The 72089-nt window shown below is 41.0% G+C and overlaps 1 protein-coding gene across 2 annotated transcripts; it reads left to right on the top strand.

The window, feature by feature from the left end:
- The first annotated feature begins 13109 nt into the window (after positions 1 to 13109).
- LOC148040267 (GATA transcription factor 26-like) lies at positions 13110 to 65807 on the top strand. 2 transcript variants are annotated; one of them, XM_087698058.1, is made up of 9 exons: positions 13110 to 13885; positions 15512 to 15892; positions 23359 to 23815; positions 24023 to 24095; positions 24341 to 24441; positions 27974 to 28202; positions 28332 to 28437; positions 64680 to 65198; positions 65764 to 65807. In XM_087698058.1, the coding sequence occupies exons 1-9, from the start codon at positions 13846 to 13848 to the stop codon at positions 65790 to 65792; spliced, it is 1935 nt and encodes a 644-aa protein (XP_087554184.1). In that variant the 5' UTR covers positions 13110 to 13845; the 3' UTR covers positions 65793 to 65807. The 2 variants fall into 2 exon arrangements, with proteins under 2 accessions (XP_087554184.1, XP_087554187.1); XM_087698061.1 differs by lacking the exon at positions 65764 to 65807 and adding an exon at positions 65324 to 65745 and having other exon boundaries at positions 13111 to 13885.
- The last annotated feature ends 6282 nt before the right edge of the window (positions 65808 to 72089 follow it).

Genomic DNA, 72089 nt, shown 5'->3' with positions numbered 1-72089 from the left:
TGTTAAGGCTTTAGAGCATCTTTTTCACTTCCACTTGACAGATCTTTTGCATTTTCTTATCTTTGCCTTCCTCTTCATTATGTTCAAGGCACTCTCTTTTTCAAAAATTTGCAACTTTTTTCCAATGACTATGAAGTCAACCCTTGAGTAGGTATGTTTTTGTAAATGTAATAAGCTTGGAAATAGTTTTGGTACTAGAGGTGTCCCCTACTCTTGAAAACATATTTTTCAAACTAAATTTTACTTGATTACTAAATTTCATATTGTTTTGAGGAGGTGTCTTTGCCACTTCCACCCGAGAGGTTTTCTATGTTTGCTTGCCTTCACCTTCCCTTTCATTGTGTTCATGGATTTGCAAATGGTCGAATGTACAAGGGTTCACCCAAACCTCTTATAATATTAGGAAGCATGTTCCACAAAGAGGCATGTGACTTTATGCTTTTGACCCAAATGGGACACCCTTCCAAAGACTATATTTGCCTATTTCCACTCATAGCCAAGCCATCATATACACAAGATGTGATCACCAAAAGTAAATACCTTGATTGAGTACTCTCTGAGTAGCTTCCTTGTTGTTGAATAGGACTTCATAAAAGCCCTTACCACCATAATAGATTTTTTCATGTGGCCATCAAACCTTAAGGATAGCTATAAACCAAGAAGTGCTCTCCATGACCTTAGGCGGCTTTCTCGTAAAGAAAACCAAGACAACTCATGTGTTAAACTAAAGAACATTATTGTAAATCATTTTAGAGTCAACCCAAGATGCTCCCTCAAGATGCTCTTCCATATTTTTTTTCGCAGTAGGGTGGCCAAAATATCAAAAACCACATTCGAATTTGCTTCAAGTCAAAGCTTGTAGTCTCCTTGGGAATCCTAAGACTTACTACCCATAGATGAACTGGGAAAACCAAAACTTCATCCCCTTTGACACAAAGTTGTCATTTGCATTCCCTCATGTTGCTATCTGTACTAGACATGTCCCCTAATATTTCCACAAACATGTGTTTCAAACTAGACTTTATCTGATTACTAAATTTTATCTTGTTTTGAGGGTTTTCTTTGGTAACTCATCATTGTACTACTTTATTTGAATGGTAATAAGCATATTGTTTGTCTGTATTAGGTATGTTTCAATTTAAAAATATATTGAAGCTCCACCATAATGTGTAAGTCACATGGATTAACAAATAACAAGTCTAGATACATAACCACATATTTCACTCTTGTTGGTATTGGGACTCACATTGCTAAACTACACCCTTTTTCAACAATTTGTAACTTTTTTCCAAAATCCTTAAAATCACCCCTTAAGTAGGTACACACTTTTGTAAATTTAATAAATTTAAAAATAGCCATTATACTAGACATGCGTCATAATGTTTCATAGAGATGTGTTTTAAACTTAACTTTACTTCATTACTAAATTGCATCTTGTTTTGAAGCATATTTGCCACTTCCACCCAAGAGGTTTTCTATGTTTATTTGCCTTCACCTTCCTCTCTATTGCATTCGAGGCACTCCCTGTAATAGAGCCCTTAGAGACCCCAATGAAAGCAAGATCTTACAAACTTACTCCAAACCAAATTGGGTCTTAGACCACCACATTAGGAATGTCAAGATCAAGAAATTAGGTTTCTTCTCCTCCATGTCCCAAGTAGGCATATCCTATTCTTGAATGGATTTGCCAAGGGTGGAATGTACAAGGGTTTACCCAGACCTCTTGCACCATTGGAAAGCATGTTTCATTGATAGTAGGTAGGTAACTTTGAGATTTCAACCCAAACGTGGCACTCCTAAAGACTATATTTTCTCATTTCCATTCGCTTCCAAGCCATGATATACACAAGATACAATCCTCAAAATTGGCCAAAATGAGGCATTCCTTTTGAAGACTATCTTTTCACATTTCCATTAGTTGCGAAGGCATGTTTTAAATAAGATCCAATTTCCAAAAGTAAATACCTTAATTGAGTACTCTATGAATGGCTTCCTTATTGTTGAATAGGAATTCATAAAAGCCCTTGCCACTATAGTAGATTTGTTCCACTTGGCCATTAGCCTTAAGGATATCATTAAACCAAGAAGAAACCTGCATGTCCTTAAGATGTGTTCTCATAAAGAAAACCAAGACAACTTTTGTGTGTTAAATCAAAGAACATTACTACAAACTTTTTATAGTCAACTATAACCTTCTTTGATGCTCCTCTAAGGCACTCCATGTTTTTCTATAGCATGGTGGCCAAAATGTCAAAAACCACTTGCGGATCTACTTCAAGCCAAAGCTTATAGCCTTCCTAGGAATCCAAAGGCTTGTTACCCACAAATGGAAAACTCTCCTCCTTGTCACTAACTTGGATGGGGATCATGGACTCATTCTTAGTTTTGCTTCTCTTGTGTTCAAGCGATGAAGTGACAATTTCACCTATCACATTATTTCTATCTTCTAAGTAATTAATTGTCATCGTCCTTAGTGTTGGACCTGCTAAAAATACTCTAAGCAAGGTCTCAATCACTTGTTTGCATGCAAGAGGAGCCAACTACATGGAGTACAAGTCCTTAATTGAACTTAGTACTATTAATGGCCCATGTGAGAAATGATCTTAATAAAATATCATAAAATCCCCCAAGTGCCACCTCACTCATCACATTTAATTCAGCCTATACTAGAAAAACTAAAATTTTAATCCCTTTGACACTTGAAGATGTCATTTGCAGTCCGTTATTATTGTATTAGATATGTCCCCTAATGTTCCTGCAAACATTTGTTTCAAACTAAACTTTACTTAACTACTAAATTGCCTCTTGTTTTGAGAGTTTTTTTTTCTAACTCATCATCATAATATTTTGTTTGCATGGTGATAGGCATTGTGTTTGTTTATATATGTAGGTATGTTTAAGTTGAAAATGCATCATTGTAAGAGGTCCAGATTATATTGAACCTTTGCTATAATGTCTAAGTCACATGGATTTGAAAATAACAACTTCAAATATGTGACCACACACTTCATTATTCTCAATTTGTTGATGACAACTCACATTGCTAAGCTACACTCATTCAAAAATCTATGACTTTTTCCAAAATCCTTAAACTTGCCCCTTGAGTAGGTATACTTTTGTAAATCTAATAAATTTAGAAATAGCTTTTTTTGAACTCATATCATAGGCACATATCTTATTAAACACACACACACACACACACACACACACACACAAAGGTAACTAAAATGGTAACATCAATGCTTCTAAAGCAAATTATGAGGTCTTGTGTCTCAACGTGCATCTAAACTAGTAAGCAATGTACAATGTAACTTTATGCATATGAGAGAGAGAGAGTGTGTGTGTGTGTGTGGTGCACAGATCGGATGCTGTATGCATATGTAGCAAGCGCCAGAAGGTCCCCAAGAACAAAGAACTCTACTTTTTGCTCAAATTTCAAGAAAGAAGACTTGCACGACATGAAGCAAGAAGACCAATTGGGTACAATCTCCCCCCATGTCTTGTGTGAGTGCTCCACAAAGCATGTATTTAATATATTATTCATCTCCAAGCTCAAAAATAGCCCAAATTTACAATTAGCATGCTTTAGCTTTTGTGTTTGCTTTTGTCCAAAAAAGAATAAAGCAATTGGGCGTCCCAAGAGTCAAGCTGTGCCCAAATATAATGGCCAATAATGAATATTTAAATATATGTCAAGTGCTTTAATAAATAAGCGAGTCAAAATAAATATTGGCGCCATGCCTAAGACGCGCACCCATCAAAAATGATAATTTCTTCTAAATAACTTAAATACACATTAAATTAACGAGACACCCGAAAAGGACAGGCGTCCCCATCGACTTTTCGCACAAGGAATCCACCTTGTGTACGAGCCTCGATAAATAAATATAATTTTACGGAATCCGCCACAAAACCTCACGGAATCCATCATGGAATATACCTCCTGGCATCATACCCCCGGGGTGGGATAGCAATTGTCCTCAATTGCTATTAGCTCAATGTGAAGCGAGCAGTGAGGGCTAAGCACTTAGGTCACGAGCGTGCATCCATTGGGCCTCTTCAACATGATGATTTTTAAATTTCGTCAAATATCTAGAATATCTATGGCCAGTTCTAGTGGTCATAAAGTCGGTATCTAAAATAGTTTCTGGTTCAAGGATTTCAGTTTGTCCTTCTAACAAAGGAGGATTTTTATAAACATGGTGGACAGGTAATTGGCCTTTGAAAGGTTGTAGCAAACTGATATGAAAAGTGTTATGTATTTTCCAGTGTTTGGATAGTTCTAATTTAAAGGCATTGTCATTGATTTTGTGGATGATTTTGAAAGGTCCATAAAATCTAGGAGCTAGCTTTACAACAGGGTGTTTCTCAACACTTTTTAGTCTTCACTTTTCAATTCGTAACCAAACATAATCATCAACTGTAAAATTCATAGCTTTTTTTTTCTTGTTTGCTTGTTTAGTGTATGATTGCTGGGCTTTCGCAATCATATCTTTAACTTCATCGAAAATAGTAGCATGCATGTGGGTAATATCATCAGTAGCTTTAACTTTGTTTGACAATGAAGTAAGAGGTGTAGGCAATCTATATCCATAAATGATTTCAAAAGGTGCTTTTCGTGTAGCTGTATGTGGTGTGTTATTGTATGCAAATTGAAGTAAATGCAAGTGTGTATCCCAGGTCTGTGGTTTTGAAATTGTGTATGCACGTAAAAGATCCAAGATTGTGTTGTTTGTAGCTTCTGTTTGTCCATTTGTCTCAGGATGAAATGCAGATGAAAAATCAATCTTTGTTCCTAAGTTAGCAAACAAAGTAGTCCAAAAATTATTGCAAAATCTAGAATCCCGATCAGAAATAATAACTTTTGGTAAACCATGGTTAGTGAAAACAATTTTTAGAAACAATTGAGCAACTTGAGATGTAGTTAATGTTTTCTTGCATGGAATGAAATATGCATGTTTGCTAAATCGATCTACAATAGTCCAGATCATATCGTGATTAGCTTGAGTGTTAGGTAAACCAATAATAAAATCCATTGAAATATGCTCCCATGGTCTTTCACGGATTGGTAAAAGCATTAAAAAACCATACTGCTTACCATGGTGTCGCTTAACTCTTTGACAAATTAAACACTCAGATACAAAGTTAGAAGCATCAGATTCCATCTGTGGCCAATAAAAATCTTCAATCAAAGTACGTAAAGTGAAAATAATACCTCTATGGCCTTGATATGGGGGACAATGAACTTCGTGCAACACAAATGATCTAAAGGGAACAGTTACACATAACCTTTTCTCATAAAACATAAATCCGTCAGCATAAGACAATGAATCAATTGGAATCCAGTTATTTTTAATTAATTTATTCCATCGTTAATAAGGAATGGGGATTTGGTATACCTGGTAAAGTATCTGAAGTAGTGCCGTTATCGTCATTGTCTTCCATGAAATCTGGCATTTCTTCATGATCTTCATCTTCAATCACTCCCAAATAGTTGATGTGAACAATTGGCTTTTTGGATTGACAATTCGCCGCTAGATGTCCAGGTTGATGGCATTTATAACAGACTATGGATTTGGCTTTAGAAACATTATTGGTGATAGCGGGAAGTTTAGGAATGTTGGGATTTGGCTGAAGAGATGACTTAGGATTTGGATTTGTGTTTGATGGTAAAGCAGGGGGTTGTGTCCAAGATTTATGGAATGAAGATGGAAGGAAGCAAAATTAGAATTGAATTGCTTTGTACCGAAGTTACCATTATTTGAGAATTGTTGTGATCGCTTCTCTCGTCCTTGAATTTTGTCTTCAGCATCATGGGCCAAGGATATCGCATCCTCAAGAGTTGTTGGCTTGAACATGTTCACTTCCGCATGGAAGTGACCAAGCAAACTAGACATAAACTTGAGCTTATAGGTTGCCTCAGGTACATCTTTGAGCATTCAAAGTTGCAATAAAGCATTCCAAAAACGCTCGATATATTGAAAAATAGGCTGGTGATCTCTTTGTTGCAGAAGATCCCAATGTTTGATTGCTTTTTCGTGAAATTGAGGTGGAAGAAAATTCTGTAAAAATTTCTTTTGGAAAGTCTCCCAAGTGATAGGACAATCAATGCTTTTGTGGACAACTGTCCACCATAAGGATGCTCTGTCCACTAAATGATTAGTGACACACTTAATTTTGTCTTTTTCGGTATACTGTTCTTCATGGAAATAATAATCAAATTGACTGATAAAAGCAAGTATAGTCTTTCCAATGCGTGACCCATTGAAAGTACGAAATTTGAAATTTCTTTTACTTATCTTGGTTTCTTTCCGAATAGATTGCACTTTAAGTGTCACATCGATCGTACGTTGTATAATATCTTCAGATTGTGGTCCATCTTGATCGTCAGTAGATCGTTGCAGATTGGCCAATTGAGCTTGCAAAGTTTGACGTGGTCTTCGTTCCTCTTGAAGCTGCATCATAATTAGGTCCGGTTTTTGTTCCATTGTTGGTTCTGGTGAATCACCTTCGGCCATAAAATCTTTCATATTTTGATCGGTCATCTTGCAAAATTTCAAACAACCTCGCACACTCGAAATCCTGTTAATGGGATGAGCATAGCTCAAGTTCAGGATTATAAGGCTTGCCTTTTTTTTAAAAAGTAGCTTTTTATGATATTTCTTCTTCACGGCTACGGAAATTGATGTCGGCCTTCTTCCAAGCGGATACTTCATCCATGTAGACTGCGAATAGCAATCTGTTTGATGGAATTTGGCTCTGTCAAAGCACAAGTGTGAACATGGGCTTGCAAGGAAGTTAAAAGTCAACTCAAGAGTTGTTGTGTGTGAACTCCTGCTATGGGAGAGTTTGGAACTTTAGGAATTTAAACTTTAAAGCTTAGAAAGCTTTAAGATTTAAATAAAACATCTTCTATCTGAATTGAAACAACCAGGACAGCGGCATGCATTTGTTGATGTCGGCAGCAATCAGTTCGTCCTTCCGCCCCCACAGACGATTAAAAATAAGAGTTTAAGCCTTTTATAAAGCTTATTAAGATTTATAATGAAATTGATTGAAAATTGCTTATTTGTTCTTCTCAGAAGAAAAAAAACAACTTGATGAAGGAGCTTGGGAGGTGGTCCTCCGCCTCCAGAGACTAGTCCCTCGCGATCCGACTGCGTAGCGGGGGGTTCTTCACTGCCAGGAACTCACTGGTATTGATGAAATATCGCGAAATTGATTGTAGCGCTCAATCGTTCCAGGAGCTTCGTCTTCGCACGAGATGGTAAGCGATTGCAAGCCCTCGATCTCAGCTCGCGCCGATACCACTGATGCGCAGATCAGATGTTGTATGTGTACGTAGTGAGCGTCGGAAGGTCCCCAAGAACAAAGAACTCTACTTTTTGCTCAAATTTCAAGAGAGAAGACTTGCACAATATGAAGTAAGAAGACCAATTGGGTACAATCTCCCCCCATGCCTTGTGTGAGCGCTCCACAAAGCATGTATTTAATATATTATTCATCTCCAAGCTAAAAAATAGCCCAAATTTACAATTAGCACACTTTAGCTTTTGTGTTTGCTTTTGTCCAAATAAAGAATAAAGCGGTTGAGTGCCCCAAGAGTCGGGCTGTGCCCAAATACAATGATCAATAATGAATATTTAAATCGTGCGCCCATGCGCATACAAAATAATAAATATTATATGTCAAGCACTTTAATAAATAAGCGTGCCAAAATAAATATTGGTGCCATGCCTTAGACACGCGCCCATCAAAAAGGATAATTTCTTCTAAATAACTTGAATACACCCTATCACCCAGTGCTTCCCAACGCCACCGTCGCATGCTCTACACATCAACTAAAGGATTCACAATTGTTAGAAAATAATAAAATTAACCTGACAAAAGTGAATACCTAGCAGTCTTCAGCTACAAAATAAATAAATAGGTTGGAACTCAGTCCTAACCTTAATTTAATACGAGTGCACACTCTAAACTCATAAACATCCATTAATTTAAATATGTATTTTATGGAATCACCCACTTGCACATTAAATTAAGGAGACGCCCAAAAAGGACAGGCATCCCCATCGACTTTTTGCACAAGGAATCCACCTTGTGTACGAGCCCCGGCAAATAAATATAATTTTACGGAATCCACCGTGGAATATGCCTCCTGGCATGAGAGAGAGAGAGAGAGAGAGAGAGAGAGAGAGAGAGAGAGAGAGAGAGAGAGAGAGAGAGAGAGAGAGAGAGAGAGAGAGAGAGAGAGAGAGAGAGAGAGAAATTGGTTCTTCTAAAACAAATGATGAGGTCTTGTGCCAAAATGTGTCTAAACTAGTAAGCATTGTATACTATAGTTTAATTTCATGCATATCATTTGACATGCATGTAAAATACTAAATACTTTATAATGATATTTGCAAATGAACAACGTCACAATGCATCCTTACAAACAAAGCATTTTAACACTGAGAATCACAATGTGCAAAGCACAAAGTGATGTGCCGTAGTGAAGTGAAAGTGGTGTGAAAAAGTATGTAGCATTGTGCATGAAGTGTGCTAGTTAGTTTGGTATACAACAATCGCGAAGACATGAATTGAACATGCAAAGAAAAACTTGTAAGAATAAATATTTGCAGACATTCTCGATTTTGATGAAACTAGAAGGACTAAGGATGGACATATAATTACATAGTCCAAAAGGTAATGTCATTGTGGTGTGAAGAAGTATGTAGCATTGTGCATGAAGTGTATTAGTTAGTTTGGTATACAACAATCGAAGACATAAATTGAACATGCAAAGAAAAACTTGCAAGAATATAAGTTTGCAAACATTCTAGATTTTGATGAAACTAGAAGAACTAAGGATGGACATATAATTACGTAGTCCAAAAGGTAATGTCAATGTGGTTAATTACTAGGTACATCAATTGGTTGGACACCTAGGTTCACATAGCATATTTGTGTAAGTCCAAGCTCTTGAGTGTGATCAAGCTCTATTGTTCATACATCTTGCACAAAGGAAAAACTAGTAACGTGGCTTTGCCCTCTTGGCTAATATGTTTGGAGTAAAGGTGCCCCTCCTTGTAGCCGTTTGGGTGAGTGTGCCTATCCCAATATAAAAAAAGTCACCTAGTTTAGACAAAGGTTGAACACTCAAGGTAGATGTGCAAGTATAAATGAATCAAACATGATGCTTTGAAAGTTGCCTATCCTTTGAGCTCTTTTATTTTGGACATGTATGTTAATTTTGGCATTTTGGTTTCAAGAGATAAACAACCAAAATTGACCTATGCAAGATAATCATATGCTAAAAATACTAGACTATCCATATGTGATGCCTAATTAGCACACTTATAGTGAGTCAAGTTGATCTTGACAAATTGTGTGAATGGTGATACCTTCAATCTTTAAAATTTATTGACCTCATTGAGACCTCATTCAATGCAAAGATTGAGCATTCTAATTATGCTCCAAGATATTAACAATAAACAATATCTTTGAAATAAATATATATGCTCACATTACACTAACCACAGAAAGGGTTATATCGGAAATCATTGAGCCTTTTTTCTTAGTGAAAAGTGGATTATGTTTGTTGGTTGAGAATTAAACCACACACAAAAGCTCAACTATTATATAAGATAATTAGAAGGTCTTGGGTTGTGTAGGAAATATGAGAGGAGTGGAATTTCAAGCACTCTAGACTTGCCATATCATTTTATAGAAAATGGGGTTTCTTAAGTGAATTATTATGAGTGACATGGGCAAGAATGCTAACTTCTATTTTGCAATGACTTTACTATTTCTATACATATCCTAGAGAATCTAAAAAGTGCTTATGCAATTTCATGTTTTTCTAGGCCATCATTACACCTTACTAGCTATTATTTTTTAATAGACAAGAATGATGCATTGTGAATGCACACTCAATCAAACAAATTGTCTTTTGTTTAAAGGACTCACAAGCACAACATATTCTACATGGGAAAACTATATGCAAAACCTTGATGGGCATATACTTTTAAAATATTCTATTACATGTCCTTGTTAGAGGATCACATCTTAAATTCTTTAATTTTCTAGGACAATTAATTGCTTAGTAGACTTCCACCTTTGCATTCTTCAAACTATATGTAAGTTCTTAAGCTATAGCCTTCATGCATGCTCTCAATTAGTGCCAAAGACAATAATAGAGTTGAAAGATATCAAATACTTACTTGTTCCTTTGTATTGTTATGTCAAGTATGCTAACTACAAGCATGCATTTTGTGTAACACTTCAATAGAGGTCATTATAAGAACACATAATGAGAAATTTTCGATAGGGTTTACCACTATATCACAAACCATAGTGATACAAATGCAACATGAAGCTTATTGGACTTGTTTTTCATATACATGCAAAGGCCCTTTTATGATTAGATTGTATTATTAACAGGGACCTTCTCCATTCATTCATCCATTCAAGCAAAGCTCAATCGTAGGCAAAATGCCCCCTTCTCGGCCGCCCCCACCTCCGCCCACCCCACCCCCCCGACCTCTTTCCAAGCCCCTAGTCAAAAATTAAAACCTTGGAGCACATGCTAGTGTCTCAACAACTAAACTGCTACTTGAGGGGTGGTTCTGTGGGCTTGCTAATTTAGGTTAGACACTCTACAAGGTCACTTTATGCATTGAGTTTGTTGATTCTATAGATAGGATTGTTTAATAACACATTTGCTATGTTTAATTCATATAAAATCAAGCAAGGGGATGCAATACTCATAGGAACATGGTTGCAACTTGTAACCCCACCTAATCATAGTGTAGAATTGTGGTGAAAAGAAAAAGAAACAACTAAAGCAATTTAATTTTAATAATAGTGAAGAGTTAAATTTTTAAAGGTCATTTGATGAAAAAAGGATAAACATAAGCACAATAATTGTAAAAGGAGGGGTCGAGTCTTAGAGAGAACCATAACAAAGACAAAATGTCTTACTATAACAAAATAGTAACATGATACAATGGATCTTGAATTTTAGATGGGCTGTTAATCAAAATTAGACTTTTTGAGACATTGAGATGTTATGGGGATGCTTTTAATTATTGAAGGAGATCTCAGCTCAAATTTTAGGACACCAGGACTAGGATTGAAAGCTTCACTCGTTCTTATCAAGGTAATGCTTCCTAAAGGTGCCCTATGTGAGGGGTATAACATAAAGGAGATTGATGATCTTAAATAATAACTAATTCTAAACTTGACTTAATGTGAGGTTTGGTGCTAACAATACATGATGCATGGTAGTAAGGCACGATGGATATTAATTATTAATGTGCTTGTGTCTTTGGTAACCTAGATTTGGCAATTCAAGCATATATGTGCTACTAGTTTTGTTTTTCTTTGTGCTAAGGTCAACAATTAGCCTATCATGCATGCTTGACTATGTTTGCTCACCGTCGTTTAGTTTTAATCCTTTGAGTTTGTTTCAAAAAAATTCCCACTATCAATTAGATACAAGGGAAAACCTTGGAGTATTATAAGCATGACAAGTTACAACTCACACAATATAATGGATAGGCGTTTGGGTGTCCCAAAGTTGTAAACCTCCCACACATCCACCCACCTTTGCTCCCCTCCCCAAAACTACCACTCGCCCTTTTGGAAAGGGGTAGAGAATATAGGGGTGATATAACTCAAATTGAATGTTAACTGCTGTCCAAAGTTGGAGCATAAAGTTGAACAATGCACACAAGTTACCTAAATTTTCATCAAGAAGCACAATTTCAGACCATAAGTCTTGTAAATTGATTCCTAGCTTTACATGGAGGGAATTACCAAATATGGAGAGATCAAATCTAACAATGCAAGGTGATGGTGTCCTAACCCAAACAATGTAATATACCTTACATAGAGGGAATTGGCAAATATGAGAAGACCAAAGCCAACAAGGTAGGGTGATGATGCATTGACCAAAACAATGTGATATATAGGGTGATGATGGTCTAACCAAAACAATGTGATATATCTATTTTACAAGTGAATTTGTTGCGCCCCCATCCCCCGTGCCACAAAAAAAAGAGGATAAATCGAAGGTTAACTATCCAAAGTTTAATGGAGCATAAAATTGAATGATGCACAAGAGTTACCCTAAATTTGATCAATATGCACAAATTTCGACCATAGGTATTGTGAATTGATTGCTAGCCTTACATGGAGGGAATTACCAAATATGGAGAGACAAAATCCAACAATACACATATCCCAATGCAATAATAAAGCCATGCTTTTGGGTATCATAATAATATCACAATGTTCAAATAAAGAAAGGAAGGCCATTGTTTTTTGGGAGGAGTGGCCATGACTCTTGACACCATGTGAACTCCATCTTACTTGAGGACATGTTATGGATTTATAAGGCTAGTGGGGAGCAAAAAGACAACCATGTACCCATTAAAAGCCAAAAGAGAAGAGTATAAAAAACACATAAACAAGAACTAAAGGAGAGACTCGAAATGGAAAGGAGGACAAACAATGAATTAGGACAAATAGTGGATTATAGGACTTGGATATTTAAAATTTACAGCAAAAAATATTGTCCTTTGTGGCAAACATAAAATGCTCTGTGTTGGTCAAGGGGGAGTCCATTGTAGGAGGAGAGAGCTAACATGGGATGCATGACTTATAACCCTTTTTTTGGGGTAGAAAATATAAATTATTAGAAAAATTGGGTATTTAATATTTTACCAATGAGCTATCTGTTTTTTAAAAATTGTCTGCATTTTTTTCGGTAATAAGTGTTGCTGTTGTTTTTTTTTGTTGAAAAATTGATAAAAATATTTATAGCTTTTGTTGTAGAAATTGTAAATTAGTAAAAGTTGGGGCTTTTAGTTTTGTCGAATGAATCATCTACTTCCCCATAATTGACTGCAATATTTTTTTTGTTGGGTTTTTCATTTTACCTGACAAAATCAAATAATTTATTTTCTGGAAATTGACTAACATTTTTTTTTGGGGGGTTGTAGGTACTTTTGTTTTTTTTTTTTTGGTTGATTTAAAAAAGAAGGAAAAAAGGAGGCTAAAAAGGGGTAAAAAAAAAGGAGAAGAAAACCGAGTTATCATTCCTTAAAGCTCCGAAACACAAAACACTAAAAGATGAAACGCATTTTCCCGAAGGCTCAATTTTTTTGTTTGGGTCTGCCAGCGTCCTGTGACTGAACTGCCTGCAGTCTAATTCCTGTGTTCCTGGCATATCACAGTGAGCTCTGCTGTGCTTCCTTCCCGTTTAGGCATTAGCCCATTAGTACCCATCAGCTTGAGCCAAATTCCTATCCATCCAATGCCCCCCTTTCCTGCCTAATTGCATCAGTCCAAACGTCCCCCCTTACCTGCAGTTTCCTGCTAAACCCTACCTGCTCCATCTCCATACCCACCCCCTGCTCCAATTCCTTGCATTTAGAGATAGATACCCTTCCTTACATTCTTATCCCTATTTTCAAGAAAAAAAAATTCATAATCCCCCATTTTGATTTTTTTTCCTCCGCTTTTGACTTTCCTAGCAACCCCCCTCCTTTGTCGGATTGATATTTTGCTGGCCTTTTGCCAATTTTACTGGAAATACAAGGAAAAAAAGAGAAAACAGAAAAGGGGGGAAAAGAAAAAACCAGCTGCTGTTGTGGGCGCTTGAGTTTGGTTTATCTTTTGCATTTCTGGATCATAATTGGAGGAAGGAGGCCTCAATAATACATGGACTTGTAAGGATTGCTCTCTTTTTTCTCTCTGACAATTTATGCTTGTGTAGTAGCCCATTTGGAGGCCCTCATCAAAAGTCAAAAAGAGTGGAAGCCCCATACCAAGAGAGCTGTGTTGCAAAGGACTCGGATGGGCAAGCAAGGTCCCTGCTGCCATTGCGGTATCTCCAGTAAGTTATTAACCTTTCTTTCCATCATGTTCTACTGCCAAATTGGGTAACCCCAGGAAAAGAAGGACAAAGCTTTTTCTGTTTCCTTGTCCCATTACTGTATGTGCTCATCATGTTAACCGAAGTTTGAAAAGGCAGAGAGTCAAGAATAAGAAAGCTCCTAATGTCATTGACCTTATAGCTGGAACAGCATTTCATGTATGTTCTCTTCACCAGACTATCAGAAGAAACTGATTCGTGAACGACAGAAGCATGGGAAACCTACTATTGGATGCTCATATACAAGTAAAGCATCCCATGTATGTGCAAATCAAGAGACAGGCAATTAGCATTTCTTGCATGTTCAGTGTAACCGTTAGTAATCCAACACCATATGAGCTCAATGCTTTCTCAGACAAGAGAATACAAGTACCTTTAGAAACCAATGCATGAAGCTGAAGTGAATGAGTGACACTAGGAAGTGCATTGTAAAACTCATCCATCTCTTGCGTGTTCAAGAAGTTCAAATGGGTTGTATTGCAAATGCAGAGCACTGGACTCCTGTATGAGTGACAATATGAAGTGGATGGTACATGTCTCCATCGTTAGTGTGCTCAAGAGATTGAATTAGGGTGTATTGCAAATGCAAAGCACTACACTTATTACTTCTGCTTGATCAATTGAGGGTGAGCTCATATTGAAACTTTCAAGCATGATTTTGCATATGCGTTTTTTCTGTCATACACTTAACGTGCACTGGACAAATCATTGACAAATTTGCTAACTCGTCTTTCTTTGACATGTGTGCTCAAGAGATAAACATAGCTAATAAATACTACTGATATATTTAAACCGGGCTAGCTTAGCTGACTGGTTTGCTAAAGCTGCTCAGGAGTCACCTAGTTTTTCTTTTAAAAAATTGATGAGCACTTTGGTTTCAGATATGCAAGACATTTAAAGTTCAGTGTCAACCTTATATGAAAAACCTTTATTGAGTATGCAATTTCACAATTGATAATAGCTTATGATGCATTTGTAACTTGTTCCCTCCTGCATAGACTAATGCATTTGGTTTGACGAACTGACATTTTTGGTTCTGTGATGCCCTCTAAATCAATGAGGATTGACAATAGCTTATGATGCATTTGTAACTTGTTCCCTCCTGCATAGATTAATGCATTTGCATTGATGAACTGATGTTTTTGGCTCTGGCATGCCCTCTCAATCTCAATGAGAATGCACAAGGGACTAGTCATGACACTGAAAGCATGCTGAATTGTGTACACAAACATGTATGGACATACTGTTGCTTGCTTTTGAGTGTCTCAACTAATTTACATAATTTTGACAGCAGGCTGATGCAAAATTTGCAATTGGCAGTCTGTTACTGCCTTACTTCTCCTCTTGAACCTTGACCGAGATGAAGCTTGAGACTTGAGCTTCTCTTGTCTTTGGCTACACTGTGTAATCATAGTAAGATTAGTTTTCTGTGTCTGTTTTGTTGGAGTAAGCAGAAAGGACTGGTGGTTGATTTAGCCGCAGAATAACAGTTAACCGAAGTGGTGCTCTGTAAAATTTCTTGGTTTGTGCAGATTAGAGGAATGTGGTTTTATTGAAACAACTCAAACATGAGGGCTAACTTTGCAGGCACACCATTATGGCGTAATGGTCCGCCTGACAAACCTGTACTTTGCAATGCATGTGGCTCAAGATGGAGAACAAAGGGTACTCTGGTAAACTACATGCCGATGCATTCTGGAGGGTGTGGGTTGAAGGGTCGTCTTACAGAAACAAAGGCAAAACATGCAAAGAAAAGATCTCAAAACTTTAAAGGTGATGAGGGGCACTTGCTCAAGAGAAAGAAACCATGTGAGGCTTTATCATACTTATCCAATGAACATCACAAAATAGATTACAGCTCCAGTCTAGGTTTGGAGGAGGAAGTTAGCACCAGGTCAAGTTCAGGATCAGGACTTTCATATTCAGAGAGTTGTGCACAATACATAACACTGTCGGAATCTTGTTCAGGTATGTACAATCTTGCCAAAGTGATTCTTGGTAATGCTTCTGTTGCAGTTTTAGGTTCACGATATGAACTCTTTGTTTGAGAAATTGAATTCTTAGAAAATCTGTAAAAATGGAGAAGAATTTATCCCGTTGGTGTGTTCAACCTGCTAGTTTGCTGGTGGGGCTGGCAAGATTGGTCCATGTTTCCTGTTTATGACAGATATTGGGTTATGGGTGATTAGGGGTCATCTCGAAGATGGCAGCATGCAGTGTGTATCCAGTCAATGCTGTGTCATGGTTTGATCTGACCTCTATCATTTAGTTCCCACTGCACTCTATGTCATTGTTCAACATAGTACTACCGTCTAACTTTTTGCCATGTTTTGGGAATAGATCTTCTATCGATGCTTCCATGCCATATCATTGTTGTGTAAGTGGTTCTTGTATGAACCAATTCTAACTTTGAGACAAATATGTTCTTTTATCGCAAGGGCTGCCCAGTTTGCCTCTAATCTTGCATCCTTGGACCAAGAGAAAGGTCAGAAATGATGCACAAAGTGCTCTTGTTGTGTAGTTTTAAGGCTTTATCAAGCTTCTTGTTTTGAAGCATTCTATACTTGACAAACTGTTACTCCTCTATCTTGACAGTAGGCAGTCCCATATAGCCTGTGTTGAAGATGGAGATGGCAGCTCCAAGCTCAGTACATAGCGTGAACAGTAGAGAGAGAGTGTGTAGACACAGCTTGACACACGATTCATTCACAAGTGTGTAAGACAAGTACAAAGTACAACCCTTAGACCTTAGGGTTGTGTAGGTGACTTAAGGTGTGTTCATACCTGAAAGTGCAGTAAGTGACCGAATTGTGCAACATAAACACACAAATAGAGAATAATGTAACGCGGGGGGGGAAAAACCTCTTTTATGGAGAGTAAAAAGTGCCCTAGTGTTCTATTGCAGATCACCAACACTCCTTTGTGAGTGTAGTAGGTGTGAGTCAAACCCAATAAACACCCTTGGAGTCAAAAGTAATTAGCATACAAGGATCACCCACCAAAGGAGATCAAATTTAAAGCAGTGTGAAATGCTTTAAATTTGTTACAAGGAAGAGCTTTGGTGAAGATATCTGCCACATTGTTGTTGGTAGGACAGTAGACAAGACTGATATCCCTTGCATGTAGCCTCTCTCTAACAAAGTGATAATGCATCTCTATGCGTTTCGTGCTTGCATGAAACAATGGGTTTCGTGCCACTGCAATGGCACTCTGACTGTTAGTAAACAAAGGAGTAGGCTTCGTGATAGATATATCAAAATCAGCCAACAAACGTCTCAGTCATACACATTCAACTGTAGTAGCGAAAGCTGCCTTGTATTCAGCTTCACAAGGCGATGTGGCAACAGTGGATTGTTTCTTGCTAAGCCAAGAAAAAAACAGTTTCCACTTGTATAGTGACGTGAATCAAAATCACGAGCTTAATCGGAATCACTGTAAGCATATAATTGCAATGCCCCCCCTTGGCTTAAAGCAATCCAAGAGTCCTGGTGCCTTGCAAGTAACGAAAAACATACTTCACAGCTTGCCAATGTGACATGTGTGGGCTATGCATATATCTGCTCAAGGCTAGAACTGCAAGTTGAATATCTTGCCTTGTGTTGCATAAATAAATAAGGCATCCAGCTACTACTGGAGCATATGTATAAATGTCAAACAGATCATTATCGTCATGCATGCAAAGACAGCTTGAGTCCCCAGTCTCCATTGGTGTGCTAACTGGCCTGCAATCTTGGAAGCCAAATCTCTCAAGGAGTTTACTAATATATTTGGACTGTGACAATCCAATGCCTTTAGCATCATGAATAAACTAAATGCCCAAATAGTAATGCAAAGGCCCCAAATCTGTTATGTCAAAAGTTTGCTGCAAAATTTTCTTGAATGCCGAATTATGTACATGCTCTTGATGAACCTCAAGTTCAATATCTTACTGAATATTCAGATCAGCCATAGTCTGGATTTTTGCATTGTTTAATGGAGCAGCTGGCTGAACATTTTGTTCATTTAATGAAGCTCCAGTTGTATCACTAAAAGAAATAGGCAGTAGCCCTTCAAACACATCATTTGCAGCTTGATACGTGTCAAAATTAGCAATAGATAATTCTGATTTTTCATTAAAAATCACATCCCTCATGACAAAGACTTTCTTGGAAACAGGATCATACTATCTGTACCCTTTGCTTTCACTACTGTACCCCACAAATATGCACTTGACAGCCTTATTGTCCAACTTCTTTCTCAATACTTTGGGAATATGAGCATATGCAAGGCACCCAAAAGTATAAAAGTGACCAACTGAAGGTTTACAATTGTTCCAAGCCTCAAAAGGCGTGACATTTTTCAATGTCTTAGTAGGGCACCTGTTCAAAACGTGACAAGCACACATAACTACTTTCATCCAAAAAACATGTGGTAAGTTTTTAGCTTTCAGCCTACATCTGTCCATCTCCATGAGTGACTAAATCTTCCTTTCTGCAACTTTTACCAAGGGCGTCTTGCCTTTTAGGCGTTTTGTGTTTCGGCGCCAGTGAAATGCATTTCGCGGTTGCCATGCTGCCATGTCATCAAAATTGCTGTGTTTTGTTGCAGCAGTAGTTGCTTGCATCGACCTAGGTGTTTTTGGCTTGTTGCTGCCACTCTTCCTAGTTGTCTAGTCTTGTCTGACACTGATCCAAACTCTTCAAGTCTATGTTTGCTGCTGTTGTATACATTTGGAGATTGTTTGTTGTGGCATTGTTGTGCTTTAGGATACCTTACCATTTGAGCTTGAGAACCCAAAAGGCTGTCCAACGTAAATCTCCTCCTTTAAGCCCTCATTAAAAAAATGTAGATATCACATCAAGCTGATAGACGAGTCATCTCCTATGGCTAGCTTGGGCAAGTATTGTATGGATGTTGGCCATTTGGGTAGTAGGAGCAAATGTGGCATCAAAATCTACACTTCGTGGGCCTTGTGTTTGTCCAACGTGCCATCAATGTGGTATTTTATATTGAAGATCCACTTCACTCAACTTGCGATGATGAGTGGGCTTAGGCACAAGCTCCCACGTGCCATTCCGCTCAAAGTGAATCGAACTCCCATAGCAATGCCAAGTTGTCTTGTCCACATCTCCTTATTTTGAAAAATAAGAAGACTCCTTCTCAAGCTCTTGCACATTCACCATCATAGCATGGCCGCCTTGTGAGCTACCCATTTCATGTGGAGATGAGAAATAATTGCCACTCGCTGAGCTCAAGGCATTGAGGTTTGCTTCCCCTTTTGAGGGGTGGAAACTAGGCCCCCCTTTGAAGATATCAAAGGGGACTCTTTGTGAACTTGGTTACACAACCATGCAAATTGCAATAGTTAACACTTAGGTGACAACTTATTTAAAAATAGAGTGGCTTGGTCATCATTTGACTTTGGGGGACAAGTGATGGCAAATTCAGCAAGCAATGTTTGATTCTCAGCCAATTTGACCTTTAAGGCATTCCTTTGAGTGATTTTGAACTCTTGGAGCTCATTGTCAAGATTGATGCAATGGGCATGATTATGAGGTGCATGGCGGTTGGTCAAATGGTACCCAACGCTCAAATGCAAGGCCAACACTCAAATGCATGAGCTTAACTATGGTTGTAGCATTACAACACTTGTGAGAGGGTATTACCCCCATATGAAGATCATAGTGGGTTAGGTTGGGGTTCCTATCCTTGAACGAGGTCTCATAGACCTTGGGAATCCAACATGTGCCACATAAGGTCAGATTATGTTGCGTAATTTGACTTGTTTGAAGCAAGTCCTATAACTAAACATGTGCTTGGCCATAACAGTAGAGTGGGATGAATGAGATGAGGGTAAGACAAGGTGGCAAAACATTAGAAGGTGTTTGGTTAGGTAATCACATGTGGCAATGAAGTGCTTGTTATGGGTACTCTAGGTGGGTAACCAATGTAAGGTGGAATTGCTTGATATAAGGAGGATGGCCCTATAGGCATTTATATTTGTTCTAACTTTTGTGGTCACTTAGAGTGCAATGTTTAAGGCTTGATATGCTGAGGCAAATACCCTTGTGTGTGAGCTTCAAAGGGTGCTTGGTTTAGGAGTGGAACTGCCGCCATAGTTGTACCTTCTCCACCTAGCTGAGTGGAATAGAAACTATGGGATGTGGTCCTAAAGGAATAGGACCCTCTAGAGTGTTGTGATTAGTAAAAAAGTGGATGTGTCAATGGAGCAATGAAAGATGGAAGGAGTGAAGGAATGGGTGAATGAGTAGGTATTGAGTGTGAGAAGGTGATACAACAAAAGCAAAAATATCAGAATAAGCATGAGTTTGAGAAGTATTACCTTCCCTACCTCTAGAAGCATCTCTTCTCATATTCATAGACTGATATGGCTTGGTCAGAGAGGTAGGCACCGATCCCTCAGAGCTTGTAATGAGGGGAAATCGGTGGTGTGGGAGAAGGCTTTGAGGGCGATTGCTTTCTTGAGGTTGATTGGGACATCTCCAAATTGATTGAGACATCTTCAAGAGTGTTTTCATGTGTTCTTGAATGCCAAGCTTTCTGAATCAAGGCTCAGGTGTTAGTCAAGAGCACTCGGCTCTAATAGCACTTAAGGAAATGCTAGGGCAAACATATAGAAATGCAAATGTATGACACGATGTAGACACAATCAGATGAATGATCAATGAAGCTGTGAGTGTATAGATGTGATGAATCATACAAGGGGCCTTGAACCTCTGTGTCCGAAGGATTGGGTTACAATGGAGTTGGGAGTGATGTTGGAAGCACGTACAATAGCTTGGAGAGTATGTTGTACTTGAGATGGATCCCAAAACACAACAGCAGCAGGCCAACTGGTATGTTGATGATATGGGCAGGAGTGAACGAACAATAGCTTAGATGATGACTCCAGGCAGCAAAAGGCAAGTTATGCTGCCTCAGATGCATGCCAGTTGATGGCAGGAGATGAGAATGATGGTGACATCAGCTGTCCGCCCCTAGCTGCTGTAAACACAGTGGGCACAACAGAAAACATAGACAGCAGCAGCTCTAGATGATGGTGATGTGGCTGGGCAGCAGGGGGATGGGGTGAAAGATGGTAGTGATGACTCCTCCAGGCAGGCTGGCAGCTTCAGCAGGCTGGCGGAGCCCCTGCAGATCAGGCGGCAGCTGGACAGCAGGGTGGCACCCGTAAACAGTGAATGGCAGGTCCTGAAGAGGGTGTGGGCAGTAGAATAGTGTGAGATGGCTGTTGGCTGAGGCAAAGTGGTGCCACCCTGCATATCAGAGGCGGCAGCTGGACAGCAGGGTGGCACCTGTAAACAGTGAATGGCAGGTCCTGAAGAGGGTGTGGGCAGTAGAATAGTGTGAGATGGCTGTTGGCTGAGGCAAAGTGGTGTTAATAATGAGGGATTAGGATGGATCACCCCCACATGTCCTTATGTAGGGGATTTTTGGGCATTCATCCTAGTGTCCCAAATAAATATGCCTTTTTCACAAATAATTCTTTTAGGGGCTGTTTAAATCAGGCCGAAATGCATGATAATTTCTGCTAATTGAGGCCTTTGATTTTTCTTGCCCAACAGCACAGTGTATGGCTCACAACTAGGTGATGGTTATGACAGCTAACAATTGCGTAGAAGGGTCTGGTGGACTCCATGTGGACAACTAGGTGATGGTTATGACAGCTCACAACTAGGTGATGGTTATGACAACTAACAATTGCGTAGAAGGGTCTGGTGGATTCCATGTGGACGATGGGTGCTTCTGCAACATTATGCCACCCCTGAGGGACAGATTTGGCATCTGTCTCCTTCAAAAGATTTTCAAACATAAATAATTATTGGAAAAGGGGATTTAAATGCTATCCTAGCATGCAAAGTTTTGATAATACTGCTATCATTCTCTTGCCAAATCAAGTAGCTGTTAAATAGTAGTCACTGATTCCTTTTTTCATATTCCTACACGTCCATCACTAGGTCTATGATGCAAGAAAGTTGAATGGAGTTTGGATATTTCATGGGTTTGCTGTGACATTTTGCTCATGTTTTTGTACGTCATTACTATCTTGTTTAAGCACTAAGCATGCAGAATTATAGACATTCAATGTTTTTGGACAAGACCAATTTTCCGTTTTTAAGAACTTTGTGTCTCAATCAGTATTCTTTTTATAATACTTTTTGTATTTCCTCAAGCAAGCACCTAGGCACTTTGACACGTAATGAATTTTATGCCTGAACATGCACTATTTGGATCCAAAGCACTTCTCCAATGCATATAGTATGTAATGAGGATCCCACGTCTTATGTTGTGATGGTCCTTGGACTAGGGTTCATATAAATGAACCACGGGCTATGATGAATAATATTGAGTAAAGGAACTATTTGACATCAAAAGCATGCTAGAACTTCATGACATTTGCTATGCTATGGAGGAGATTGCTATACATATCAAAATGTAGGCTAAAAAAGCAGGATGGTCAATGTGCGTGATGACTCTTTACAGAACACACATTATTTTGAAAAAACCCAACAAGAAGATGAGAATTTTCCCTATCAAACTATGCTTAAATCATCAGGAAGCCACCAACAAGCAATGAAGGATGATGAAAGTATAGATGGCATGTGATATTGTTTTCTAGCTATTGTTGTGCAAAGATTTTCATCAATGATGCAAAAGTGGCATTGCTACAAAAACACAAAAGCTTTCAGGCTCCAAGTGCAAATGCCTTTACTCAAGCTTCAATTAGCACAGGCCTAGCTTCAAACTATATTCTCCAGATCACTCATTCGTGCTGTGGAGATATTATTGGGCACATGCCATTGTTGCATAAGTTGGTTTTGATTCTCGCCTATTGTGGTGCAAAGACTGTTGTCAATCATGAAAAAAGTGGCTGTGCCACAAGTCACAAAAGCTTTCAGGCTTTAACTCTAGATGCCTTTACTCAAGTTTCAATAAGGACACGTTTATCATTAAACCATATTCTCCAGATTGCTAGTTTTAATATGGTCTAGGTTTGCTGCACTACATCTCAAGTTGTGAAGTGTGTGTGCCTTTATTGATAGTGAAGGAAAGTTCGTGCATGGACGTTATCTCATAATATGCTGTTTTGTGATTTTTGCGAGGTTGAGGCTTTATACACTTGACCATTTGAAGGGGCCACATGATTTTGGGAGTCACCTTTTTACTCCATGATTTGGAAAATTGACAGAAACATTAGTATTGTAGGCAACATGAATACTTGTTTTTGTTCATTCTTATACTCAATGTAAATGTGAGAAAACATTGAAAAGATGTCCTACATGCATGGCAGGTTTTATTAAACAATGTATTGCTCTGACGTGTTGTTTTGTTGTAACTATAAGTGTGCTGTATTCTCTGCATACACATCTCATGTTTTAGATGCAAGGATATGCCATCATGCTTGTTTGATCTTTTATGTAATTTGGATACAGACCGTTGGCCTCCATGGGATTGTCCCGTTCCATCAAAAAGACGTTCTGTTATGTACAGGCATCGGCCATCAAAGAAGAGGCATTACTCAGCTCTTTTTAATTCAAATAGCTGCATACACAAGTGCCCTTCTGAAGAAGATCTACTGGTTGAGTGCAAGCCTTCATTGATGACAGTGGAAATAGGACTTGGAGGTGTTATTATAAAACCACCGAAGCCAACAATCTTTGACCAAGAGTCACAAGCAAGCTCAATGATGTTTGTTGGTCAAGAAGATGATCAATCAATTGTTTTGAAGTGTGATGATATGAGAAACGAGAATCAGTGTATATATCCAACTGATAGAAGTATGAAACGGGCCATACTGCGAGGAAAGGAGAAAACAAAACAGAGAACTCAAAATATAGATGCTGGACGTACATTTTCTATCAAAACTGAGATGCCAAACAAAGCTCTTTTGTAAGCTCAAATTATGTTTGGCATGCACAATATATGTCTGTTTCCACACCATGTTTGTAAATGTGGTGCCTCACCAAGATCAGGTCTGGAAAGATGGAATAGTGTCATTGTCTATGTTGTCACAGTATCCTTTCTGCTTTGCCCTTCTATTTTGTTTATGCTTGAATATTCTGACCAATTAACTCAGCATCTATGTCCCATATGCAGGGAGAACTTTTCGTGCAACAAACATGATATCTTGCGAAGTTGTTGCTCTCCACTAGGCTTTGTGGAAATGAAAGTAATGGTTTTTACCTGAGATCCTAGTTTTACTGTTAATAATCAAAGATACCTGATTTTGAGCTGTGTTACTGTGAGAACTTGACTTTTATGCTCAGTTATCACACAGTTCCTACATTTTCATCATCAAACACACACATCAAATCTTACCAGTTTTAGATAAAGCACCAAGTCAACCAAGTCTGAGCTGTTGATGCAGTATGTTACTATTGGAATCTCATGGCTCCTTGCCTTTTTCTTGTCCAGGATATCATCAACATGGACACATTCATGGGTCTTCTAACTGAAAAAGAGAGACACGAGCTTATGGGGCACATGTCTTCAGTGGACACACAAATGCATGAAAGGTACTATCTGTACTTGACAAGTTGTTCATTTGCACATGGCTTTTATGGTCCTGTTACATATGTCTGTTTTGAATGGACAACTAAACGTTTAAAACTTAAAAGCAGTTTGCCCTTTTGTGCTTAAACGATACTTGAGGTGACCTTCAGTACATAAAGCAGTCCAAACTTGAACATAGCCCCTCCAACTCCATGTTCCCAGATCTGTGGGTTTCAAGTTCTCTCAATCTGAGGTCATTATCGGCTCTTGAAATCAGATGTTCTCAAGTGTCCCTCCACTTTATTTTACTTCAGACACGTCACTTGGGAGCAAGTTTCTCTTCCAAGGTTCTTTCAAGCATTGTCCCATAATGCTCTAGGTTTGGAGGCATGTTTTGCCTTCAACACCCTTTGTCTAGGTGGGTCTGGAGATGCTGCTCTCGTCCTTTAGGAGGGTCTCTCTATTGTGTTTGCACCACTTGCAATGGGGTCAGGGATATCTCATCTGCACAAGGTGGTCACTTAGTCAAGAATGAATCCTATGAAGATGATACTTGGGTCTGGTGGGGGGTAGTCATCCAGAGAGGGGTTAACTCTAGGGTTAGCTATCATGGGAAGTAGGTTAACATCTTTGATCTAGGTGGGTCTAGAAGTGTTGCTCTCTTGTCCTTCAGGAGGGTCTCTCAATTATGTCTGCACTCAAGCAAGAACAGCCCTAGACATGTATCTAGACCTCATACTCCATGATTCAATGTGCTCAAACATGGCACTGGTACCAACCTTTGTTTTCCTGGTACAGAATGCATTGTGCAATGATATAATCTCCTTTGCTTCCACTTCCAAGCCACATAATTGGCAGATGCAATCCTTAGTACAAAACTCTCATATCTCCTTATCTTTGACTGCAATAGTTTGACAGGGTATGGATTTTATCAATGTGTCTGATACAGTGTCATCTTGATGCCAGATTGCTTTGCAGAACTCACCCAAGTCTTCTCAACATTTAGTCTCACAAGTCTATTTTGATCACTCAGTTCAGCTCTAAACAGCTAAGTCCGAGTTGAGGGTAGTCAAGGCTATAACCAAATGGTGGAAGTGCCTATCCGCATGCCATGCAAGCTCAATCAAGTGTGCAACTGGGCATGCCAAGAGCGAATCTCTCCCTTTGTGCAGCTAATTGGCTGGAGGACATAATTCTGTACGAGGGTTGTATGCTATGGGACCTCTGATAGTCTAAGGAATGTCACTGCCTTGAAAAGGGCATTTGTAAATATAGGTGCAGCACCTATCTCTGTTCAATCATCTCATGGGTTTTACTCCGGATTATACATGCATAGTATGCTGAAATGGCATTATGGGCTGCCCAAAACACGAACGTTAGAACTCTGTTTGAGCCCGTTCACCCTATGGCAGCACTTCTTATCCAGAAAGTTTTTTCTTCTCATTTTCTCTTGTGCCTGTCTGCTCAAGTGTTTTTGCTTTGCTCCATCTCTCTCTTGTCCTCCTCCTCCTCCTCCTGCTTCTGCTGCTGCATCGTCGTCGTTGGCGTTGTCATCATTGTCCTCCTCCTTTTCCTCGTTCCCATGCTGTCTTCTTCAATCTTGTAATGATCATTTATGATATAGGTTGTAATATGTTCAAACTCCATAAATCATGTAACATAAAGGCTTGAAGTTTTGTATGCTGTTTGCGTAACTGTTGTTGTGGGCATTGATATATTTAGTACCCATGTATGGATTTAATGCTAAAACCCAAAACTCCTCCTATCGTTTCCAAAAGTGGCCAGAACTTTGAAATGTTGTTTTCTGCCATTTCTGTTTCCGCCGTCTCCAACGCTCCCTTGTACTATGCACCACCACCACCACCACCACTACCACCACCACCACCACCCCAAAAAAAACCCACCCCATCCCACCCCAGTAACCCCCCTCTTATTTTGTTCGTGAAACCATTCCTATTGAGGGATATACTATATCAATGAACAAACATAGCTACATTCAGTGTGAGCACAGCCAAAGTCAGAAACATTTTAAAAAAGTGGTCTTGGTCTATATCCTGAAGTCTATACAGTCATACGGGGGCTGCTGCAAGGATCACATGAACAAAGTAAAAGTATCAATGATCTTACCACCAAAGAAATTAGATTACAGGATTTTCACATGGTCTAAAGTGTTCAAAATCTCATATATGCCAAAAACTGGCTGTATGCCCTCAAAGGAGTAGGAATAATGGCAAACAGCCAAAAGTGCTTCCGAAAATGGTGGGAAGGAAAATACACCCTTAAATAACCTGAAATCCTGTCTATCAGTTTGTAGGAATAAGGGTGATCCCACAGAATACGTGGAATTGTTTCAGTTGGAGCAACACAATGTGCATAAACAAAAGTTGCAATCTTCTCTGAGCAAGGATAGTGCTAGATGGCAAAAGACCTCAACCAAACATCTTCACAGGAAAGACGGGATTTAAGGAGGAGTTTACATTTCCAAGTTCCCTTCAAATGTTTTCTCCACTGCAAGCTATGGAGGGAATAAGACAGGACTTTGTTTGTTCTAAAGGAAAAAAAGGTTCTCTTTTAAGAGAGCAAAAGTTGAGGCCTGTAAGTGTTATGTTGTTTCGATAGTAAAGGACTCTTTATAGATTGGTTGATGTACCTCCTCTCGTAGTTTCAGCTTGGACTATATCGAATCCCCAAGCTGGATCTTCAGAAATTCATAATTTGTTTTAATACTGTGAAAGAGGGGGAACCCACAGAGTGAAAAGAAAGGAAAGAGAGGGATTTGAACCCTTGGTAGATGGGGGACTACATAGCATTTCTAATGCTACACCTTAAACCACTCAATCACCTTTCCTGTCATTCAGGAGGCCATGCACGTTGTACAGCGATTTAAATAGCAGTTTGACAACAGAATTCGATACATCTTGTTTGGTAGGCAAAATGGGGGCACGATATTTCATCATGGGTAGGCATTTCCCAATCATCATTGCTATTGAGGAGTGGAACCAAAATAAGCCGTTGAAACACAGAAAATATTTAATAAGTGTCAAAAATAAAAGTTTTGAAACTTATACAATCTTTTCTGTGTGTATATGAAAAGACCTTCACTTTTAAGAAATTAAAAAGTTGAGGCCCTTAATCATTTAAAATCATGATTCCCTTGTAGGGTTTATGATTTACTGAATTGCTAAATATTTATTCAGTTGTATGGGAAACTTATATTTTGCCATTTCTTAACTCATACTCAACTGTTTGTGCTTATGATATCTGTATGAAACCTCACGTTTCTTTAACTCTGGTTACTTGGGGCCATTGTCAGTTCGTTGCTGTGATTGCACTTTAAATCATAATGATTTCCAACTTTCAATATAAATAGAAGCTTCATTGTGGAATGGGAGGTCCTGAGATTTGCAGTAGATTGTGTCATATGGGCAGGACTGCATAGCTGTAACACTTTCAGCTATGAAACAACTGCCCATCGAATATTATTTATTGATGTGTCAAAGATCTTCAATATAAAGAGGCTCTTGAGTTTGATCGTGGATTGATATTGTTTTGCAGTTTAAAGTGCATGTTCAAGAGTCCGCAGTTTGAAAATGCTATGCGGAACTTTCAACATCTTTTGACATTGGGTATGTTCGACTCTTTAGAGTCTGGACTAAGCCCAAAGGTGCTGCAGCATTATCAACATCTTCTGACACTTTCAGACCTAACAAAATCTGGATGGATGGAACAATGTTCACAAATCTTCAGCCGTAGTAGACAAAAGAGTGCATTAGACTTGGCAAAGGTAAAATTCTGAATGTTGGTGTAGGGATGCAAAATAGCATGAAAATAAGTGAATGAATACTGGAGTGATTTGAACAGATCTGTGATACTGCTTCAATAGCTTCTAAGGTTTTCTTAGGGGGTAAATCAGGTTATACAAGGCAAGGAGTATCTCAAAGGAAAGCTAAAGGTCCTGAGTGCTGCAGGGTCATCTGAACCAGATATGCAATCTACATCATTTGGCTTTGTTGTTAGTGGTAAGATCCGAATGCTTCAAAAATAGTTAAGAAATGGACTAGCCACTAAAATTCAAATCTCTTCTATTGGGAGTGAGCTCTGCTTTAATCAAGCACAAAGTTGCCCACATTTTGGAAGGATTGCAATATTATCTGAGCACATGGTAGAGCATGCCAACATCTTGTGGAAAGCCTTTGAATGAACTTTTCCCTTGTAAGTGTTTTATTGGTGGGTCTGCCATTGTAGGATCAAGGATGCACCTTGTTTGCAAGTAGATAGTCCCAGGCATATATGGTATAAGAAGCCACATTGCAAAACATTTGGAAATAAGCATGCGACCAAGCTATCATAAATAACAAAAAGGGAAATATTTGATGAATCATGGGAATCTTTCAGCTAATATGGACCTTTTTTTAATGTGTTTTTACATTTTTAGGTAACAGGACTAGTCAATTATTGTTGTTCTGTGAAAATTGGAAGCTTAGGGCCATATATATTTCAACTCAAGGCTGCCAGTAATAATTTTCCATACTTCCTTACATGCATATGTTTCCACATAAACAACTTACAGAAACATTACATAAGTAGCACATGAATGAAATAGGCCTTCTGATCTGTTTGATAGTTTCTTTCTATTTCAGTAACTTGGAATGTTTTACACCCACTGCAGTTGTTGACAAAATATGTAATTTAGGATCTGGACTTGGTTAAGGCTTGATGAGATTTTACCTTCACATCATATTCTTTTCTTGTTGTTGTTATTGTTTTTTAATTTCATTTTTTGGTGGTTCTTTTCTTTTTTGGGGGTGTGGGGGAAGATAATATTAGCTAAAAGAAATATTGTGCCAATGTCAAAATTTGTGCCCTAAGGTGTTTGTGTACACCAAGAGGAAAAAATAATAAATTTTATGGCTTGTATCTTTGGAGAATCATGACACTCCAAAAAGGGAGCTTTGTATGGTTGGAGTAAGAACTGGGAGGAATTGCTGTATGGGTTCATGCCAAGGCAGACTTGAACCCACATATTTAGCTGTCTATACTTGTGGAAGCACACAGAACCAAGATCAGTTCTTGACTGAGGAGTATTTAGGAACTACTTCCTCTTGGTAAAAAAATTCCCAAATCAGAGTGCATTTACCAAGGCGATTGCAAGAGGTTAACTAGGAATAGCTGACCTTGAAGGATTTGGGTGTAGTATTTATGATGTTATGGAGGACAACCTTTCAGATGCAGAGCCCACTTAGATGCAGCGTGTTGCATAACTTCTCTAGGTTGAATGTTGCAGGATATGCTGTCGGTGCTACTATGACCTCTTGGAAAGTCATAGTACTTCCTTTTTAGGCACTTGTCTTTGAAACATTCTGCAAAATCCTCAATAGCACGGACTATATGGAACACTTAAAACTTAATTGACCTTCCTCCTGCAATATATGTCTTATGGGGAGTGTGAGGTCTTCTTCTTGTGCTGCTTTCCTTGTCCTCTATGCCTTTGCCTTCATCAATATCCTTTTGATTTTGACTCTTCATAAACCAGACCTACAAACTGATAAATGGCTGTCTCAAGGACTGGTAGCTAGAAGTCAGAATCTCCCAAGCATCCAAGCATTGTACTGACCATATAAGAAGGTTGAAGGATGTGTAGTCAGTCAGGTGAAGAATCAATGCTGTGCAACTCTACATTGTTGTTATCCTTTCCTAATACAGGCCACATGGTGCTGCAAGTGTTTGCCTCCTCATCTTTAGTCAACCAAGCCCAGGTAGCTATTACCGTAAGGCAAGCTAGAGATAATGATGATGCTAAGGGTAGATCTATAAGCTAAAGATAGATCTATTTGATCAATGAGCTAGACTTCTGAGCAGAGATGCTTCATTTAGTTAGTGGGTTAAGCAGGCAGGTACTTCACAGTTCTTTAGTGCAGTCCTTGATAGTTGGGAGGTTGAGATCATACTCTTCTTTCAAGCATCAGCTGGTGCACTGGCTTGTTCATTCCTAGAATCAATTTGTCCTTTTTTATAAAGTTTCAACAGCAGCAAAGGTTGGTGAAAAAAAAGGGTGATGCTGTTGAGAAAACTCAGTCGTTAAGTTCATTTCATTACCTTAATTTCTAATTTGATTTACATTTACAACCTGGAAAAGGCTTTGTTTGTATCATTAGTTAGTGTTTGGGTACCACTCAAGAAAGCTGGGGCACCACACTAAACACTTGAGTGGGCGCCTCCTGAGAGAGTTGGGGTGCTACTTGAGAGGGTTCAATGGCTCATGTGCCTATAAATAGGGCATGGGCATTCATCCATTCTCCACTCCAGTCCACTCATACTCTCTCATTCATTCTTCATCATTCCCTCATCACACCTTCAGCCTCAGCCCTCTTCCATTGCTGTCCACACCCCTACCTTGGTGGATATCTCAGTTCATGGTGCTGTCCAGTTGATTGTGATGACATACCAGTAGTTGATTTCATTCTGGAGGTCTTCTTCACATCACCATCAGACACTCGATTGCTGTGTTTTCAGCCTGGCAGCTTGTTCTTCATCATCCCTACTGCTGCATTTGCTGGTTTCACTCATCCTTGGACTGGTACAGCAGATTATCTTCATCATTATTGTGTGTTTTTAGCTCCTATTGCCACCCTAGCACCCAGGTGACAGTTCCCAGCCATAAGCCACTTTAAGAAGGCTTCGTTTGCAACAGATGCAGGTCATTTACAGCTGATTACACCCCCTTTATCAGCCTTACATTAGATACCTGCGTTTTTTGTGTTTTCTTCACCCTTTAGGACCTCTTTTCACTCCCTACACTGCTGTCCTTTATCTTTCAGCATTTACTTCAATATTCTACTACCTGGACGACTGTGCTTGCCTCTCTTCACTGTGCAGATTCATGATAGGTATTGCTGCCTGATCAGCCAAGACAGTGCAGTCATCTTCGAGCTTTTGCTCCATTGTATCACCTTGATTCATTCAACATGATTCAGTGATTCATCATCATCATCATCATCTTTTTCCCCTTTTTTGAGGTTTCTTCTCTCAATGTTTACTATACACTCTGTGTTTCTCCTTGCAAACTCTACTGTCTCTTTGATATGGTGAGTGCATAGCATCCCATCACTTTTCTTGACAGATGCTAGTAAGGGTAAGTGCTTAGAAAGAAAAGTGGAACACACATGTGATACCAATTGTTATTCTAGGGCACATGCATTCCCCCTAGTGACTATTTCTCTTCCTCGAAGTTCTAATGAAACAAATGAAAGGAGAGACACTTGTTAGAGAACAAGAGAGAAAGTTGACCTCTAGTGTTTTGTCCTAAATGGTATGAACCTCTTCCTACCCTTGTGGTATCTCCAACATCTAGATGCTTGGCCTCATGTCAAGGATCGCACTTTCTCCCTTGTCTTATCAAGCTAGTCCGTGGTGGCTACCTCCTTAAAGATCTTTCTAGATTTAAAAATGGCCATTCTGCCCCAAGTGCAAACAACTGCTCTATTTTTCCAACATTGCTTCTAAAGAGGAAACATTTCACAGTGGAGATGGAAGGGATTTAAGGAAGCTTCTAAAGAGGAAACATTTGCAGCTAGAAGTAGTAAGGCGCATTGATCTGCTGATGATACAAGAGCACAAACTCTAGGATACCTCAACTTAAAATGCAAAAAAGTACCAATGAATATATATTTAGGAATTGATAGTAGGGCTTACATGAGGAGTCAATAGTTGGAGGTTGCTGAAATGCTAACCTCTGAGTGAGTCACCCATGCTCTAAGTGCCCGATGGTTAAAAGCCCCCAAGCAAGGAATCTATGAAAGGTAGTAGAGATAGGACTCTCATTGTAACCATTGAAAGCTTAGAGCCCGATGGTTAAAAGCCCCCCCAAGCAATCTATGAAAGGCAGTGGAGATAGGACTTTCATTGTAACCATTGAAAGGAGTCTAGAAAGTAAAATTGATGGTTAGAAATGGCCTTTCTTGACTTGGCCATTGGGTCAAGTGGAAAAGAGAATATGAGTTTGTTTTATGAACACGATAGACACTTTCCATTGGGTGGGAGAACTAGGAGGGGCCCTTATTGTGGATCCTTTGACAAGAGCCCTTGAAACAAGGAATTCTCATTGGAAAATTCCCAATGATATACACAATGGACTTATTAAGGGTAATAGATTTTGGTAGGGGACCTTATTGTGGATCCTTGGGCAAGAGCTCTTGGAATCAAAGATGCTCCAAGGAATGGTCATTGATGATTCCCAAGGATATCTACAATGAGGATTCCCAAGGATACTGGCCAATAGATACTCTGTGTAGTTCAAAGTTAGTCCAAGAAGATGGCCCATGTCATGAGGATATGTATTTTTGCAAGTCTCACTTAACATGTGGGTTAATTTTTAATCATGTGTTTGAGTGAATGTTGCATATGTGAGGTGCAATTGAGGTTGGTACAAATTAATGAGCTTGAGACCTGAGGTGTCAAAGGCAAAACTAGGTGGTATTTGGTGCTAGTTATTGGCCTAAGTCATTTATTTGGGCCAAGGTTGTCACAATACTCAAGTGAAAAGATTAAAGATTAAAATTTTAAACTAACAAGTTTAAAAACTCTCTCTTCTTTCCTCTCCCTCTCTCATGATTCAAATTTCATCCATCTCTCTCTCTCTCTCTCTCTCTCATATACACACAATGGATTATGGCACAATGCAACCATCCTCTCCCATGGATGATGGGCTACCATTCAAATTTCAGAATTTGAAATCTCTCTCTCTCTCTCTCTCTCTCTCTCTCTCTCTCTCCCTCCCCCCCAAGGGCCAACCCTAAATCCCAAAGCACTCTCCCTTTCTATAAAATCTCCCCTCCCCCACCATCTCATTCATCCTTTCAAGTTCTTCACCCCTTCTACTCCTTTCAAGCTCTCCATCCTTCCTACTCTCTTAAGATCCCTCCTCGAGTCCTCCCTTAACCTCTCAACCCTTCCAACCTCCTCCTCCATCACGCTATAGCCTCTCTCTACTCCCTCAAGCTCTCTACTCCTTCAAGTTCTCTACTCTTTCCACTCCTTTCTTCAATCATCTCACCCTCCACCCGTGACGCTCTAGGCTCTCTCTATACATCATCAATGGCACCCCCTCTCCATGAGGCCTTTTGCTTGCATTGTGCCTACTTCGAACGAGTGAAGGAGAAATCTAACACTTGCAAGTGGCAATGCAAATATTGCCCAAAGCTCCAAATCTCATCCGTCATCACCTTCTCATCCACTAAATAGGAGGGGAGTCCACACCATGCCTCGGTATCCCCGATGATGTCTATGAAGATTGTCGTTGGAAATACTTGCCATTGAAGTGACGCATTGTCTCAGTTTCCTTCGTTGGAGGGGCGTATATCTAATTTTTATACTTTTTAGTTCATAACTTTATTCATAGATAATGAAATATATTTAAAGAAGTTTCATTTGTTTAATCTAAGTTCTTCATTCTTTAAATGTATAGATAAATGTGGATTCACTCAAGCTCTCTACTAGTATACTTAAAAGTGTGACTCGCGAGAGAGACTTGGAGGAGGAGCAAATCTTTAGGGAGCTTTACTTGGAGCTTGAGGAGATAGACCTACGGGTCTCTCGCACTCGTGCACGGCATGTCCATGTTGTTATTCTCCCTCGCGCCGGTAGCGATGGAACTTCCACTTCAGCATTCACATTGGTTGCTCGTGATGCTTGTGGGACCCTTAGATGCTACACGAGGCATGGGAGTGGCTCGAGAAGTACTCCTACTTCGGCCCAGGAGGACATATCTATCACTACCTCTTACTGAGAGTTTAGAGAGCTCGAGTATGATGACGAGAGCAATGTCATTAGTGAGGGTAATTTTGTTGAGGAGGGTGATGGCTCCTCAGGCGGCGACGAGGATGCTTCCACCTTCGATGCCGAGAGTGATATGAGCACCTAGAGTAATCATGTATCTTGATTCGGATTGAGCCATGGATGATGGCTTTTATGTCAATCCATTTTTGTACAATTTTTGTATGAGATTGCACATGTGGCTCATAATAAAGTTGTCAGTTTCATTATTCATGCTACATAGTATACTCTCGAGTCTTGTTTCAACTCTCTTTTGCACTTTTGACTTGAATCTCCAAGTTTATGTTTTAACTTTTAAGTCCAAACATTGAGCATAGACTTAAAATTATATGTATTTTTTCTTTCATCGGACGTAACATTGGACATGGATCCAAGATTTATTAGTCTGATTAGTACTGTACTAGCATCAGATCGTACTAGTCGGACACCATCGGATATGACAACCATGATTTGGCCATAAGTGTTAGTTGGTGACACTAGAGTGTTGAGAAACCCTTCACACACAATTTGCGTTTTGTGTTTTGCGTTCTACATTTTGCGTTTAGGATTTCACACAGTGGATAGTCCCAAAAAGGGGCTAGCTACCCATAGTGGGGCGTCACCCTAGATAGTCTCTTGCCTATTTATAGGTTGCCTCTGTCACTCATTCGACATGGCTGATCCTTCAGTCCGTCACTCCTACTCTCTCTCCGTCAGTCCTTTGACACTCTCTCCTTCCATCACCTTCACCTCCTACCATCAGGTGCTAACCTCCACCATCTTTGGAGCTACATTGAGCCTTTTCTCTTGGCATTTTGTGCTCTCTCCACCTAGTGTCAGTTATCACACTCTTGGCGTTAACTCCTCTCTTCTTGGCGTCACTCCCACAGCTTGGTGTCATCTCTTACACTTGATGGCATTATCAGACAGTTGACGTTCTTGCTCCTCTTCTCTTGGTGACGATCATCCAGCTGTTGGTGGCACTCCACATCTTGTGTTTGTTGATCTAGCAGCTTGGCGTCAGCTTCTCATCTCGGCGCCTCCACTACCTTGCGTTTTGGTTTAGCTTTTCCTCATCCCTGCATTTGTAGATTCAAAGGCGCCTCATCCTTCAATGGCAATCTCCCTGCTCCAGGCGACACCTCCTCTTCTTGTGTTTGTAAACTCAGAGGCTTCTTTGGCAATTTTCTTGCACTCCAGGATATCCTTCATGCTACGACAACCTTGTGTCAGATTCACTTCATCAACATGATTCATCTTTCATATTCTTTTTGAGTTTATTTTCTCTCTCAGTGTTTGCCATACACACTTTGTGTTTCCCTTGTAAACCCTACCGTCGCTTTGGTTGCTCAGTCATTTTAACATGGTATCAGAGCCGAAGGTGTTAGAGAGCTGCAAAGATCCTCCTCATCAGAGAAGACAAAGACCAGTGGCGGTTTCGGCATCAACATCTGATTTCTCTACTATTTTCGTTGCGCAGCGGGAGATATCCTTCCTCTCCCTCCTACCCTCCCTTATCCAGTTTGCCACACTGGTACCATGCGGTTTCCCCCGATAGATTGCCCTTCTACTAGTGCTACTACTACGGCAAGAACGGTCATCCCATTGAAGACTGTCGACATCGACCTTTGCTTCCCACCCCTCCGGAGTATATTCGTCTTCCACCAGGCACTCCTTGTGCCACCTCTCCTTTTTGGGCCATAGAGATTGTTCTGCATCGGTTATCAAAGTGTTATGCTCAAGGCAATAAGCCGCATCCAATGTGCACTAAGTCCTTTTGAGCCCACAGAAGCTCTAAGACCTTATAAGGCGATTAGCCCTCTTGGAGACCACCACATTGCGTAGAGGTTTTCCCCATCTACTTCTGGGTCCAGTGGCTTCCACAGCCCACATCTCCTTCACAGTCCACTCCCTTATGAGCCACAACTATTCCCCACACTTGGCTTAGCTTGAGTCTCCTCCTTCCCCACCCTCTTCTACTCGGGTTCGAGAGGACACCTTTGGGTGTTCTTCGGCTTTTGCTCCTTTCAAGCCCCAAATACCTTCTTCGGCATGACCGGCGACGCTTCCTTCGTCATCAGATGCTTTGCAGTTCGTGAGCAATGAGTGGTTGAATTCCCTTTCTATCTTAGACTGGGATTTAGAGGGGGATTTTCTTACTTCGCCCTTTGAGGGGGCTTCACGTTTTTCTTCGGCTTTAGAGGGGACTCCTCCTTCTACTACTTCAGATTCAGAGGGGAAGCCTACATGCCATGAAGTTCTTCATCCACTATCTTTTACTCCCAAGGTTTGGCTCTCTTTCAAGCAATTTTACCTTTACTGATACCGAGGATCTAGAGGATCTATCTAGTTTGGGGCCCTTGGATCTTTAGCAGCGACTTGGTGACTAGGCCTTCATATTCCTTCTAGCACGGAGTCACGGAGCTAGTGGCTTCTCTCTCGAGGTTGAGTTTCGGGTACTTCAGCTCATCCTATCTCGTGACTATCCTTATAGGTCTCCTTTGAGGTGGAATTCTCTCATTATAGGGTGGATCTTATTCTCTCTTCTCACTCCTCTTTTGCGCTCATTTTTGGGCTTGAGAAGGGGTGTTGAGAGACCCTTCACGCACGGTTTGCATTCTGCATTTTGCGTTCTACATTTAGGGTTTCACACAGTGGATAGCCTCGAAAAGGGGCTAGGCGCCTACAGTGAGGCGCCACCCTAGACAGTCTCTTGCCTATTTATAGCTTGCCTCTGTCACTCATTCGACATGGCTGATCCTTTAGTCCATCACTCCCACTCTCTCTACGTTAGTCCTCTAACACTCTCTCCTTCCATCACCTTCACCTCCTACCATCAGGCGCCAACCTCCACCATCTTTGGAGCTGTGTTTTGGTGGCTGCCCTCTTCTTCTTCCAATTGACGCTCCTCCTCCAGTGTTGGCAACAACTTCTTTGAGCCCTCCCTCCCCGTGTTTGGTGCTCTCTCTACTTAGCGTTAGTCATCACACTGTTGGCGTCAGCTTCTCTCTTATTGGCATCACTCCCACACCTTGGCATCATCTCTCCAGTTGCTGGCGTCATTGGACAGCTGGCGTTCTTGCTTCTCTTCATTTGGCGACCATCATCTAGGTGTTGGCGGCACTCCACATCTTGCGTTTGCTGATTTGGCACCTTGGAGTCAGCTTCTTCTCATCTTGGCTGTTCCACTACCTTGTGTTTTGGTTCTTGGCTGTTCCTACATCACTTGGCGTCACTCCCAGCAGAGCTGTTGTCAGTTCTTCAGGCTTGTGTCTGCAAACGGAGGCTTCATCGGCTATCTCCCTGCTTGCAGGTACCAGTCTTCATCCTTGTAAATGCAGATTCAAAGGCTCATCACCCTTCGATGGGAGTCTCCTTGCTCTAGGCGACACCTCCTCATCCTGCATTTGCACACTAAAAGGCTTCTTTGGCAGTCTTCTTGCAGGCATCCTTTGTGCTATGGCACCCTTGTATCAGATTCACTTCATCAGTGTGATTCATCTTTCATATTCTTTTTGAGTTTCTTTCTCTCTCAGTGTTTGCCGTACACACACTATGTTTTCCCCCGTAAACCCTATTGTCTCTCTGGTTGCTCAGCCATTTTGACATAGAGATGTGGTATTTAATGGTACTTAATGTTGATTAGATGGTCAAAAATGGCACAAGGACACTTTGGATATGATGCGGCCTAGCCACTTTAATTATTGTCTGGCCAGACTATTTTTTAGGGCACCAAAATAATTATTATATTAATTTTCAGTAATTTTAGACTGAAAATTAATATAGTAACGTGGATAATACTAGAAATTCTTTTGGAAAGGTTGCCACTTGTTAAATTTTCCAAAGGGAGGTTGGAAAAAACGTAAGGAAGGTTGGGAGAGCAAAAATGAAGGCTTAGGAGAGAGATAATCATTCATTCTTGCTGGAAATACATCATGAGGAGCCGGAGCGGCCATCGTGAGCTGAGTTTCAGCCATTACCAGCAGGCGTTTTTAGATTTGGAGCAGTCGACAGCTGCACAAGATCCTAGGCAGCTGAGCGATTGCCTAGGCTGAAGGCATCAGCAGATTTTTGGGTCTCCAGGTGCAAGTGACAACATTTATTGATGTTGGGATAGGGCAGCAGTTGCATTTGACCGGTTTTCAATTATTTCTGGTGACAAAGCTTTGAATTTTCTCTCTCCTCAGCATTCTCTCATTTGCCATTTTACTCTCAACATTTGGATCCTTGGAGGTTGAGGACTTTTAGTTTTCTCTGTTGTAAACCCTAATTTACAGCAAAAATTAGGATTTAGCGGGCCGCCTTGAGAAGTGTGCTGGATATTGAAGACTCCAAGACTTGAATTATTCAAGGCTGAAGGTGATTTTGAGCTGAAATCAAGTGGAGGACCAACTAGCCATAAAATTGCGGCATTTCCACTCTTCTCGAAGTGGATGAAGGCCAATTGACTGCCCTAATCAAGGGGCAAACCAGATTGAAGACTCACTTGTCAGCTTGGACAGCAAGAGGAGTTTAGATTGTGAAGGGGATTGGGAGAGTCCCATTGTAAATCAATTTCTACTTCAATAAAGCTAAAGAAACATCGAAAGGGGTGCTAGTTTTGGGGCCAACCGGGTGTCCATTGTCTAAAGATTAGTAGGTACATTTGTATTTTGCAGATTTTGCAATAAATGCTTAGTGCTGTAATTAAGTTGTCATGAGGTAATTACCACCCATCCACTAAAGGAAGGTTGGTTTCGGTCCACATGCTTTTATACTTGTGGATTGCCTCCATCAAGTGTATCCAAGCTATTTAACACTTTAGCACTCATAATACTCCATCTTGTATATGTTCATAGTGCCATTGAATCCTAGAAGGCAAGGTGGATAATGTGATCAACCACCATCAATTGTATGTTGAGTTTCTCTCTTATCCTTCCTCTTGCAGATTGTGTTTGATGTCTTCCGTTGTGCCATATTGGTATCAAAGCTCAATATCTTCTTCAGAGTGCTCACATATAGTTCTAGCCTTCTAGAAGTTTAGCATCAAACTATGGTTGTTTAATGTCCTAGTTACACCCACAATATTATATGCAGGAGAGGTATGGGGCTACAGCTTTTACCACAAGTGCATGAACTTATCAACATTTCTTGGAGGTGTTGGAGACATCTTCATCAAAGGATGTGACGTTAATGGTAATCATGGCTCAAGAATGGATAGTGGCTGGTGGATAGTGGCGCTTCTTGCCACATGATTCCATCCAAAGAAGGCATTGAGCACTTGCGAATGATGCAAGACAATGTCTATATTGGAGATAGTTCTTTGGTTCTTATTGATGGTATTGGCAAGATTTAGGTCATTCTCGATGGGCAATGTGGTGCTTTTACTTTGGAATTCCTTTACGTGTCCATTTTTTGGCTTTAACATCTTGTCAGTGAGTAGGATTTGTGGCCTAGGTTTGATTGTTGAGTTTGACGATAATGTTTCCAGATGCATGACGGTTAGATGAAGGTGGTGGTGTGCCAAGGTCATGAGCAGCATGATGTCTACAAGTTGAAGAACATAGCTGCTCTTTCTCACTATATCCTTTCTTCTTAATCCCAAATTGAGTTGTGTCATTCTCAGCTCGGTCACCTCAACCCAAGGTTGCATTCTGTTTCGCATATGCATATGATATGTCTCGTACTATAACGTATTGTACATCCGTGCTGTATGGTACCATACAAGCTCCATGCATTCAAACTGTATTAAGAAAAGTGATTGTTTTTTCCCGAAAAAATGACCCCTGTTTTTGCAGTTGTAACTTCAGACTTGTAAGTTGTCTCTTCTTTCAAACCTCATCTACTCTTTCACACTTCTCCGTCATTTCTTCTCCTTCAACTCAGCCCTTATAAAAGGGCAGCCCCTGCTCTCATCTTATCACGCAAATCAGCCTCCATCTTCTTCAATCTCCCTCTCTTGAACTCAAGCCTCCATTCAAGCTTCATCACCCTACTCTCTCTCTCTCTCTCTTTTCTTCTTCCACTCCCTGTTTAGCTAGTTCGTGGAAGTGTGGTTAGGTCATACCTTAGACCTAAACCTTAGTTGTACTTTCACCTATCCTTTAGTTCAGTTCAGCACGTATACTCTCCATTTTGCACTCACACTGTCTGTTGTCTACTGCTCAATCTCGTTTCTCTCTTCTCATAGCTGGTCTTGTTTCCTTCATTTGGTATCAGAGCCATCGCTGCCATCTGCTCTAGTTCAGCCATCGATCCTTGTTCGCGAGGAGGAGCTCCACCAAGTCTACCACCACTAGCTAGCTCCATTGAGCTGCCGGCCCTTGTTCGTGAGGAGGAGCTCGGCCAAGTTTGCCACCACCAGTCAGCTTCGTTAGTTCCCTGCCCATTAGTGCCACCACTACCTTTAGTTGTACAACTTGGAGTTGCCACCAACCATAGCCAGTCCTGTTGTTGCTTGTGCAGTGAGTCACACTGCCTAGCTACCATGCCACTACTGCCATAGTCGCTAGTCGATTACACCCTCCACAGGCTGTGTTTCCAACACCTTAGCCAACATCCTACCAGTAGCAGCACTGCTTGGCAGTGCTGCAACCCAGCACGCTTGCTGTGCCCTGTCCACTACTGCCGCCATTGCTTGTAGGCTGTGCTGCCTACATTTGCTTGCACTTCAGCTATCTACACCGCTTGCTGCACCTCCAATCCGCCCAGCGCGCCCTAGCTCTCGACTACTCTGCCTGGACTGCCGCTACAGCTCTGTTGTTTGCACTCTCTGCCGCCATCGCTTATGTTCTCGACGTCTTTGGCATGCTTCCCAAGGCAGTCACATCACCCATAATTTGGGGATTTTGTCCGATTCGAGCTCCCGAGCATGAATCTCCACCGAAATTGCCAACATTGTGCAATTTCTTCGATATTGGTGTGAGAAATTTGGGGCTTTTCTGATTTTTGGGTCCAGTACACATCTTGAGGTGAAGTTGAGCTGCCGGTTGTTGTCTGCACGCATCCTGAGGCGACATTACGTCAAACTTTAGGCTCTAAGTGTAAATTTTCTTCAAATTTTGGAAACTTTATTGAAGAAATTTGGGGATTTTGCTTGGCATGCATCCCAAAGCAGTGAACAGGTGCAGCAACAACATTAAATTGCTGTTTGGATCAGTAATGGCAGAGAAATTTGTGGAAATTTGGGGATTTTCAGCAGTAATTTACTGAAAATTGTTTTTTGGTATGCATTTCAAGAGAGGAAGTAGTACAGCAATGAATTGCTGTGTATTACAGATTTGGGACTGTTTTATGCAGTTTTGGCATGCATTTCAAAGCATTTGACAGATTTGGATAGTTTTGTACTTGTGTTTCTATCCCGTGTTGGGGTTTTGGTACTGGGGAGAGTACATTTGACACTTCAGCTTGGCAGTGTTTGGCTGTTGAATTTGTGTATTAGTTACAACACTGTAAACCAAGGTCACAACTATCACACCTACATTTATGGTGTCCTCACTTAGGAGGATAAATTGGACGGTACCAATTACTCCTAATGGAGTTCTATGGTGTGAAATCTACTTGTCACAAAATATCTATTGGACTATGTAATTGGTCATTTGCAGGGACCAGGAGGGCTTGCACCCCAAACACCTTTGCAAGGTGCTAGAGGACAGCTAGCTGCTCCTGTTGCTGCCCCTGTTCATCCTATAGCTAATCAGAGGAGATGGGATTCGAAGGATGCACAAGCCTTGTGTTTGATTGCTTTGTCTGTTAAGAGAGCAATAATACCTCATATCCGGTCATGGAAGATATCAAAGGCAGCTTGGGATGTATTGGAAAATATATTTGCAGCCAGAAATGAAGCAAGGATCTCTTATTTGGGAAGAGAATTGGCTAATGCGCATATGGATGAGGGTGATAGCATGACTGATCACCTCACTCACATATAGGATCTAAGGGAATAATTGTTGAATATTGATGAGGTAATTGAAGATCCAGAGATGGTAAACATCACTCTTAATTCTCTTCCAAATTTTTACCTTGGATTTCACACTTTGGCTGAATTTGTCTTTGAGGGGGGACACAACAGTCCCTCACATTTGTGGAGTTGATAGGCCTCTTGCTTCAAGAGAAACAAACTAGGAAGATTGTTGCTATGTGTTTAGGTGATATAGCCATACTTTCCAAATTTAAAGGCAAAGGCAAAGGCATAGCAACAAGTGAAAAATCAGTCGAGGGCTGATGTGGGATAGCCATCTGGCAAGGCTGCCAATGGTGTAGAGAAAGGCAAGAAGAAAGGAAAATGCCTCTATTGTAAGAAGCCTAGTCATTACATCGAAGAATGCAAGAAAAGATTGGCCAAAGAGAAGAAGAAAGACTTTGCTTTGGCCATCTAGGAGACATCCGCCACTCGGTCTTTGGATGGGGTTGCTATAGTCAATTTCGTTGAGGAGGTTTATGCATTTTTGACATGTAGTTATGACAATTCTATGGCTTATTTTGCATTTAATGCTGCCATGGTACTTTGACAGTGGGGCATACAGGCACATCACTTAACGGAAGTGTCTATTTACATCTATGCATGCAGCCCTTGCAAGGAGTTACATGTGCAAATAACTCTAGTTATGATGTTTGTGGTGTTGGTTTGGTGCTAATTATTGTTGTAAATGGATTAGATTTTGTGCTTTTGGATATATTCTTTGTGCGTGGGATTGCAAAGAATCTCTTATCGATTACAACATTCAATAAACAAGGTTTTCAAGTCATCTTTAAGGATGACAAGTGCATTGTAAGAGATAGAGAACTTGATTATGCTCTTCATTTGTCAGGCACTTTGTATAAAGGCCTTTTCCTATTGGATATATGCGAGAGGAGATCTCATGATGCTTTGGCAGTTAGCACACATGCTCGCTATGCAAAATGCAAAGCAATGGCATGCCTGTTATGGTCACATGAGATTTGGCAATCTAATGACACTTCAACATTGTCAGATGGTGGATGTCTTACTTCTTGTTGAGACCCCACCTCCCCATGCGTGTAAGGGATATATTTTGGGAAAGATGCATTGATTTGCCTTCAAAAAGAATAATGCTGTGCGTGCTGTCCGTATGTTACACCTTATACACTTCGATGTATGTAGTTCCATGTAAACATGAGCTCTTGGGGGTCATCTACATTTTTTCACCTTCATAGATGACTACTTTCAATAAACATGGATGTATGGTCTTAACGCCAATTTTGGGGCCAATCGGGTGTGCATTGTCCAAGATCAGTAGGTAAATTTGTATTTTCAGATTTGCATTAATTGTTTTCTGTTGTAAGTTGTAATTAGGGATTTACCACCCATCCACGGAAGGAAGGCCAGTTACACTAAGAGGCAACCTAGAAGGAAGAAGAGGAATAGAAGGCGGGGGAGGGTTAGTTGATGACGAATTATCACTTGTAAGAGAACCATCAATCGGATACTCGGAAGCCGCAGCCTCATCGAAGATTACATCCTTGCTCACCTTAATCTTCCGTGTCGTCAAGTCATAGAGCTGATTTCTCTTCGTGGTCGTGCTATAGCCCACGAAGATAAGCTTCCTCGACTTCGGGTCGGGCTTCGTCTACCTCTTCTTCTTGTCCACATGGATATAGGCATCACATCCAAAGATGCGAAAGTGAGACACGGAAGGCTTCTTCTCAAAGAAAGCCTCATAGCAAGTCATGTCTTGTAATGCCGAAGTGAGAGGACGGTTGTGGATGTGTGAACCACAGTAGCCACCGCCTCACCCCAAAGGGAATGAGGAAGATGCCTATGCTTTAGCATCGATCGGGCCACCTCTAGCATGGTCCGATTTGCACGCTCCACCACACCATTCTCTGATGGTATGTTTGGATGGGAATACTCTACCCGAATGCCATAATTCCTACAAAACTGAGAAAAGAGATGAGAAGTAAACCCGCCACCATGATCAGCTCGAACACCACGAGCTTTGGAAGTGTTTGCGTCTACGTAAACATCTTCCACTCGCAGAATCGGGAGTACGCCTCGCTCTTGTACTCCAGAAAGTAAGGCCACACATAACGATTGAAGTTGTCAACAATCAGTATCAGATACTTGGCCTTCCCAAGGGAGGTCGTGCCCATAGGTTTGCAAAGACTGGTATGAACCAACTACAGTGGTGAAGGCGCCTTCCTAGAAGCAACTTGTGGGTGAGGCTGCCTATGTTGCTTGCCTCTCAAGCAGCTAGGGCATAAAGTGTGAAGAGGAGGAGGGAAAGAGGGAAGTCCCTCCACCTCCTTTTTTTGAGAAGCTTGCTGTATTGCATCAAGGTTCGGATGCCCATAACGAGCATGCCAAAACAGCGCAAGCTCGCAAGAAGAATGCGTAGCTAAGGTTGTGAGCGTATAAAGCCTACCCTTCTGTGTACCTGTCCAAAGAGCGGCACTTGAGGAAGCATCCTCCATGGTAACTGCATCTTGTGTAAAGACAACATGGGTACCTAACTTGGTCAAACCATAAACAGACAAGAGATTAAAACCCAAATTCGGTACATAGAGGACCCTCGTAGAAGAAGACTGCCTCTCTGGCAGTAAGGGAATAGTCCCTACTCCACAAACGGGAATGATAGAATTGTCACCAATGGAGATTGTGCCCCCTCGGGAACACATGTCCTGAAGCCAATCGTGTTGGTAGGTCATGTGAGAAGAAGCCCCACTATCCACAAGCCAAGGCTTCATTAATTAGAAGAAGCAAGAGCTGTATCCTCCACCTCAAGCAAATGTACAAAGATGGATTTTGTGGTAGTGGGGGTAGCCTTCAAATCCTTCTCCTTTGGCTTCAAATGGGGGTACTTCTGCCAACACTTCTCCTCAGGGTGAGTGCCCTTCCCATAGTGTGGACACTAGGGCTTCTTCTCCTTCTCGAATCCTTCTTGTCCTTGGCCTTCTCCTGCTGCTTCTTCTTCTTTTTCTTCTTGCTACCTGTAGCTGCAGTAAAGCCTTGGTGGAGCTAAAACCATTGGCCCCTACCTCTCTGAGTCGCTCGTTGTGCTCCAAGACAAGTGGTGAAAGCTCCTCCCATAAGAGTTTCTCGCAGCCCTCGAGGTGATAAGTCTGGTGTAGAAGACATCGAAACGAGGAGATGGTACTTGAGTCAAAAGAATCATAGCCATGTCTTCAGAGGAGATCTTCTACCTAAGAGAGGCAAGCTCACCCCTCATATCCTCCATCTTGATGTGCTCCTTCATTGAAGGAGAATCATCAAGACTGAGCATCCGCAACTTCTTCTCAAGGGAGATCATGTGGGCAAACATCTTGTGCTGATACAAAGACGCAAGCTTCTTCCACACTTTCGTTGCAGTTTGCAACTTGTGAACATGTGCAAGAAGAGAATCCTATAGACTCATAAAGAGAAAGTAAGGGGTTTGTGAGTTGAGCCGATCCCATAAGGCTGCACGGCACATGGAGACCCCATCATCAAGGTTCTCCTTGGGACGAGAAATGGGTGAAGAAACAAGTGCCCATAGGTCGAAAGTGTTGAGGATACACTCCACAGGGAATAGTTGGAACCATCCAACTTTTCTTCCTTGGGAAAGGAAGAGAGGATGGGCACATGTATAGAGGGAGTCAGGGAAGGCATGTGAACGTTTGATGGAGGCTTCTCCGACAGGGCCTTTATAATTGGAACCCTTTGAGATACATGGACAGAAAAGGGACGGGTTCGAGGAGACTCCTCCTGTCGTCGATCACGAAACTCCCGATAGTTTCGTCTGTGCTCAAAAGAGTGTCGAAAAAGAAGCTCCTCCTTCGAGTCATCAAAGCTTGAAAATTGGTAAGACATCTTCCAAATCTGCAATCACCAAACAATCAACACCAGACAGTAGGAATATGTGCTGCCTGCACAAGAAACTGTCTTCCACCACTAGATATGCTATTGCCAGATGCAAACACACTGCCAGAAGATGTCGCCTCCACCAGATGTGGCCGCTTGATGCAAAACGCACTGGCTGATGGGATCGCCTCCTCCAGAAACAACAAAATGCAGAGGATTTGATGTCGCCTCCCCCAGAAAATTGCTGCTAGCGGCTGAACGCAAGTGTGGAAGATGACACCTCTACTGCGTTTGATGATGGATGGGTAGGGTTGATGGTTGGTGTCTCCTGTGCAATGGAAGCTCTCCTCCATGCTCTCAGTTAGGCGATGATACCATGTGAGAGTGCGCAATGGAAGAAGGAACACGAACACGAACACGAACACGAACACAGAGAGAGAGAGAGAGAGAGAGAGAGCAGAAAATGAAGGAAGAAATACTGCACTGACTGAAATGAATGCTGAATACAAAGTTGTGGACTGATGAGTCCGTGCACGCAGCCCAGAGCGTCAGTGAGGGCACCAGATCAGGCTGAAATGTGTGGTAACGCCAATGTCGGAGAGGAGTGGGAGTAGTGTGTGCTGAATTTGCAGGAAAGAGTGAGAGAGAGAGTGACCAAGAGGGCTGCTATAAATAGCCCTCTCCTCCTAAATCTGGCCGACTAGCTGGCGGCCTACTAGATACTGGCCGATTGCCCTAAAATGGGCCAACCATGAAAATGCACCCTAAAATAGGCCAGCAGCCACTTGAGAGTGAAATGCACAAACACATAAATGTTGAACAAATTGACAGAGCTCCTTTGTCTCCTACTAGACTTTGACAGCAGCTCACAACTGAGAGATGACAGATTGACATACAAAATAGGGGAGGCTTAAAGGACTGCGAATGGGCTTTGAATGATTGCAAATTTGAACAATCCTATGGGAACTTTTTTTTTTTTGAAGGTTAGTTTGCTTGATGTGCTAGTAGCTCATATAAAAGTGAGATCTAAATATACATAACCATAGTCGAGGGTGTTGAGGTAGAGGTATGAAGAGAATAATGGCAAATGACTGTACTTGCTGTATGGAGTCGGATAATTGCTCGAGATTTGGGGTAAGCAATGTGTGCTCGTGAATGCACTGGTTGATGAGGTGAAAGAGCAACATGCTACAATGCATGGGTCTTCGTTTTGGAGGGATGCCTACAGTTGTAGGTTTTCATCTGCACCAAATGCCTAACATTTACACGCAATGCAAATGCAAAGGGATAAAGCAATAGGGGCATACACATGTAGCAAGGTTACCACTTGGACAGTACCCTCATTTGCTCACTTGCCCAAGTGCCCTTTTACAATGATGAAATGATGTAATGAAATGCAAAGAGTGAATAGAAACCCCTAGGGGATGTGTTTAAGATGAATAACTAAAGCCAAAACTTGTATGTACCATATGGGGAAAGTAACCTCCTCTTAAACCATGGTAGTTGATGCCGAAAGAGAGAGCTCATGTTGGCTCATAGTATTGAGAACTTGATGAAGAAGTCTAAGTAGAAGCACCTCAAGTGGAAGAGGTGTGTTGGAGAAGTAGCTACCGTGGTCATAGTTCATAGTTGATAACATATGTTTCATACTTCCATATGTGTACAGTTATGAAAGTATGATTGAAGTATGATCCAGACCCCTGGGCTGAATCATATGTTGCCCTAATTTTTTTCTTAAAAAACTAGAAACATATAAGAATGATAAGTTGAACCTTAATATGAATTGTAAACATTCTAACAAAGCTTACACTTTGATAAACAAGCATAAAAGACATTGACATTTTACAATGGGACTATGAATTTTGATATTATAATCAGCCCACTAAGATCACAAAATGTCATGACTTATAATACATTATGGTACACCCTAGAAAACCCAAGAGACTGAAGGATCAAGGGTCAAGAATCTGAATTTTTGCATGCGTTGCCCTCGTTCTGCACAATGCATAGGCTGATGCACAAGCTGATGATCAATCTTGCTGCTTCCACACAAATAGGCTAAGGCTTGAGCATACAGGCTGCACATGCAGTTCTTGCATTACAACATCTTTGAAACTAGTACATCATGATTAGTTGATCAAGACCAACTAGCTATCAGTTGAAACATAAATACTACTTCACATCTAAACCCCCTTTCTCTTATATCTCCTCTACCTCTACTGAGACTTGCATGTTCCACAATTTGTTGATTTAGATTATATTGCTATATACCACCTCTTCGTTTGGTGCCACATCCTCTTTGAGATATCACCCTTCCTATACCTAAATTTGAGTAGAAGTCTTGTACTTGTTCTCTTACACCTCTTTCTTTTACTCCACTATTTTTGTGCATTCTCATCTCCATAGTAATCATGAGGGATATTAAATCTTCAAAATCTAAAAATGTTTCACATATATAAAGAGAAGTGGAAAAACTCTACCATTCTCATTATTCAATCCATTCAACGCTATAGAAATCAAACCATATTTGTCACAACAGATGTATCAAGATGCCAAAACTGCAGGAAAAAACTTCGCTAGGCAAAAAGTGGTAGTTTTGACAAGTCAGAAGCCATTTTTTCAAAAGCCAAAAAATGGCGAAGTATGGAATGGCGTTTCATATTTTTGCATACCGGACATCTGCAGGCGTTTGGTATGCTGAATCATACGCATTTGAATCCAACTATGACCATGGTAGCATCAAGGGATGCCTAAAGCTCGGCCTAGGGAGAGGAAGCCTCCATGTGGGCCAAAGGAACAAGGCTCAAGAAAGAGAGAACATGGAGCCACCACGGAGTGGTCATCCAAGTGTGTCTCTAGTGCCCAATTAAGACCAGTGTATACCTGCAATATTAGTCCTTAATTAAAATACAAACCCAACATGTAAGTACTAAGAGAGACCAAAACCCACATACCAATGCTTCATATTGAGATGCTTTGGTGCTAAAGCTAAGAACACAAAATTTAGCTAAAGTAAGAGTAGAATGCAATGAGTGCAATGGAGGAGAAGGAAAGTCCTAAAGTTATTTAACCTAAGGACACATTAGCTTATGGGCCCAACTTGACTAGCCTAAAGAGCCCCTTTTGGTAGACCAGCCTAAGGGGGCACTAGCCTAATGTGCCCTAAAGGGCCTAGTGAAATCTACCCTAAGGGCAGCATCACCATTCTGCATGTCCTAGAGCAAGTCTTTGCCAAGGGAAATCGCGACAAGGGGGAGAAGCCACATGGACCATATGCTTATCGCGAGTTTTTATAATAGTGACTTGATGGCCGTGTAGTGTGAAGTCCAATGCAGATGGCCTAGAAGTTCAATTAGATGTACCTTTAGCTATCCTAAAAAGTGTGATTAAGGGGGACTGTCCATGAGACACATTACTAGTGGGTCACCATTGGGGTAGGTGGGAACTAGGGGGAATAGGAGTAGGTGTTAGAGTAGGACCCCCTCTTGCTTGCCCAGGGGGAGAGAGGTTTGATGGGAAGAAGATCTAGGAGGGTAACTTTGGGCCTTGCCTTGTCCACATGACTCCAACGTTGGTAGTGAGTGTGATATCTATACTTTTAGGCATGTTCTATTGTATTGGTTTGGTTTCTTTTGGTTCTATTGGAAGAAGGGGTGTCATTCTTTTTAGAACTTGCCTTTTGGACTTGAAAATTCTTGCCACTTTTGGATTTTTTCTTCATAGAAGTGGAAATAAGAGCCTCCTTTGAAGTTGGCAATGTGGATGAGGCGACCTTTTTGTGAACTTGTCCATGTAACCAAGCATAATATAATACTTGGCATTCAAACTCATAAAAGTCTGGCAATCAGTGCAACAAAATGATTTGTTTTATAAAACAAAAGTATTTTGGTGGCAGCTTGTTTAAGAATAATGTGGGTTGATGGTCGTTTGATTGCGATGAGTTGGTGGTGGAGAATATGGTGGGTAAACATATATATTCGGCCACCTTGACTTTTAAATCATCCCCTTTCTTAATGGAGAACTCTTGGAGCTCATGCCGAGATTAATGCGTCGGGTTCGATCTCTCGCCGTGTAGAAGTCAATAAGATTACTTCAATAATCAAATCCTAGAAAAAACAGCTTAACTAAGAATGCAACTTGGGTAGTAACTCCTTCATTAACTCATTGTTCATTGTCACTTGTGGCATTACAAGCCTTACATTATGGACATGATCAAGGTGGGCAAATCAAGGGTCTAAAACAGCCTTTAGACCAACAACTAGTTGCCAAAGATTGTGGGACTCCACACTTGTTGCATGAGGTTGGAGGAGTTTTGAAACTTGAATGAATCTTTTCACTAAAGGTATTCTTAGCCATAGCAACAAGAGAGTGAGTGTTGAGTGAAGAGTAGAGAGGGTAGGATTGGGAGTGGTGTACACTCGTGGATTCGCCCCAAAGTGCCCACCATGCATTGTAAGGCATGCATAGTATGGATCGGATTGTAGCCTAGCGAGGATGGATAGGTGTACTATAAGCATGGGAAGGATATCCCTATTATGAGTGGCCCAAGTAGTGTGGCTATGTTTGCCATAAGCATGGGATGGATATCCCTACGTTTGAGTGGCCAAGGTAGTGTGGATAGGTGCACCATTAGTAGGGGATGGATATCCTTGTGTCTAAGTGGCCATGGTAGAGATCCATGGGGCATGAAGGGGATACCCAAGACAACTACATAAGGGTGAGTAGGTGTGCTCACTTGCACATAGATGGGAGGTATGATGTGCACAGGTGGCATTCCTAGCATCAGAGTACTTGGGTGTAAAGTGTTATGCACCTATGGGTAAGATTGAAAACATAACACATAGATGTGAAGGATTCGAGCTAACTTGAGGTTAAAAAAAAAAGCTTTAGGAAGATACAAAAGATCCTCAGCCTAATGTGCTGGACATAGAAGGAATGTAGGGACCGATTAGGCACGGAGATCGAGGCACACAGTCGTTACGCACAGTGAGAGATAGAGAGAATGCGAGAGAGCAGAGTAGAGAGTGAGTACGTTTTCAGGTACAATGACGAGTCAGTACCTTTAGGTTTTTAGATAGATATATATGTGTAAGTACAAGTGCTAAGGGTGTGTTCACACCCAAGCACATTTAAAAGGCTCGAGGCCTTTATTCCCAACCACCTCCCACCTAAAGGCAATGTGCCTTAAGAGGAGAAAAGAACCAGCTAAGTCTAGGTATGTACAAAGCTGAAATACATATATCTATCCAATTCCCATCATTTGTTGGCAATGAGCAAACTGCTGTGCTGGAAGACCCTTTGTGAGAAGGTCTGCAGGGTTATCATCTATATGCACTTTGACAAGCTCAATGCTTTTGCTGTCAAGTACATCTCTAATGAAGTGGTACTTCACCTGTATGTGCTTTGTCTTTGCATGAAAGACAGTATTCCGTGCTAGCATGATAGCACTCTGACTGTCACAATGGAGAACAGGTAACTTTGTGATGCCAAGCTCTCCCACCAGACATTAAAGCCATAAAGTCTCCTTGCATGCCTTAGTGGCAGCTACATACTTTGCCTCTGTAGTAGACAATGCAACACACTTTTGTAGCCTGGAGATCCAAGAGACTGCTCCTCCTGTAAAGTAAAACACATACCCAGAAGTGGACTTCTTGCAGTTTGCATGACCAGCATAATTTGCATCCGTAAAGCCAATAACAGATGCCTTATGCTTTTCAAAGCAGATGCACAACTCCTTTGTGCCTTTGAGGTATCTCATAATACCTTTCACTGCATCCCAATGCTTCTTGCCAGGGGTTGCTATGTATCTGCTAACCACTCCCACTGCAAAGGCAATGTCAGGACGTGCAACAACCATAGCATACATCAAACTGCCAATAGCTGAAGCATATGGTATCTTGGCCATTTCAGCCTTCTCATCATCAGATGTAGGGCTGTCCTCCGCACTAAGTTTCACATATGGAGGCAATGGAACCCCAATTGTTTTCCTTCTCTCCATATTGAAACGCTGCAAAACTTTGGAGATATAATTCTGCTGAGATAGATAGAGTAAGCCTTTCGATCTATCTTTGAGTATTCGCATGCCAAGAATGTGATTTGCATCACCAAGATCCTTCACGTCAAAGCTGCCATGAAGACTTTGCTTCAGTGAATCTAAGGCACGAGTATCCCTGACAGCAATCAGCATGTCATCAACATACAAAACCAAGATAATCAGGCTGCTATTTGCTGCCTTCTTGGTGTACAAGCAGTGATCCACTTGACTTATATGACAGCCTTGGGACTGCATGAATTTATCAAACTTATGATACCATTCTCTTGGTGCTTGTTTTAGCCCATACAAACTCCTTTTGAGTTTACATACCATTTTTTCCTTCCCTTGTTCAACAAACCCTTCAGGCTGTTGCATATATATGTATTCATGCAGGTCACCATGTAAAAATACAGTCTTTACATCCATCTGTATGAGCTCCATATCCTCAACTGCAACCAAGTCCAAAATGGTTCTCAATGTAATCATCTTGACTACAGGAGAGAAAATCTCATCAAAGTCAATTTCATGCTCCTGCTTGTACCCCTTTGCAACCAATCTTGCTTTGTACTTTGGTGAGGAACCAGAAGTGACTCTCTTGTAAACCCATTTTCACGAAAGGGTTTTCTGCCCTTTAGGCAACTGCACCAAGTTCCAAGTGCCATTTTTTTCAAGAGATTCCATCTCTGACAGCATGGCTTTATACCATTTCTTGCTGTCCTGCCTGTCCATTGCTTCCTTGAAGCAAGACGGTTCACCACAGTCTGTCAGCATGACATATTCAGCCACATTAATTGCACCAGGAATAAACCTGTCACGTTGTCTAATAGCCCTAGACGATCTCCTAACCCAATGGTCATTGTTTGTTGGCTGTTCCTGCAAATTTCCATTTTCAGCATGCTGTCCTGGCATTTCAGCCTGCAAATCAGCATTAATAGCTTGCTGTCCTAGCTGTTCCTGCACATGTAATGGTTCATTTTCATGGGCAATAGCTGGCTGATCATTTCCAGCATCATTTCTTGCATTTATAGGTTCTTTTACAGCAGGTATTTGCTGCTGTACAGCGGGCACATTTTGCTGTCCAAAAGGTATTTCTTCCCGGAATACAACCCTACGGACCTCCTCAGTCTTTTCGGGCTGTTTGTGCATGCGATCTTCCCAGAAGATAACGCCATTGCTGCGTACTACTTTCCGTTTCTCGGGATCCCACAATCTATACCCCATTTCACCCTCATCACCATATTCTAGGAAAATACATTTACAAGACTTTGACTCAAGTTTCCTGTGTTTTTCTTTATGAATGTGCGCAAAAGCCTCACAGCCAAATACTTTTAGATGAGCATATGAAGGTGGCTTGCCCGATCACGCTTCTTGGGGAACTCTGTGACATTAATGTGACATTAAAGTGATATTTAATGTGACATTAAGGTCACAAATATTGAATGTGACATTAAAGTAACATTTAATGTGACATTAAGGTAAATCAAGGGGAACACGCACGAGGATGACCGTCCGGGCTCTTGGGCGCCCGAACGGGGTTAAGGGGAGCCTAGAACTGAAGTGAGTCCAAGAATAGTAGGACTCACCAAGGTTTGATGGCTGGTAATCGGATCACGATGGTCTGGCCAGCAATATACTAGGCAAGGCTGGGAGGTGAAAGGACACTCGTGCTCATTCATCCCGTCTGCTTTCTCTGGCTTTTATGGTCTTCTTCAGAGTCATCTGTCATTGGTATCAGAGCTGACGGGTTTAGTCGTGTGGTTTTGTGAAGTTCTTCAACGAAAAGGCAAAGTCGACGGGTCTCACGATTCGTTTCAGTCGACGGGTCTTACGGGTCCCGCTATTCGTCTCAGTCGATGGGTGATGGGTTTCAGTCGACGGGTCTCGTCGTGAAGCCGTTGGTCTAAAGCACATGGTGACACGTCACATAAAATTTGACGTGACGATTACCTACGTCACGTATTATAAGGTGGGGAAGCTATCCTTTACAAAAACGCTGTATGCTGGATCGCGCGACGGATTCTGGCTGGAGCCCGCCGTCTGTAAACGCACCAACGGACCACACGTTTTTTCCCCTTTTCGCAGGCTGAAACTGAAGCTATTTTCTGATGCATGTGTGATCAGTCGACCGCACTTGCATCACAAGTACAAGCTCAGCAGAGAACAAGTTCAGGAAAGGTGCATTGATGGCCTGCGTGATTATTAAGAAGGGGGCTAAATACTAGTCGTTTCTGCAAAGAAGCTCTATTTCCTGCGTGACCGACTTTGTTCGGGTGATAAAATTTGTTCCTTACTCTTCGGGTTTATTTACAAACCAGCAACAACTGCCTGCCATTAAAATCAGGAAAGTACTTTACTTTGTATGCAAATTTCTTATCTTTGCTTTCCAATTCTAGTGTATTAATGACAGAAAAAGAGAAAGAGAGAGTAATGGAAGGTTCTAGTTCCGGGGACTACCCTATGGTAGATCCCCATGAACCAGAGATGCAAGAAGAACAGTGGGAATAATTTTTTGCTATACGAGAACAATTTGATGATCTTACTGCTCGTGTGCAAGCTCAGGGGGTTCAAATGGAATTTTTAACCCAAACACTCACTGAAATAAAATCTCAATTATCTTTATTGTTACAAAGAGATAAAAATAAGATAGAAACCTCGGATGTCTCATCTTCATCGAAAGATTTAGATGTGACTATGCGAGATCCTAAGGAACCCCACCATAAGTTGAGGGATAATCCAATTTTAAAGGATACGAAACCCCCTCAGTTTCACGGGGAGAAAAAAGATAGAAATAAAGATACAATCTTTAATTTCCTCCAAAAATGGGAAGATTTACATAAACTTAAAAATACCCCACCACATCTCCAAGCACTGGAGGCTAGTTTAACTTTGGGGCCCAAAGCATATAAGTGGTGGCGAACTTTAAAGGAGGCAAATAAAATACGTGAAACTTGGGCTCAATTTGAATCCGTCTTTTTGAAAGAATTCCTTCCTGAAAATGAAATGGAAAGAAATTGGGAAGATTGGGATTATGTCAGACAAAAGGGAAGACCCCTGCTGACATATCTGGAGGAATATCGTGAGATAATCCTCAAATTGGAAGGAATAGATGAATTTCAAAAAACAAGAGGATTCATTAGGGGACTAGATAAAGCCTGTAAAAAGGAAGTAAAAAGGAGTTCACCTAAGACGCTGGAAGATGCAATTAAATTTGCATTAATTAATGAAGATAGTATGCGTCCAGGTACACTCACTAGTCTCACTGATACGGAGCCCAAATCTAAGGAATTGGAAACCTCAAAATTTGTGGGCAAATTTAAAAGGAAAATGCCATTTTTAAGGGTAAAAAACAACCTTTTGAAAAGAAACCATGTGTGAGGCCAAAGTTAAGTCTTGATGACTATGATAAAGCCAAAAAAGAAAAGTTGTGTTTCAACTGCCTATCCCCTAACCATGCTGCTTGGAATTGCTCTCAAAAGAAAAAGGGAGAAGACAAAGGAAAGGATAAGGACAAGGGCAAGGGAAAAGAAAAACAAATCCATGTAGTGCAGACCTTAGAATTAAAGGGGCATGAAAAGTACAAATCTTTAGAGGTCTTGCACATGGATGTACAACATAAGTGTTGTATGTCAACTTCTATGTGGCAGCCTACTTTTGAGCCACATGATTTAGTTAGAGTACATGGATTGATAGCTGGAAAGAGGGTTAGAGTCATGATTGATGACTCTGCTACACATAATTTTATAAATTATGCACTTGTCAAAAAATTGAAACTTCCCCAACAAAAGAGTGGGCATCAATATGTTGTTCGTATGATGCAAGGCCAAGACAATAAAATATGGGATACAATGGTATCCAATTTGGAAATTGAGATTCAAGGATATAAAGATAAACTTGATTTCCAAATTATGAATATGGAAAGAGCGGATATTGCTCTAGGGAGGGAGTGGCTATGGGGATTGGAACCATCCTTAAAACGTAGTTATCACCATAATACACTGGAATTTGAAAGGGATGGTAAGACTTTTGTTATTCAAGGTGAACACGAAGTATCTAATAATCCTTTGCTGTGTTCTACTGAAGCTTATCAGAAGCTGATAAAGAAGGAAGTTTGTGAGGTATATATGTTATGGTCTCTTCCTGTACAGAACACTTTTACTTTCTGTAATATAAAGCAATAATTTTCTTATGTTTGTGAGTTGAATGTAAATAATGAATTAAGTAGTTTGTTAGATGATTTTAAAGATGCGTTTCCTTATGATTTACCAAGTGTCCTTCCACCAGATAGGGGTGATATAAATCACCCAATTGACATAAATAAGGATACACACCCTATTTCTAAACCACCGCATAGGTTAAGTGAAACACAGCATCAAGAAGTTGAAAGACAAATTAAGGATTACCTTGATAAAGGGTTTATACAACCCAGTAATTCACCTTGGGCTTCACCAATTTTATTAGTAAAGAAAAAAGATGGTTCTATGCGACTTTGTGTTGACTATAGAGCACTTAATAAAATAACGGTGAAGAATAAATTTCCTATGTCCAAAATGGAAGATCTTTTTGATCAATTGCAAGGGGCAAAATTCTTCACAAAGATAGATTTAAGATCAGGTTATCACCAAGTAAGAATTAAGGCACAAGATGTTCCTAAGACAGCATTTTGTACTAGATACGGGCATTATGATTTTTTGGTGATGCCTTTTGGCCTCACTAATGCACCAGCTACCTTTATGAAGCTGATGAATAATGTTTTACGGCCCTATCTAGGACATTTTGTAGTAGTCTTTTTGGATGATATCTTGATCTTTAGTAAATCAAGAGAAGAACATTTGGAACACTTACAATTAATATTCCAACTGTTAAGAACACATTCCCTTTATGCGAAGAAAACTAAATGTGAATTCTTTGCACAAGAGGTCAAATATTTGGGACATATTATCTCGAAAGAGGGAATCAACATGGATCCAGAAAAAGTAAGGGCAATTATTGAATGGCCATCTCCAAGGAACCTGGAAGAGCTGCAGATCTTCCTAGGTTTATCTGGATTTTATCGAAGATTCATTCGAGATTATGCCAAAATAGCTGTTCCAATGACTGACCAACTTAAAGGGAAAGGAAAAAGTTTTAATTGGGGAACAGACCAAAATGAAAGCTTTCAAAAACTTAAGGTAGCTATTGCTACAACTCCAGTACTATTAATTGTGGATCCCAATAAACCATTTGTGGTTGAAGCTGATGCCAGTGATAAGGCAATAGGTGCAGTCTTATTACAAGAAGGTCGACCAGTTGCTTTTGAAAGCAAGAAATTAGACTGTGCAAAACAGAATTATTCTGTTTATGAGAGGGAGCTGTATGCAATAGTACATGCAATCAAGAAATGGAGGCACTATCTGTATGGTGCCAAACTTTTGATTTTATCGGATCATGAAAGCATTAAGTGGCTTAATGATCAACCGGATTTACATGGGCGTAAAGCTAGATGGGCCGAACTCCTCCAAGAGTTCGACTATGAGATAAGATATAGAAAAGGAAAGTATAATATAGTAGCTGATGCACTCAGCAGAATGCCCATCATTAATGAATTGAGTTTTACTCAGTTCACTTCTAACTTGCTTGAATCTTCAAAAGGGAAATGCCAGGTTGATCCGGCATATTCCAACATATGGGAAGCAATAAAAAATGGGGATCCAAATGAAAGTGCTTCTACTGAGGAAGGAATATCTAACGATGTTCAACAAAGAAATGGAGCATCAGGGGTTGCTCAAACTGGATTCAAGTGGAAGAATTTTACCATTGATAATGGTTATTTACTCTACAAGGGTAGGGTATGTGTCCCGAAAGATACAGAAATAAGGCGCGAGATACTCTTTGAGTGTCATGATACCCCTAGCGCGGGACATCTAGGAGTTAATAAGACTTATAGTCTTATTAAAAGGCAGTTCTATTGGCCTGGAATGAATAAGGACGTCCTTGACTATGTGGTCAAATGTAATAAATGCCAGGTTAATAAAGCTGAAAGATTGAAAATGGGAGGACTTCTCCATCCACTAGAGATTCCTTCGGCAAAATGGGAGAGTATCTCCATGGACTTTATTGTTGCTTTACCCAGAACACAAAGGGGGCACGACTCTGTGTGGGTGATTGTGGATAGGTTAACCAAAATGGCTAGGTTCATTCCAACTTCAACTGATGTTAAAACACTAGAACTGGCTAGATTGCTCGTAGAGAACATATACCGATTGTATGGCCTTCCGGCAAATATAGTTTTTGATCGGGATAGAAAATTTGATAGCCAATTTTGGCGTGCTGTATTTAGGAAATTGGATACTAAACTTAGCATGAGTACGGCGGATCATCCGCAAACAGATGGGCAAACTGAAAGGGTTAACCAAATTCTTTAAGATATGCTTAGGGCATATGTAAGTAAAAGGCAAACTAATTGGGAAGAGTATCTACCGATAGCAAAGTTTGCATATAACAGTGCCAAGCACTCTTCCACTGGATATAGTCCATTTATGTTAATGTATGGGTTTCAGCCCAGAGCTCCTTTTGCAGTAGGACTGCATAAGGAAAAGGTTCAGGTAGCCAAAGATTTTTTGGAGGATATGAATAATATGTTAAAATTTGCTCAAGAAAATATTAAAAAGGCTTAAAACCGAGCTAGAGCATATGCAGATCCTCACCGAAGAGACATCTCCTTTGAAGAAGGAGAATCGGTCTATTGGCTTACAAGCTCCAACTACGTGCTGGTAGTAAAATACATCCAGTTTTTCATGTAAGTAAATTAAGGAAGAAGCTGGGTGATTTGGATAATATAATCTTAAATGATGACATTGAGGAGCTATTAAATGACCAATCTAATCCACATGAACCAGAAAGAATATTAAATGTTCGTAATAGACGAACAAGGAATACTATTTATCAAGAATGTTTGGTTAAGTGGAAAGATTATTCAGAAGAAAGCTCAACATGGGAGCGAGTAAGTACTTTAAAGAAAAGGTTTCCCGATTTACAGTTAGACCTTCCAAGTATCGTTTTCAAGGACGAAACCGATTCTTAAGGGGAAGGAAATGTGACATTAATGTGACATTAAAGTGATATTTAATGTGACATTAAGGTCACAAATATTGAATGTGACATTAAAGTGACATTTAATGTGACATTAAGGTAAATCAAGGGGAACACGCACGAGGATGACCGTCCGGGCTCTTGGGCGCCCGAACGGGGTTAAGGGGAGCCTAGAACTGAAGTGAGTCCAAGAATAGTAGGACTCACCAAGGTTTGACAGCTGGCAATCGGATCACGATGGTCTCGCCAGCAATATACTAGGCAAGGCTGGGAGGTGAAAGGACACTCGTGCTCATTCATCCCGTCTGCTTTCTCTGGCTTTTATGGTCTTCTTCAGAGTCATCTGTCAAACTCCCTCCCCCAAAAGACCTGTTTGGTGACCGATTAATCAAGTGAATGGCTGTCATAATAGCCTCTGCCCAAAAACCATGGGGTAATGCAGCATGAGACAGCATTGTACGTACCTTATCCTGTATGGTCCAATTCGTATGCTCTGCAACTCCATTTTGGGGTGGATTATGAGGGGCAGTGAGCTTCTTCTTTATCCCTTTGTTGTCACAAAATGTTTGAAAGGCCTTGGACACATATTCCCCACCATTGTCAGAGCGAAGACACTTAAGTGTCTTATCTGCCTGATTTTCAGCCAATGCCAAGAATTTTTTAAACTTATCAAGCACTTCATCCTTGCTACGAATAGGGTAAACCCATACTTTCCGTGTAGCATCATTGACAAAGGTGACAAAATATTTCTTTTCCCCTAAAGATAATCCTGGCATTTGACATACATCCGAATGTACTAACTCTAGAGGAGAAGATTTCAAAGAAAGAGACTTTTTGTGAGACGTCTGTGCATGTTTGCCATAAATGCAATGATCACAATGCTCAAAATCAGCATAACGAAGACAAGGCAAGTAACCCAAACGAGAAAGCACTTTCATTCCTGTTTGACTCATGTGTCCCAACCGGCCATGCCACAAAGAAACGCTTGGTTGCTCAGTCACGGCAACAACATGGTCATGCACACTAGATACATGAAGTGGATACAAAGTATCACTCTTGCAATCTCTGGCAATAACCCTAGATCCCTTACAAATCTTCCATTTTCCATCACCAAAGGTGGTATGAAAACCATCATCATCTAGCTGCCGTGTGCTAATCAAGCTCTTCTTGAGCTGAGGTACATGCCGTACATGGTGAAGTGTAAAGACAGAGCCATGCTGAAACTGTAACTGCACATTGCCAATACCTGCAATTTCACATGCATAGTTGTCCCCAAGATGGACAACACCATGTCGACCCCCTGTATAGGCGGAAAACCACTCACGATGAGGGGTGACATGAAAGGAAGCACCTAAATCAAGAATCCAGGTATGCATGTCATCATCTGTATTTGCAAGTGAAGCACATGCACCAAAGTGTGAAGAGACAGAGTACATCATTCCCACTGTCACTGTCAGGAGTGACTACATTCACCTCTTTAATTTTTATACTGCTCTTCTTAGGCTGATTGTCCTTCTTCTCTTCCTTGCTCTCATCTGTCTTCTTGCCTTTTCCTTTCTCTTTCTTCCATTTGTAGCAGTCACGTTTAAAGTGACCCTTCTTTCCACAATGATGGCATTCAACATCTTTGCCACGTGATTTACTGCATCCCTTGCCATCATATTTACTCTTTTGCTGCGATCTGCCCCTAGTATGCAAAGCACTGGAAGACTTGCTAGATGCATTGTTTTACCGATTCATCTTTTCCATAAGTAGAGCACTCTCTACATCAGCATACAACAAGATTACATTAGAATTGCTCATAGCAGTCCTAAATGTATCCCAACTCTTTGGTAGAGTGCAAAGCAAGAAAGTAGCCTTAAATTCCTCATCAATCATGAACTTTAAGGCAACCGGCTGGCCGAAAATGGAGTTAAACTCACTCAAGTGAGTAGACATTGCTATACCCTCTTTCATACGCAAATCCATAAGCTTTTTCAGCCAATACACTTTGCTTGCAGCACTCTTCTGTACATACAGTTCTTCCAGTCTAGTCCATATAGCATGTGCATTTCTGGGCCAAAATTGCACAAATCTGGCCTTTTTGTGCCTGGTGCACGAAACCCCGTCAAGAAAGGGGTAAAAGTTGAATTTTTTGTTTAAACAAAAAACGATTAAATTTTTTTTGTGTGACGGGGTCTATTGACCCAGTTCGACTTTCCCGCCATGTGCGACCTGTCCCGACGAAAGCTGCCCGCCGACTGCTGCACGCGCTGTCTGCGGGACTTGTCCGTCGGCTGCCTGCATGTGGCGTGGTTGTTGCCTGTGCAGTCCGGCACCCTGTCCCTGTTTCGCGCGAGCCTGCCTTCGTGTCACGCAACAGCAGCCTCCTCATTCGTCAGCGCTGCAGTCGTCAGCTCATCTACAGCGTCGCCTGATGTTCGTCAGCGCTGCAGCCCGTTGCATGCCTGGTCCACGCCTGTTGCAGTCGACTGCTGCTCTCGCTACCTATTGCCTGTAGCTCATGCCTGTGACTTTCCTGCTCGTCTTTGAGCTGTCTCGTCACCACGCTGGTCTTTTGCCTCAGCCTGACGATTGTCTGCAGCACCTTACGCTCTGATACCAGTTTGTAGGGATTGATTAGGCACGGAGATTGAGGCAAACAGTTGTTACGCGTAGTGAGAGATAGAGAGAGTGCGAGAGAGCAGAGTAGAGAGTGAGCACGTTTTCAGGTACAATGACAAGTCAGTACCTTTAGGTTTTTAGATAGATATATATGTGTAAGTACAAGTGCTAAGGGTGTGTTCACACCCGAGCACATTTAAAGGCCCGAGGCCTTTATTCCCAACAAGGAATACAACCTAAGGTAGAAGAAGCAAGTGTGAGGTCTAATCCTAAGCCTTTGAAAGCATAAGGAAGAGGAGCTAAATGATCATTTGGTAAGGGAGGCGAAATGTCCCCCTAAGATCCAACTTGCACTCGAGACATGACAGAAGCCATACTCACCATTAAAGGGACTGGACATCAGACTCACCTCCTATCCATACAGCCAAAGGGGCTCACCTTTGAGCGTGGGAGCATGACCGCATCCCAAGGGTTGCCATCCTATACCAGTAGCCCACACCGTCTTGGTGTACAGATGCGTTGGCCAATGGGCCAAGAGGCCAAGAGTGGTGATCACACAATGAATGTGCGCAATAGGGCCTGAAGTGCCCTTAGTGCATTCTCACTAAGTCACTTCATGAACATTGTGACCAATTCTACTATTGCCTATCCGGATGTCCAAGGACGTAACAAGAGGGATGGGAGGGAATTGAAAATGAGTAGCACCAAGACCATGCTCATATGAACAGAAGATAACTTGTAAGGCAGCAGGTAGACCTGTAGGCACATTTCTGCTTCTAGAATCTAGAGCCTTCTTTGTTAAACATTTAAATACAGATTGGTCTTCATCTCCAAAATATCTTAGAGCCTGTTGCTGCATATCAAAATAAGCATAAAAGAGGGTTCAGCTCACTCAAATAATGGATTATACGAATCTAATACTGGTTTTGGTTGAGATGAAGACCATGGGTCTCTAGTCGTGTTGAAAGGGGTATGTCCTCCTCGAGCTGAGAAGTGGCTAGCCCCAAGTGCAGAATTTCTTGACTGGTGTGCAGCTCCTATTGTAGTGTACAGGGAAGACTGAGGAGATTAGTTGGGCCACCTTCTACACATGTATTTAGTGAAGTCTGCATCCATCATCCTCTCAACATTTAGAGAACTTGAAGAAGAGGGAAATGATGCATTGTCCTCTTCATTGACAGATTAATTCAACCTCATGGTCTCCAATGAAGGAGAAGCTTAAGTAGACACTGTAGTCTCCCAAGAAAGTGGTGTTTGATACATTAAGAGTTAGTTGCATGTTGCTCGTGCAAACCAAGCTTTTCAAGATAGCTGTGAAGGATATTCTTTAGAGGACCATTGGCTATGCTACCATGTGAAGATACACTAGGGTCTGCAGAGAAAACATTGAGTGTACAAACATAACTAAAATACAGTGAACTTAGGCAAGAACACAGAATGCAAAAGAAGAAGAAGTGTCTGATCAATGAATGTAGTAACGAAATGAATGAAGAGGGTAGAGACATGTGGGTGCTCAAGTAGCAGAGCTGTCCAACAACCACTGTCTTTTGTGGGAGTGGGCTGAGGGAGAGTGCTGGAAAGTGTTGTTCTCTGTGCATGGATCTTTAGTGCAGCAAAACCCACCAATGAAGATGTTGATTCAGAGGGCTGGAGCTGAGGGTGATGAAATGCAGCAGTTGAAAACCAATTGATGCAGAAGGAGATATTGAGGAGCAGTTGGCAGCCAAAATGCAGGTACTTGGAGAGTGTTTGACAGTAGATGACTGCTGCACACAATGCTGGACAGCAGCCTGGAACAAAAAACAGACGGAGAAAAGTATCCCCCTTCTACTATAATGTTCACTATGTGTCCTTCCATAGTAGCCACATGTGTAGTTTCCCCCTGATGCTGATGATGACTGATGGCAGCTGTGGATGCTGATGGAGAAGGCAGAGAACTTGTAGCTGGTAGGAGACCTCCAGAGTACAGGGAGGCATTGACAGTAGGTGGCAGCAGCACTGGCAGAAGCAGGTTGGGCTGGATGGCAGCAATCGACAGCTGGCTGGCAGCTTGGACAGCTGGGCAGCAGCTCCTATTGGTTATGAGAGGATGCAGCACTGAGTGGCAGCTTCAGAGGCCAGAGGAGAATGTTATGATAAAGGCAATGATGATCAAGGTGATGGAAGTTTGGCACAAGACTTGGGAATCAGGGATGAAAGTGGTGTGCACATTGAGTCCCTATTTATAGAACATTTTGGAGCCAGAAAAGGTCTCATGTCTCATTCAAAAACCAAAAATGCCACAAAATATGATAGTTTAGAAGGAAATTTTATGCAGCTCAACAAATATCACGGCGAAATGCTTAACTCTTGTCTTCACATGTTGATCTCTTTCTTAAAACATGTTCGTTTGCTTGCAGTAAACAAGGAGGTTGTTCCAACTTATTAAAACCAATTTTGCTGAATGGAGATTCTCCAGGGCATACCTTCTTGTTTGGATTCTGTCTAAATACCTCCACTAGGCGTAGTTTGTCCAATAAAGATGCTTTCCAACTTTTTGGATGGTAAACAGACAAAGTGAAGTGTGAGTAAAGATAAACATGAAGTTTCATTTGAACAAGGTGTGCTTGCATGTTTCCTTTTTCTAGTATTGACATATAACATGAAAACAAAAACATGTAGACAGAAAAAACAAAAGGGCACCAAAACACCATTGAGAACATATATCATCATTTTTATGCATGAGCAAGGACATAAAGGCTTCATGTTTTCATTATATAGATTTAAGTTGACTGCTGCATGATCTGTTGCTTGCAAAATGTCAGAAGATGTGTTCTCCGTTCTGATCAATGTGGAAGGTCCATGAAAAATAGAGAATTACCTTTTTTTTTTTTTGAAAATACTGACGGTGGACTTGAATTCACGTGATGTTGGTCTCATAAAGAGAAAGAGAAATGCTTGTATTCTGACCAATGTCTCTTCTTACACAGGAAAGAAAGCACCAGTTTTATCTGCTCCAAGAAGCTGTCCTACTGTTCAGGTGTCAGCAAATAGTAGTTCTCAATCCTTGCTCTCAGATGCTGCACTTGAGAAGAGTAGGCAGGCAGATGAACCAACTGGAAAAGAACAAGCAGGCTCTGCTAAAAGTTTTGGCAGTGAAGGAGATGTCAGAAGTGGATCTTGTTTCAGTGACAGCAGCATTTTGCTTCCAAACGAAGGGAGAAGTCCATCAAGCACATTCAAGTTTGAAGATGCTCCCATATTTGAATTGCTGGAGCCTGATATTCTCCTTGATCTTCCCTCCAATTTGTCCTTTCAGCAGGCCGAACTTTTACAGCAGCCTCACTGGAGCGAACCTTCCACAAAACAGACAGAAATAGAATCAAAGAAGAAAAAGAGTGCTACTGTGACTGCAAGTAATGCATGGCAAAATGTGGAGGGCTTGGATTGGGATGGACTTTGGAATTCACCCTCTGTTGGTTCAGTCAATGGAAATCTAGGTGATACAGGTAAAATCTTTCGGTAACCCCCTTGTGCAATACATTGTATGTGCCCTACTAAGGGCACATTTGGGAGGTAGTACTCACAAATTATAAGAGTGTATGATAGTGTATCCGGATGTGTTGTACAACAGTTTGTTGACACAGAGCCGAGTCCTGGATGACAGATCATCCATGACCATATTCTTGGTTTTGACAGACAGAGGGCCTAAGATCCAGTATTCAACTTCCTACAAGGAATGAACTCTCAATGCCCACAAGTACTTTTCAGTGGGTTTAGCTGTATGTCTTTAGTGCTGTATACAGTCTTATGAATACATGCTCAAAAACAGTCTCTCCTCCCCCGACACCATCCCACCCAACAAAAAAAAAAAGGAAAACCAGAAAAAAAGAAGAAAAGATGTATCTTTTTTGTATTCTTAAGTCTTTCTGTAGTACAATTAGGTCATTTTCCCCTTTCAAATGTTGTGCCTCGTGTGATTTGGCCTTCACTGTGCTTGTAAAGTTCTTCAACAATCAAAACTTTTCATTTCTGCAATATGGCTGTAATGGGTATTCAAAATCTTTATTGCAGGTACATCTCATTGCAAGCCCTTCATATAACACTTGCTAGACTAGTGGCTTTCTGGAAAATGATGAAAAATCTAGATTGGTAATGAACAAGCAGCAAGTTTTAGCTTTATCTGACACAAAATCATTTATTTAGTCTCAAAACTTGCTTGAGAGGCCCATCTTGTTAATGGTCAATTAAATGCTTTTTGTTGTCATACTAGTGTCCACATTGATATTATATAATGGTTTCCTCCATAAATAATGGTATAATCTTTTCAAGAGATAGATTAGCATGCTATATCATGGTCTAGACAGACTATTTCTTTTTGGAATATGGTTCATTCAGAAGAAGGTGGTGGCATTAATATCTTGTAGGAGAGGGTATGCAGGGCAAAACATCAAATCTCATTTTTTAAAGTTACAATCTACTTTAGGGTGCCCTTTGGAAAAACCACAAACAGACCACAAGCTACAACAGTTACAACACGTGTGACCCAAAAGTATCCTTATGCTCAGGCTCTTTGGACTCTGCTTTGATGGCTTTGGCCCCTTCACCATGGTAATTTAACCTAGTTGTGTTGGTGTGAGTTCATTTGTGATCTTGGGTTTGGCTCCCTTGAAGCATGCTGAATGCTTTCATGCTTTAGCCTTTATATTTGCAATCTCCAAAGTTCCTTGGTTATTATGTATCTTGGTGGGGTCAGCCGAACCCTCACTTTCCCTATCAACCCTTTTGGTCTCTAGCTTATATGACTTTGAACTTGATTGGTGATTTTCATCTAGCTCCTCATGTTTCATGGCACCTATCAATGGCTGCCTATTTGTGCACAAGATTGAATACTTTTTTATTATTGAATAAATAGTGGTTCCCGCACCTTGCTTATCTACTTTCTTTCTTCCTTTAATCTCTTTCTATAATTCTTGGACACTTTTTAATTACTTTCTTAACTCCATCCTCAGTCTTCATAGTTGTAGCAACCTCAATTACCATTCATTCCTCTTAACTCATCCAAGCATGTATCCATTTTGGCAATGGAATCATTCAAGCTTATATTTTTGACTTCCAAGCTGCAAACTCATTGAGGTAGGTATTCCTCCCACATGCTTGGTTTTTGAACTATTAGCTTGGTTGACACTCCCAGGTTTGTTCAAAAGTCTTTGGTTTATATCTTGAAGCTAGGGCAAACACTCATGTCTAGTCCTCTCCCCTAGGTGTTGTCCTTGCATTGATAGGGAGAGGTGATAGAGGACATTGGCTTTAGAATAGGGTCTATTGGGGGGTTGAGAGAGAGAGAGAGAGAGAGAGAGAGAGAGAGAGAGAGAGAGAGAGATCTCTGCTAAATAAGAAATTGTGTATAAAAGTGATGATCTAAAAGAGTCTCTGCCTCCATGGATGTTGCAATAAACCTTGCTCTAAGAATCTCATGTGGCATTGAGGGTTTGCTGCATATCATATATGATAGCAAGATGATCTAGGGCCGCTCTATCTATGTCTAGACTAATGTGGCTAGGCTTGGGGCCTAGACCACTATTGAGCACATAAGAGCTATAATGACCAAGGTATTAAATAACTATTACTTGGTATATGGCTCTTCTAGGTATGTTTGGTGACACATTCTCTCTAGAAGTGCCAATGATGCATAGGTGAGTTGGGCGGTCTCGTGCCGCTTGCACCATGGGTCCAAAGTGAAAGATGATCTATTGGGCATTTGAGTTGAGCACATAAGAGCTATAGTGACCAAGGTATTAAATAGCTATTATCTGGCATTTGGCTTTCTAGGTATGTTTGGTGACAGTCTCTCTAGAATTGCCAATGATGCATAGGTGAGTTGGGCGGTCTCGTGCCGCTTGAACCATGGGTCCAAAGTGAAATATGATGTCTTGGGAATTTGACTTGATGTGTGGAAAATGAATACATGCCAAGTTGAAACTCCTCTCCTCTTTTATGTAGTTAGTGATCTCATCAATCTAAAGCTCAAATAGTATAGATGATGGTTGCACTGCTTAATACTAGTGATGCTAGTAATCTCTCCAAATAGTCCTCAAGGGCATCTAACTCGTCCCACTACTTGCTCATATAGTGCATATGTGCCCCATATCATATAGGATGGTACTCCCAAGGTCAAGAGGCGTTGTAGTCATCCATGTCTCAATGCTGTATCAAATAGTGTAGATGATAGTGGGCAACATTGCTTAACACCAATGATGCTAGTAATCTCTCCAAATGGTCCTCAAGGGCATCTAACTCGTCCCACTACTTGCTCATATAATGCATATGTGCCCCATATCATATTAGATGGTACTCTTAGGGTCAAGAGGCATTGCAGTCGTTCATCTCTCAATAGCGTATCAATGGCTGTGGAGAAGCTCTGTCTAAATCCTACATGTCCTTTGACTTGCATGGACTTTCGCTTAGTGTAATATTTCTGCTGAAAATATTACGAGGCCGTGTGAAGTCTCGGGCAAATGACAATGCTGGCATTGTGGTTACGAACGGTTTGGACATTAAATAGTACACTCTCCATTGGCCAATCAAGACTAAGGACTAAGAAACCCGCATATTTTCATATGAACCTCCTCTTGGGAGGAGGTCAAGAGGATAATGATATAAATATTGCAAAATTTTTTAATCCTCTTCTCCCCAGTCGAAGCGTGGCTAAAGGAAGAGGATGGGGACTATTATGGGAAGTCATGAGGTGGAAGAAGAGGAGCCATGCGGGCACCATGTGGGGGAGGGAGGCCCTACGCCCTCTTCCTATAAATACCCCCCCTGAAAGGGGTGGAGGAAGGAGGAGCAGAGTAATCGTGAGGTTGAAGAGAGGAGGGAGTCGTGAAGTATAACTGCAACTGGTTGCCGCGATTGTACGAGGAGGAGCTGAGTAGTCGTGAGCCGACGGAAGAGAGCTGCTGCTTGGCTCATGAAGCCGCCGGCTGAAGGAAGACGTCGTCAGCTGCAAAAAAATTTGGTCGCCATATATCGCCCACGTGGTTTCTCCACGACCCCCAGAAGCTTCTTAGAAGCTTCTAAGGGTCCCTTAGAAAGCCCCCCTTCTTGTGGCTTTCATAAGCCCCTTCCCAAGCGGCAGATTTAAGCACCCCTTCCCGTGAGGTTCCACCCAAGTAAATTTAAACCCCCTTCCCGTGGATTTTCCCCCCTTGCATCCCCCATAAGCTCACATTAGCCCGGATTTTAAACCCCCTTCCCATGGACCCTTTTCCATTGCCCCTACAAAGCGGATTTTACAAACCGGGGACTTAAGCACCCTTTCCCCTTGCATCCCTTGGGAATGAAACCTTTTTTCCCCTTGCACCCCCAAGAAACAAAGCCACACTAGCCGGGTTTTTAAAGGCCTTTGCCTAGCATTTCCACAAAGCTTTTTACACCCCCGGTTTCCTTTTAAATCCTTCCCACACAAGTCCTCTAATAGCCATTTTATCCCTTCCCGTGGAGGCCATTTTATATCCAGAATTTTAAAGTTCCCTTTTCCTTGAGTCCCCCAAAAGCCATTTTTCTGGTTGTAAAGTCCTACCCAAGGTGTCCCTATTAAAGTCCATTGCAACTCGGAATTTAAAGGCTATTTCATTTCATCCATCACAAGGCCAATATCCTTGCCGGGGTTAAGGGCTTTTCCATTGAACCCTCCTAAAGATAACTTCTCTTTCCTCCAAGCTTCGAGGAGGAAGCCTATAAGGTCTTCCAAAGCCCAATTCCACAAGACGGTGCATTGGTCAAGGAAGCTGAATCTAAAAGGGAATTGCGCGTGCGAGGGAGACATGCCAAGATCATAAGTCTGCGGCCAAGGCAAGAAGGCCGAATGGCTCCTAAAAAGGCACAAGGCGCAACCGCAGGAGGATCATCTCCTAGTATTCATGTGGACATTTCACCGAATCCACAAGTCCAGGTTTTCTTCCTAATTTTGATTTACGTTGTAATATTACAATTGTGCATGGATCATTTATGAAATTAGGATGCACTTTTTCGATTGAAATACTTTGGCTAATAGCTCACGATTGAAGAATTCGGTCATTGGTATTTTTCAATGAAACAAACAAAAAAAGAGCATAAGATCTCTATGCATTCTTAGCAAGTGGTTTTTATGCATTGCAAAGTAACGAATTTAGATCAACTAATGACCATCTTTACAAGTCGACATTATGGTAATACACTTCGATTATGCATGGAAGGAATAAATCGTATGTTGCATTATTAGACATCTTTTCTTCGAAATGATTCTTTAAAGAAGGTTGCTAATAACCGTAGGAATTTGCAAGGCATGGAAATGATTCTAGGGCTGCATGAAGTAGATTAATCTCTAGGAAATTGGTATAAATCTCAATCAATTACGTAAGTAGTTACGAAAGGTTGTGTAAATTCAGCATACGAATAATTCATTCAGAAATGAAATTAGAAAAAGACTGCATGGTTCGTTTTAAACATAAAACCCTAAAGCTTAGTAGCATGAATCTTGATTGCATGTTATAGAAGGATCAATAGGAATTATGCCATAACTTAACATATGCTTTGATCTTAACCAGAAAAGTTAGGGATTGTAAATCTAATCATACGTAGGCAATAAATTGTGTGCTTACGAGAATGGTATCGTAATGCAACTAGTTTTTCCCCTATTTGATCAAGACAATATCTTCATGAATAGACAAGTAAATTAGTTTACCCTAAACACCTAAAACCGCGAAGGAATCGCTTAGGAAGGGTTAAATCGATGCAACATATCCCAAAGTGCTAACTAGGGTTTAGCACATTGAGGACGTGACCTAGTCGCACTTATTGCCAAGTTGAAACTCTCATACCCTAAAGACTTGCCCACATTTCGGAATGCAGGGACAATAGGACATACTTGCGAGAAACGATCTAGGGTTTCTACCCTAAGGATCACTCGCTAAAAAGATGAAACTTGGTTTGAATTTGGAACCCTAGGACCGACAATGTCGGCCTAGTGCAATCAGGAATGGATTGTTATGAAGACACCCTAACCCTGTTTCGTATCTAATCATGATTCCATGATTAGAAAACACCGTTTGATGGGTAAAATAGTCCCATGGATTAGATGCGACACTTATGTAACAAGTTGCAGAGTCGCATGATCTTGTGATTTGATCACAAGGGAACGGCCAAATTCCTCGGAATGAGATTGGCAGATTCTTGCGCAAGCTTATCTTGCAAGAGGATGAGTAGTCATCCTGATATAGCACATTTCTTGGGAAAAGTGTCCAAGATAAGGGAATTAGATATTTGCTTGGAAGCAAAGGACCAATCAATAATTTGAAGCAACATATTCACTGTTAATAGAACTTAAGGTATTGGTTAAGTTGGGTTAATAGGGTACGGCCCTAACCCAAGGACATACGGGTTAACAAACAAACCCTTGGGGATCTTGCAGAGTCGCAATTGATCTTGGATCGAGTGTTGGATGCATTCGGAGAGAAGGATTCACTCCTTAGCAGTTGGCCAAAAATAAACGACCATTGGAAATGATTGTGCTTGTAACAGTTTAAAGAGCACTGTTTTTCTTTGTTTGCTCAAGGAATTAAAGGATGAAAAGATATCTAATGCTTCAGGTTGAAGGCCTGAAGGGAGAGGCAGCCTCAGTTACCCCCGACTGTCTGCTTGACCCTAACCAAGGGGGTTGTTAACCGCGCCGGGAAGGTGGACCGAACCCGCCGCGAGAGGTCTCTCTGTTGAGCGCTACTTGGAGCAAGAGGACGCTTGGGTGCCAGGGGGGGCTCTGGCCGCAAATCCCTCACCATCCGGGCCTTGCATAAGAGGCCAACATGACTCGGGATTGGATCTCGAGGCCCGCATACTAGTCTATGGACGGAATCTTGGATTAGTAATCCCTATGGATTGCTGAATAGCCTTCGGGTGGATTATGGATAAGCCTATGGGTTGGACTTTATATATGTATTCCAAAGATAAATATGATAAACTATTGAAAAAGAACTTGTTTGACACTGTTTTTCTATGTCAAGTGCTATGATTACGTGAAGGGACCGGTGCGACTAATTAAGGAAGCTGCTTGATGCATGTCCAACTAAATGTGGTAGGTAATTAGATAACTAAAACAACCTGAGGAAAGTGCGGTGGATGTGGCCATGGGTCCGTCTTACGGATGGGTGGTCCCGGTTGGCCTGGAACTTTTCTCAATCATGATGACAGCAAGAGGATCGTTTCAAAGGAAATGAATAGCAAGGGCGTTGACCTAGAGTCTAAGTTATAATAATCCAGATTTACGCTGTTTTAGGGGAACGGAATGGGGCTATGCCTTATGGCAGAGAGGTCGAGCTTTGTATCCCTCTTGTTTCCCATTCTCCTTGAACCAAGTGCAGCGT

The sequence above is a fragment of the Lygodium microphyllum genome, chromosome 2 (assembly GCF_053477565.2).
Source record: "Lygodium microphyllum isolate KBCC chromosome 2, Lygodium_microphyllum_v1.1.10, whole genome shotgun sequence".
Taxonomy (NCBI): Eukaryota; Viridiplantae; Streptophyta; class Polypodiopsida; order Schizaeales; family Lygodiaceae; genus Lygodium; species Lygodium microphyllum.
The sequence above is the reverse complement of the archived record's forward strand: the minus strand, read 5'-3'. Positions and strand labels throughout refer to the sequence as shown.

Coding starts and splice junctions, on each gene's coding strand:
- LOC148040267 (XM_087698058.1), top strand. CDS start 13,846: ATGGGCAAGCAAGGTCCCTGCTGCCATTGCGGTATCTCCA. Junction 24,096..24,340: donor TAGGCTTTGTGGAAATGAAA/GTAATGGTTTTT, acceptor TTTCTTGTCCAG/GATATCATCAACATGGACAC. Junction 24,442..27,973: donor GACACACAAATGCATGAAAG/GTACTATCTGTA, acceptor ATTGTTTTGCAG/TTTAAAGTGCATGTTCAAGA.